Raw genomic sequence first — 72089 nt, forward strand, 5'->3', positions numbered from 1 at the left:
ACCTCCTGAGCATCGCGCCTCAGGGGCTCTTACTGGACCTCAGGCCGCACACCTCCTGGCCTTGATCACGGCATCGCGACCTGGCATACCAGCGACGGCTGTAGCCGCCTTGGGATCGAGACCCGTCAGCGTAGAGCAACAAGCTATCACGAGGAAAGAAAGGGGGGACCGAGCCTTAACGGGGCATGCGTTCACCAAATTCTCATAACAGGGAGGATAAGCACAAAAGACATTACAGACCCATACATGCCCCCACGGGGTGATTCATGATTCTTCGCAGGAAACAAAAGCTGATACTAAGGGGAATCCTATCTACACCCCTCCGTGGCGGATGCCATCATCAACAGTGGGCCACAGGGGGCTGGCGCCAACCCCATCCAGATCAGCGGCGGCGACGGCCGGAGGCTGCGGCTCTGCTCCGAGCACGGTGAGAGCTTGGGGGCACGTAGCTATCATCGCTCGTCTCCGGAGTCTCGTAAGGCTCGGGAGAGCTGCTGGACTCCCAAGGGCTGCTGCTGCTGGAGTAGCCGCAAGCGGAGCGTGCATCAGTTTGGCGCTCCTCTCTGGAGCAGCACTCCAGGCGGCGGCCCTCAGCATCGAAGACCTTGAAGAAGAGCGTGGAGACGCCGTCGTACTCAAAGTGGATCGCGAGAGCACCCCTCGCACGGCAGACCCATGCGATCTCGCCCCAGCCGCGAGTCATGAAGATCTTGCCGGCGGGGACCGCTTCGATCTCCTCTCCGGTCGCCGGAGCGCTGCAGTCGGCGTGCTGCAACCAGAGCTCGAGAGGCCCCCTCGGCGGCATCACGTCGGAGAAGAACCGCGGGAAGCGGAGTGTAGCGACCCAACCCGAATGGATCAAGTCTCTGTGCTTAAGTGTCATCCCTGGATCGGTATGCTGACACACACAGTACTCGAGGATTTATAACAGAGGTAAATCACATGCATAAAGTAACGTAAATACTACTACCTCAATCCAAATAGCGGAAGTAACAAGGTTGTGGATTCCCATCAACACCAACGGCAAAGTTGAGTGTAGAAATCGTAACCCTAACGTATCACTTACTCGTCGTAAGATATCCTGCAACATGAAACGTTGCAGCCCGAAAACGGGTCAGCACATGGAATGTACTGGAAAATTCACACCATAGAGAAATGATGAACAAAGGCTATCACTACATGCATATATGGCTGGTGGAAAAGCTCTATGGTTATAATGTTTTTGCGAAAAGCCAATTTTTCCCTACTTCAAAGGAATAAATTTTATTTAACTATCATGGTGGTTGTGAACATTGAGATGGTTGACAGCATCTCAATCCCAATTAAGTATCATCATTAACCCAACAATATTAATTAAAAGTAACATGATGAGATCAACGGGATAATCCAAGAACTAGATACTCAAGATGTCCATAACCGGGGACATGGCTAACCATGATTAGTTTGTACACTCTGCAGAGGTTTGCGCACTTTTCCCCACAAGACTCGACCGCCTCCGCTTGATTCTCGCACTACATGATGTTTGAGAAACGGATGACCGAGACACAGTCTTTCAGAAACAATCACTCTTTACTCTGGATGGACCGGTACACCTACTTTCCCCTACATCTGCTAGCCCACCTCTTCAAGAGATCTTGTAACCTACTCAACTATGCTAGAGCCCATAATAGCTTGTGGCTGCACACGGAAGTTTCTAGCATGAATAATATTATGATACCTTTGAGCCTGGGTGGCGGTCCTTATACAAACAGGCAATACTGGGTTCTCCAGGTGCCTCAATCCACCCAGATGTGAGTTTTAGTTGCCACCTTAAGTAAACCATTATTAACAATCTCACATATGTCATGACTATCTCTCAAACCCAATCCACGTCTACGAGCATAGCATGGCAATATAATAGCAACGTAGAAGTAACTCCCAAGGGTTTGATAAGAGAACAGGTAATAGGTACTACCTCAACTACTTCCCAATACCCACATGTTATCAATCCTACTCATGCAATGTTTGAGGGTTGAATCTAATGCATAAAAACTGGGTATGAAAGGGGGTATGATCAAAGTGTGAACTTGCCTGCAATGTTGATGAAGATGATCCGCACTCAAAACTCTTGATAGTTCTACTCGTCACACTCCGTTTAAATCTATCGTAAGCAAACAATAGTAACCACACTTAAGCAATCACTCAAAAGATCAGAAAGAACGAGGAAAACAATTCGGAAAACTTCAAAACCAAGCAAATAACTCTTGCAACATAAAACAATTTCTAACAGTACCAAAATTATGTGAATTTGGCCTTATCAGAAAGTTTAGGTCAAGAGCTTCGCTTTGCAAAAAGAATCAACTCAAACGGAGTTACGGAACTTAAGTTATGAACAAAAGAAGTTTGAATTCAAATCTGATCTAATTCAAATTTTAAAATTTCAAAAACATGTTTAAGTTGTTTTACTGGATAGAGGGGATCATAACGAAGAAGTGGGCGTTGGTTTCGTTGAATTTGGACAAACGAGTAAAAAGTTATAGACGTTTGAAGAACAGGGACTAAACTGTAAATAAAATCAGCGCAGATAAGTCCCTGGCGAAAAACTAAAATAAAAGAAAAGACTAAATAGCGAACGTTCGTTTATAGGATCTAAACAGTGGACGTTCGCTGTTTAATAAAACCTAAAAAAGAGAACTAGGTTTTCTTAATAAAACCAAAAACGAAAAAAAAAATAAACCGGGGCGGTTCACGGTTTATACCGGTTCGAGGGAAATTAACCCAAGGCGGCGGCTACTCCAGCGAAGTGCGGCGGTGAGGCGGAGCGACGCGGCGGTGGCGGCTCGGGTCCGGCGGCTCCGGTGGTCGACGAGGCCGGCAAAGGGGTCGGGGAGAGGCGGCGCAGTGCGGCGGAGCCGATGGTGGCGACGGCGGTGGTCCACGGCGACGGGACGAAGCGCGGCGGCGGCGGATCTCGTCGGGGCGGGCTCCGGCGAGGGCGGCGGTTGCGGCGGGGAGGAGAGAGAGAGGGGTCGGGGTGGAGCTATTTAAGAGGGGGGCGAGGAGGAGGCGTGGGGAAGGGGGCAGAGGAGTCCGAGGCGGGGACGGCGGCCATGGCGGCGCGGCGGCGTGCGGGAGGCGGAGTCCCGCCCGGGAGGTCGGGGACGCGCGGGCGTCGGGCTGGGCCGTGGCCTGGCTAGGTGCTGGGCCGGCCCAGTTCGGCGGAGGGTTTTTTTTTATAAACAGAGAAAGAAATAATAAAAACAAAAGAAAATGAAAATATTATATAGGCATATAATATATCAAAGTTTTCAGAAAAAGATTTCCTACAACGTGAACATTTTTGTGAAGTCAAATAAAATCCTCACAAATTTAAATAAAGCAAAAAGTGCTACTGCCTTAATAAAATCCAATAAAAATCATTTTAAAAATACCAAAATGATTCCAAATTTATTTTTCTCCAATTTTCTGATGTAGGGAATCATGTTACCCTATTTTCTGTATATTTTTATTTTGGAGAAAAATAATTTGAATAAAACTCAAATAAGTCCAATATTGGAAAATAATTTCAATGGGACTTTGAATTTAATCCTTTGAAACTCCCAACTCCTATTTCATATGTTTTGAAGAAGTCATTTTATCTTCTCTCGTGAAAATCATTGAGTTGCATAAAGTTTCAGAATTGGAAAATATTTTCAAATGAAATTCAAATATTTTCAACACCCCCTTTCATTTAAATAAATGGAAGAAGCCATGTCATCTTCTCTCGAGGGTTTTGTGATGAAAAGAATTTGAATTCATGGAGATCATAAAAGCAAAATGAAAGTTTGGGAAAGTCCTTTTATTCCCTCTCATTTAACTTTCAAAAGATTACGAATTCCACTCACTTTCAGTCAATCGATCAAACAATCAATCCAATCTATCTGTTTATTATAACATTCCAAAATTTAGAATTTTGGGATGTTACACGGAGACGCCCACGTCCAATCAACCGCCACGCGTCAACCGAGGCCGCAGGCTTTTGGGGCCCGCGGTGCTCCGGACTTGACCCTTGGCTTCACCGTGAAGCCAAGCCCGAGCGCACCTTGGGCCCGGGGGCTACTGTCGATGTTCTGGGAACGGGGGTCCCCAGACTTGCCTGCCTGCGGCCCACGGCGTGGCTAAGGCAGCAGGCCGCATGGCCCATCTTCATCAACAAGGCATCCAAGACCCTCGCGAGGGTCCAAGCCTCGCGAGGCGGACGACGCAAGACCTCCTCTGGAGTAGCCTAGCCAGGCAGGCTCACGAGGAGCAGAGATATCAAGGCGGGGCAAACCTCACGAGGCTCTCGTGACGTGAGCCATGACGAACGGCACCAGACGGGCGCCAGCGCGCGCAGCGTCCTTATTTCCTCTTTGGTGCTAAGGAGGCCAGCGCAGGCGAAGAGTACCGAGGCATCAGGCAAAGGTTGCGATATTGGTGCAACGAGACCAAGACCAGGAGGACGGCAAGATGGAGGTCATCGTGGAGCCCAAGACGGCGTCACCACCAGAGCTTTTCGCAGGCGAAGACCACTTTTGTCAGGATAGCTTGTACTAGCTGTCCCCCTTCAAATTTGCCCGCCATTGTTGGCTCCCTTCCCGCTCGATATTTGGGAAGAGGACCAAGGGCCTATATAAGTAGAGCTGGCCACCATAGTAGAGGCATCTCATCTCATCTTAGCTTGATCCAACCCGATCGAGAGCCTACTCACAAGAACACCTCAACCTCAGGAGGCTGTTCTTCCCTTGTACAGTTCATCATCAGCCCAAGAGGCAATCCACCACCACCACACTGGAGTAGGGTATTACACCACAACGGTGGCCCGAACTAGTATAAACCCCGTGTCTTTCTGTGTTGCGAGTTCGTCGAGTTCGTCCGCGAGATCTTAGCGAGCTAGGGCGTAGATCGGTAGGAGAAAAAGACTTCGCGCGCACCCCAGAGTTCGAACCTTAAGGGTTTGCCGGAACCCCACATCCGACAGCAATCCTATGAAGAAAAGCTTGAGCTAGAAGTTTCTATTCCTAGAAAACTTTATGATGAGTGGGAACCTACTATTAAAATTAAGATTAAAGATCATGAATGCTATGCTTTATGTGATTTGGGTGCTAGTGTTTCCACGATTCCAAAAACTTTGTGTGATGTGTTAGGTTTCCGTGAATTTGATGATTGTTCTTTAAATTTGCATCTTGCAGATTCCACCATTAAGAAACCTATGGGAAGGATTAATGATGTTCTTATTGTTGCAAATAGGAATTATGTGCCCTTAGATTTCATTGTTCTTGATATAGATTGCAATCCTACATGTCCTATTATTCTTGGTAGACCTTTCCTTAGAACGATTGGTGCAATTATTGATATGAAAGAAGGAAATATTAGATTCCAATTTCCATTGAGGAAAGGCATGGAACACTTTCCTAGGAAGAAAATTAAATTGCCTTATGAATCTATTATGAGAACCACTTATGGATTACACACCAAAGATGACAATACCTAGATCTATTCTTGTTTTTATGCCTAGCTAGGGGCGTTAAACGATACCGCTTGTTGCGAGGCAACCCAATTTTATTTGTGTTCCTTGCTTTTTGTTCCTGTTTAGTAATAAATAATTCATATTGCTTATGTTTAGATGTGGTTTTATGTCTTAATTAGTGTTTGTGCCAAGTAGAACCTTTGGGAAGACTTGGGTGAAGCCTTTGCGATCTTGCTGTAACAAACAGAAACTTTAGCGCTCACTATATTAGCTGCCATTTTTTACTGGAGAGTGATTTTAGGTTGATTATTTTTGCAGATGATTAATAGATAAATTCCTCATGTCCACCAATTTATTTCAGAATTTTTGGAGTTCCAGAAGTATACGTTTGATACAGATTACTACAAACTGCTCTGTTTTTGATGAATATATGGCTAGTATCGGGGGGTATAAACCATAGAAAAGTTGTAATACAGTAGGTTTAACACAAATATAAATAAAGAATGAGTTCATTACAGTACCTTAAAGTGGTGGTTTGTTTTCTTACACTAACGGAGCTCATGAGATTTTCTGTTTGAGTTTTGTGTTGTGAAGTTTTCAAGTTTTTGGGTAAAGATTTGATGGATTTTGGAATAAGGAGTGGCAAGAGCCTAAGCTTGGGGATGCCCAAGGCACCCCAAGGTAAAATTCAATGACAACCAAAAGCCTAAGCTTGGGGATGCCCCGGAAGGCATCCCCTCTTTCGTCTTCATCTATCGGTAACTTTACTTGAGGCTATATTTTTATTCACCACATGATATGTGTTTTGCTTGGAGCGTCTTGTATGATTTGAGTCTTTGCTTTTTAGTTTACCACAATCATCCTTGCTGTACACACCTTTTGGAGAGACACACATGAATCGGAATTTATTAGAATACTCTATGTGCTTCACTTATATCTTTTGAGCTAGATAATTTTGATCTAGTGCTTCACTTATATCTTTTTAGAGCACGGTGGTGGTTTTATTTTATAGAAATTATTGATCTCTCATGATTCACTTATATTATTTTGAGAGTCTTTTAGAATAGCATGGTAATTTGCTTTGGCCATAAAATTAGTCCTAATATGATAGGCATCCAAGATGGGTATAATAAAAACTTTCATATAGAGTGCATTAAATACTATGAGAAGTTTGATACTTGATAATTGTTTTGAGATATAAAGATGGTAATATTAGAGTCGTGCTAGTTGAGTAATTGTGAAATTGAGAAATACTTGTGTTGGGGTTTGCAAGTCCCGTAGCATGCACATATGGTAACCGTTGTGTGACAAATTTGAAGCATGAGGTGTTCTTTGATTGCTTTCCTTATGAGTGGCGGTCGGGGATGAGCGATGGTCTTTTCCTACCAATCTATTCCCCTAGGAGCATGCGCGTAGTGCTTTGGGTTTGATGACTTGTAGATTTTTGCAATAAGTATGTGAGTTCTTTATGACAATTTTGAGTCCATGGATTATACACACTCTCACCCTTCCATAATTACTAGCCTCTTCGGTATCGTGCATTGCCCTTTCTCACCTCGTGAGTTGGTGCAAACTTCGCCAGTGCATCCAAACCCCGTGATATGATACGCTCTATCACACATAAGCCTCCTTATATCTTCCTCAAAACAGCCACCATACCTACCTATTATGGCATTTCCATAGCCATTCCGAGATATATTGCCATGCAACTTTCCACCCTTCCGTTTATTATGACACGCTTCATCATTGTCATATTGCTTTTCATGATCATGTAGTTGACATCGTATTTGTGGCAAGGCCACCATTAATTTTTCATACATGTCACTCTTGATTCATTGCATATCCCGGTACACCGCCGAAGGCATTCACATAGAGTCATATTTTGTTCTAAGTATCGAGTTGTAATTCTTGAGTTGTAAGTAAATAAAAGTGTGATGATCTTCATTATTAGAGCATTGTCCCATGTGAGGAAAGGATGATGGAGACTATGATTCCCCCATAAGTCGGGATGAGACTCCGGACGAAAAAATAATAAAAGAGGCCAAAGAAGCCCAAATATAAAAAGAGGCCAAAGATGCCCACCAAAAAAATGAGAGAAAAAGAGAGAAGGCACAATGTTACTATCCTTTTTCCACACTTGTGCTTCAAAGTAGAACCATGATCTTCATGATAGAGAGTCTCTTATTTTGTCACTTCCAACGATGGGCTTCCTCAAAATGCCCTAGGTCTTCGTGAGCAAGCAAGTTGGATGCACACCCACTTAGTTTCTTTTGTTGAGCTTTCATACATTTATAGCTCTAGTGCATCCGTTGCATGGCAATCCCTACTCCTCGCATTGACATCAATTGATGGGCATCTCCATAGCCCATTGATTAGCCGCGTCGATGTGGGACTTTCTTTTTTTGTCTTCTCCACACAACCTCCATCACCATATTCTATTCCACCCATAGTGCTTTGTCCCTGGCTCGCGCTCATATATTGCGTGAAAGTTGAAAAAGTTTGAGAATACTAAAGTATGAAACAATTGCTTGGCTTGTCATCGGGGTTGTGCATGATGAGAGCATTTTGTGTGACGAAAATGAAGCATGGCCAAACTATATGATTTTGTAGAGATGAGCTTTCTTTGGCTATGTTATTTTGATAAGACATAATTGCTTGGTTAGTATGCTTGAAGTATTATTATTTTTATGGCAATATTAAACTTTTATCTTGAATCTTTTGGATCTAAACATTCATGCCACAATAAATAAAATTACATTGAAAATATGCTAGGTAGCATTCCACATCAAAAATTCTATTTTTATCATTTACCTACTCGAGGACGAGCAGGAATTAAGCTTGGGGATGCTTGATACGTCTCCAACATATCTATAATTTTTTATCATTCCATGCTATTATATTATCTGTTTTGGATGTTTAATGGGCTTTAATATGCTCTTTTATATTATTTTTGGGACTAACCTATTAACCGAAGGCCCAGTGCAAATTGATGTTTGTTTGCCTATTTCAGTGTTTTGCAGAAAAGGAATATCAAACGGAATCCAAATGGAACGAAACCTTCGCGAGGATCTTTCTAGGCACAAACACAATCCAGAAGACTTGGAGTGGAAGTCAGACACTCAACAAGGCGGCCACGAGGCAGGAGGGCGCACCCCCCACCCTCGTGGGCCCCTCGTAGCTCCACCGACCTACTTCTTTCACCTATATATACTTTTATACCCTGAAAACATCCAGGGGAGCCACGACACCACTTTTCCACCGACGCAACCTTCTGTACCCGTGAGATCCCATCTTGGGGCCTTTTCTGACGATCTGTCGGAGGGGGATTCGAGCACGGACGGCTTCTACATCAACACCATAGCCTCTCCGATGATGTGTGAGTAGTTTACCACAGACCTTCGGGTCCATAGTTATTAGCTAGATGGCTTCTTCTCTCTCTTTGGTTCTCAATACAAAGTTCTCGTCGATGTTCTTCGAGATCTATTCGATGTAATACTTTTTGCGGTGTGTTTGCCGAGATCCGACGAATTATGGGTTTATGATCAAGATTATCTATGAACAATATTTGGTTCTTCTCTGAATTCTTATATGCATGATTTGATATCTTTGCAAGTCTCTTTGAATTATCGGATTAGTTTGGCATACTAGATTGATCTTTCTTGCAATGGGAGAAGTGCTTAGCTTTGGGTTCAATCTTGCGGTGCTCGATCCCAGTGACAGAAAGGGAACCGACATGTATTGTATTGTTGCCATTGAGGATAAAAAGATGAGGTTTATATCATATTGCTTGAGTTTATCCCTCTACATCATGTCATCTTGCCTAATGCGTTACTCCGTTCTTATGAACTTAATACTCTAGATGCATGATGGATAGTGGTCGATGTGTGGAGTAATAGTAGTAGATGCAGAATCGTTTCGGTCTACTTGACATGGACGTGATGCCTATGTTCATGATCATGCCTAGATATTCTCACAACTATGTGCTTTTCTATCAATTGCTCGGCAGTAATTTGTTCACCTATCATGAGAGAAGCCACTAGTGAAACCTATGGCCGCCGGGTCTATTTTACATCATATTAGTTTCCCGTCAACTTGCCAATTTCTATCGCCGTTTATTTTGCAATCTTTACTTTCCAATCTATACAACAAAAATACCAAAAATATTTATCTTATTATCTTTATCTGATCTCACTTTTGCAAGTGGCCGTGAAGGGATTGACAACCCCTTTATCGCGTTGGTTGCAAGGTTCTTGATTGTTTGTGTAGGTACTAGGCGATTTGCGTGTAGTCTCCTACTGGATTGATACCTTGGTTCTCACAAACTGAGGGAAATACATATGCTACTTTGCTGCATCACCCTTTCCTATTCAAGGGAAAACCAACGCATGCTCAAGAGGTAGCACCCCACCGCACTGCCGTGGTTGCGCACCCCCGTCCAATCCACAAAGACTTGTCTTCATCCAGATCCGGCGGCGGCAGTACCTTCAATCCACACAACTCTAAGATAGCCACCTAAGCGCTAGTTCCACGGCGAACTTGCGCCCCGGCACCCTTACGATAGACACCAGCCAACCGGTAGCCTAGGAGCTCCGCCACCTAGAGGGGTCCTGCTTCCATTGGGAATAGAATGGCCCAGAATAAAAATTCAGACGACTGATGCCTAAATAAAGTGATTTAAGATGAGTGTACGACCTATCTTGCGGCCCGGTGAAGTGGGCAGCTCCAGCACCGTTGCTCCTGGCGGCAGGTAAGCAGATATGTCGTGATGGTCGACGGCTGCAGGGAAGCAGCGCTGGGGCCCTGGACGCATTCGAAGTTGGAGCCGCTCCAGCACCGTGCACAACGGCGCAGGTGAGTCGGCTCCGGTACGATTCACACGGTCATCGTCGAGGCAGCTCCGGCAACACGGAGTAAGAGGCACACGGCCTAGCGCACGAAGGCAAACGAACAGCGGCTCCGGCATTGGGGAGGACGACGGCGGTGAATTTTGTGCGGTGGGGTGCCATGGAGGAGGGGCTGAGGTTTCGCGGCTGGGGAGAAGGTGATTTGGCACCCACGATGTATGAATGGGGAATTGGGAGGGGGAACCATGTCTTACGGACGCATTTGTCTGAAATGTGGGGGGGTTACAGTTCTACCCCTGCCTTTAGGCTTCTGGGCTTGGGTCTGTGTCTTGAGGGTCGGGGATAGTAAAGTAACTTTGCTTCTCCCAAATAGTGGGCGCGAGCGATTTCGGACGTGTTTTGAAATAGTGGGTGCAAGTGATTTCGGGCGAGGAGGGCGTGTTTTGAAATAGTGGGCGCAAGCGATTTCGGCCGAGGAGAGGGTGTTTTGCCGCCCATGGTTTATGAATTATTCGGCGCCTGCCATTTCGGCCGAGGAGAGGGTGTTTTGCCGCCCATGGTTTATGAATTATTCGGCGCCTGTCATTTCGGCCGAGGAGAAGGCGCGCTTGGATGAAGTTACGGACCTACCCTCAATGTACGCCAATTGATGCGTGTCCCACATAGGCTGGTAATTTCGCGTCTCCCATTTATTTGCTCGGGCGAATTCCACCGAGCAGAGGGTGTTTAGCGGTTCATTCAAATTTTGGGAGAATGAGCATCCACGTCTACCTTACCAAGTCAATTCGAATCAAATTTTGAAATATTAGGTTGCCACTTCTTTTTTAGATGGTGAGATGATGCTCGGGACTAATGTGTTTTTACATGCTCGTTGCTAACGATTTACTATATGTCGAATAGTTGCCCACTCAAAAACGGGAATCAAACCCAAAATGAAATATCTCGATTCAATGAAATAGCTCGTTCACCAGGTCAAAATAGTGAATTAAATCCAAAATTGAACACCTTAATTGAGTAGCATGTTGTATTATAGTACTCCATGAACATGCTGAAAGTCAAATTTATATCGAAACATGGTTTATATCAGTCTTTGATGCATAAACGCGACCTCCCCCTCTCCCGGACTCCTGTTCTCTCTCTCGCTGACAATCTTCATTTCTATCGCATGCATCCAAACACAAACCTTGTCGGCCCCTCTCCCTCTCTCTCTCTATCTATCTCCCTCTCTCTATGTGTGTGTGTGTGTCTGTGTGTGTGTGTCGGTCTTTCTAGTTCGCATGCACACTCCATGTATAGGTCTCTCTAGCACACAATGTATGATTCTCTAGTCCAAGCTAAATATCTAGGGTGCACTCATCATACGCACACAAATTCCCTAGCTCGTTGTCTGTAACTCTCTCACGCACCACTTTCCCGTCTCAAAGCTCTTCCCTCTTTCTCTCGAACTCTCCATCTCCCTGGGTCACACATACACATGCATATCTCACTCGCACTAGATAGACCCGTCTAAAACTCTCTCTCTCTCTCTCCCTCATTCTCTCTCCATCTCACAAGCACACACACACAATCTCACGCCTAGCTAAGTATGACTGTCTCTCACTCAATTGTAGGCACACACAGTCCCCCTATGTATATGACTATTTCTCAAACTCCATCAGAAACATATGCATTGTCTCTTTCCCTCACTTGGTCTATCTCAATTTCTCAAGGGGCTTCATTCTATCACACACACGCCTCGTCCCTCGATCCCCCACCCATATAGTCCCTTCACGATCTCGAGGGGATCTCTCTATCACAAACACACCCTCTCTCCCTCCTCATGCGTCCCTCTCGACCTCTGTCCCTTGTTGGCGGGACCTCTATTGGACATGTGCTATAGGGGTGTCTCTCTCTGTTGCAAACAATCACGCACTAGCTATCTTCGTGTATCTCCTCGCCCCACTTTTCTATCTCGGAGATGCATGCGTGACATGTTTGCATAAGTAACGAACACTCTCTCTCTCTCTCTCTATTTTATCGTTTGTTGTCCCTTTCTCTTTCACACACACACACTCTCTCTTTTTGCACACTCACTCTTTCTCCTTCACACGCACTTGATCTCTCTCGACTTAGGTACCCTCTTCAGTCCATAGCATATAGATTTATTGAAAAGTCAAACTTCACAAAGTTTGACCAGGTACGTGGAGAAAAACATTTACATCTAGAACGGCAAATATCTATCATTAGATTCATCATGAGATGTAGTTTCGTATGATGTATCTTTGGTATTGTAGATATAAATAATATTTTTGTAAACCTGGTCAAAGTTTGACTTCTAAAAAATTTATATGCACTGCATTATCGAACGGATGGAGTATCTCTTTCCCCCTCTCAGCTATCTGACGCACCACTCAGTCGTATCGGGGTCCTCTATCTCTCTCAAACTTTATATCTCACTGGTTCACACATACACATATCTCGCTCGCGCTACATAGACCCATCTAACACTCTCCGCCCTTGTTCTCTCTCTATGTGACACACACACACCCTAAGTACCATAATCTCTCACTCCATCATAGGCACACGCACTCCCCCCCTAAGTATGACTATCTCTCACTATCCATCAGGAACACACATATTCTCTCCTTCCATCCATACGTCTATCTCGATATCTCTCGGGGTATCTTTTATCGCGCACACACCTTGTCACTCGATCTCCCACCCATGTAGTCCCATCACGACCTCCGGGGAACTCTCTGTCACAAACACACACTCTCTCCTCCCCATGCATGCATTTTCTCCATACGTCTCTCTCGACCTCTCTCCCTTGTTTGCCAGACCTCTCTTGGCCACGTGCTAGGGGTCTTTCTCTCTCGGTTGCGAACAACCACACACTGTCTCCTCACCTCGCTTCCGCTGTCGAAGATGCATGTGTGATATGTTTGCATAAGACACACATGCTTTTTCTCTACTTTATCGTGTGTTGTCCATGTCTCTTTCACATATGGATGTTTCAAAAAGTCAACCTTAGAAAAGTTTGACCAGGTATATGTGGAGAAAAAAATTTACATCTGGAATGATCATTAGATTCATCACAACATGTACTTACTTCATACTATCATTTATCTTTGGTGTTGTAGATATAAGTAATTTCTTTATAAACTTGGTCAAAGTTTCCAAAGTTTGACTTTAAAAAAAATAGGCACTACATTATCGAACGAAGGGAGTAGCTCTTTCTCTCTCTCTCACGGGCCTCCCCTCTCACTCGATCTCTCTTTACCGAGGGATTATACAGTCACTATGTCAGCGTATAGCTCCGTATATTGTTTAGTTGACCGGTCAACCAGTCCACATGTTGCCTTGTCAGCTCGTGTTCTCTATCTTCGTGTGCTGGCCCATGTGGCAGTGGGTGAAAAAAAAGTAAACTAGAGGACCATCTGACACGCGGCGAAGTAAACAAAGTTGAAACCACTCGCAGTAGCACCCCGCACACTAGTGAATCAGCGCTGCTATACACACGACGCATGCACGGCCGATGCATGCACGATTCAGACGTGGCAGCACCAACAGCTAGCGTGCATGCAGGAGCACTGTTGGGGAAGGAGAATCGTGCAGGCGTCGTGTGTTAACTATCGTGCATGAAGCAATTCCGCTAGTAAATCGAGGGCACACTTCTTCCGCGTGAAGGACGCACTCGCGCACTACACCACTATGCGGCGGCATGCACACAAGGACGCACTCGCGCACACCCAGCACACAATACACACCAGCACACGTGTACACCAGCGTCGCCGCCGCCTGAGATGGACGGCGAGGCAGCCAACAAGCGGAGGCGGCTCGAGCTGAAACCGCATCCGGCGAGCCTGGACTTCATCAGCAGCCTCCCTGAGACATGCTGCTCGTCATCATCGCCCTCCTCCCCACCAAATCTGCTATGTGGACCACCCTGCTCTCCCAGCGGTGGCGCCCCCTCTGGTTCCACGTCCCCCTCAACCTCACCATCGACAGCTGCCTCTTCGACGGGGATTGCAAAGGCATGGCCGCAGTCTCCAAGATCCTTGCATCATACCCTGGGCCAGCCAGACGCCTTGACATCCGCATGTTCAGTACCAACTGCAAGGTCCAAGCCAAGTTCGACGAGTGGTTCTTATCCCCCGCCCTAGATCAGCCCAAGGAGCTTAGGTTTGAAGCTGGACGATGTTGCTCTCTGCCGCCATCTGCGCTCCGCCTCACGCCAACATCGCGCCACGCCAGCTTCAGCTCCTGCTATTTTCCCCAGATTAATGCCATGCCCGCCCTTCTTCTCCTCAACTCAAGCAGCTCGACCTCTTCGATGTTGGCATCTCGAAGAAGGTTGTGGAACACCTGCTCTGCAGCTATACTGCGCTCGAGTACCTTCGTCTTGGGCAGATTCACGGGTTCATTAGCCTCCACATCACCTCGACGAATCTCCGATGGATTTATGTGTCTTGATGGCCCCGCAACCAAACATCAATTGGGAAGAGATCACTCAAGCTGTTCCACATTATGGTAATTGAGAATGCGCCTTTCCTTGAGAGATTGCTTGTATTTGATCTAGAAGGTCCAACAAAAATCAGATTCATTGACGCGCCGAAATTGACAGCGTTGGTGTACTTGTCTGCCAAATTCTCCGAACTCTTTATTGGATCCATAATCGTTCAGGTACAACACTCATCTTCTTCTCAGTCTTCTTGAAATTCACATTTTTTAATTTCTTCCTGATGTATTTACGACTGTCATCCAAAAAATGATTCCCACAAGCTTGAACCAGTATGTGCGCATAGTGAAGATCTTGGCAATAAAATCTATTGGCCCCAATCTGGATCAAGTTGTTGGATTCCTTACATGCTTTCCGTGCACGGAGAAGCTACTCATCGAGGTGAAACTACTTTCCTACTAGTAAACGGTAATCAGAACGTAGCTCAATTTTTTCGTAGGTTTCCCAAATTACGATGACAAGTGTAGTGTTCAAAACTGCATCTACGCACTGCACCAAAAGAAATGTTTTTAGTATTTTTTCTCACGTGATCACCTGCGTCATTTTTTTGTTGTACTAGTAGCCTAGGCTAGTCATAGTGGCAAGTAACTTAGACTAGCAACTCTATGGTTAGCCTAAGAGCAAGTACTACCTCCGTCCTGGTTTACTCTTCGTATTTTGTAGTATCAAAATTTGACCATAGATTTAACTGACAAAATGTTAATGCATGTCACTAAAAATTATATCGTTGGATTCATTTTTTAACATAATTTCAAATGGTATAATTTTTGGTGACATGCATTGGCATTTTCTTAGGTAAATCTATGGTCAAAATTTTACACTAAATACGAGGTAGTATAAAAGTGGACTATAACGGCCCTCCACTATGTAGGCCAAAACACGTTCCAAATTCACTTCTGATGCATTTGGCATGGATGCCTTCCTTTGCTCACCTGGTGCCCCAATCTGGATCACCTACTTTGCTCCGGTGCCAAATTAACTCATGCAATGAAAAAACACTTGCGTGGGAGAGGGAGAGGACTGAGGCAATAAAAAACACTTGTTTGGGAGAGGGAGAGGCTGGTGTAGTTGGTTTGATTGATTTGTTTGTACATGTGGGTCTGTGTGCACAGCGGTGCCAAAATCTTTTGATTTGACATTGATGTGTATTGTATGTGGCATACTTTTGACAAATATGGCATCGGCCACATAGTGCAAGGCAACAAATGCCTAAGCTCTTCATGTGCTCCTAGGTAAATGAGAGGAAAGAGAGAGAGAGAGAGAGAGAGAGAGAGAGAGAGAGAGAGAGAGAAAGAGAGAGAGAACAAATATCACTAGCCTTAGAGCCAACCCTATCGTATGAGTGAATGATATTGGTACCTCTTGATGACACGACAATCTTATATAGCCAGCTACTCTAACATGTTCTCTTCTTTTGCAGATAAAAAAGACCCGAAAGTGAAAAATGTGCTACACTATAACAATCTCATCGAATGCCTTGATCTCCACTTTCAGAAATTGATTTGATCGACTACCAAGTCAGCACATTTGAGATTAAATTGGCCAGGTTCTTTGTTCTAGAGGCAAGTGTGCTCAAGGTAATGAGGTTTGGCGTTCTCTGGCACAACAATGAATGGCGCGCTGATCACCGCAAGCGTCTAAGCCTAAATGACAAAGGCTCCGTAGAAGCTGAATTTGTTTTTGAAACATCAAGTCGCCAGAGACTAAAAAAATTATTTGCCCATTAGTGACTTGTCAGGGCGGTGGATTTTACTTTGTATGATAATGTTGCATCCACCTAAAGTAACGAAAGTTCTTACGTAAACTTCCTAATAATTCCCTCTTAGTAGGTGCAGAATTACCCCTAGCATTTGTAATATCTCTACTTTTGTACTCCTATAAAAGACTCAGTTGGTGATGATGGTGTGTCAGCCATCTGTCATTTCTGACCATTAGATCTGCATCTAACGGCTGTGTGAGGTAAGTTGTGGCATTTTTGCAACAAAAAATAGCCCACTTCTCTGCTCCAATTTGCAGAAAACCCCTTATTATCTTGAAAGAAACCACATCCCTCCCTCACCTCATCAAAACAGCCTCAGAAATATATTTTGAGTGAAACGTAATATATTTTTAGTGGTATATGTATATCAAAACAAGAGTGTTTTCTTTCAAGTTTGTGAACAAGTACTATTTTACTTTGGATCCTTTGCAACGCACGGGCACATTGCTAGTCAGTTTGAAACTTGTAATATTACGACTATCCAGCATGAGGTACTATGTTACGGCAAATGTTCGCGTGCATAGGTGCGGCAACGATATACCCATTACTCGAGTACAATATTTATTATTACTCGTGGCAACGCACGGGAAATTATGTCGCACGGCTAGTCGTAAGCAGGCTAGCTCTACAGCCATGATGATAGTGACTGCACACGGTGAGGCTGACTTTGGTATGCCAAACACGGCGCCTACACTCAGGTGTCATCTCCCGCGCTGGGTCTTGTCACTTCGCTGTGAGGAGCAGCACGTAATAATTTGACCAACGGGTAGTACAACTAGTACTAGCACCACCGTCTAGATTTAGTAGTCTGGATTTCGTATTTACTAGCAATAGCTAGTAATGCATGTCTCTACTCCTATAAAAGACTCAGTTGGTGATGATGGTGTGTATGCCATCCATCATTTCTGACCATTAGATCTGCATCTAATGGCTGTGAGGTAAGTTGTGGCATTTTTGCAACAATAGCCCACTTCTCTGCTCCAATTTGCATAAACCTCCTTATTATCTTGAAAGCAACCACATCCCTCCCTCACCTCATCAAAACAGCCTGATAAATATATTTTGAGTGAAAGGTAATATATTTTTAGTGGTACATGTATATCAAAACAAGAGTGTTTTCTTTCAAGTTTGTGAACAAGTACTATTCTACTTTGGATCCATTGCAATGCACGGGCATTAACTGTGCATTAGTCGCGTTATGAAAAAGAAGTAATCCCAAAACTTTTAGGCGCGGTGCATTAACTACCCACCTCGTTCCCTGTTTTTTGCCGGAAAAAGAAATCAGCCGATAGGAGACGTGGGGTGCGTATGTGATACGTCTCCAACGTATCTACAATTTTTTTGTTGTTCCATGCTATATTATATTCTGTTTTGGACATTATTGGGCTTTGTTATACACTTTTATATTATTTTTGGGACTAACCTATTAACCGGAGGCCCAGCCCAGAATTGTTGTTTTTTGCCTATTTCAGAGTTTCACAGAAAAAGAATATCAAACGGAGTCCAAACGGAATGAAACCTTCGGGAACGTGATTTTCGGAACGAACGTGATCCAGAGGACTTGGAACCTATGTCAAGACACCAACCAGGAGGGCACGAGCTAGGGGGAGCGCCTACCCCCTAGGGGCGCCCTCCACCCTCGTGGGCCCCATGTTGCTCCACCGACGTACTTCTTCCTCCTATATATACCTATGTACCCCCAAACTACCAGATACGGAGCCAAAAACCTAATTCCACCGCTGCAACCTTCTGTACCCGTGAGATCCCATCTTGGGGCCTTTTCCGGAGCTTTGCCGGAGGGGGCATCGATCACGGAGGGCTTCTACATCAACACCATAGCCTCTCCGATGATGTGTGAGTAGTTTACCTCAGACCTTCGGGTCCATAGTTATTAGCTAGATGGCTTCTTCTCTCTTTTTGGATCTCAATACAATGTTCTCCCCCTCTCTTGCGGAGATCTATTCGATGTAATCTTCTTTTGCGGTGTGTTTGTTGAGACTGATGAATTGTGGGTTTATGATCAAGTTTATCTATGAACAATATTTGAATCTTCCCTGAATTCTTTTATGTATGATTGGTTATCTTTGCAAGTCTCTTCGAATTATCAGTTTGGTTTGGCCTACTAGATTGATCTTTCTTGCAATGGGAGAAGTGCTTAGCTTTGGGTTCAATCTTGCGGTGTCCTTTCCCAGTGACAGTAGGGGCAGCAAGGCACGTATTGTATTATTGCCATCGAGGATAACAAGATGGGGTTTATATCATATTGCATGAGTTTATCCCTCTACATCATGTCATCTTACTTAAGGCGTTACTCTGTTCTAATGAACTTAATACTCTAGATGCATGCTGGATAGCGGTAGATGTGTGGAGTAATAGTAGTAGATGCAGGCAGGAGTTGGTCTACTTGTCTCGGACGTGATGCCTATATACATGATCATACCTAGATATTCTCATAACTATGCTCAGTTCTGTTAATTGCTCAACAGTAATTTGTTCACCCACCGTAATCCTTATGCTCTCGAGAGAAGCCACTAGTGAAACCTATGGCCCCCGGGTCTATTTTCCATCATATTAATTTTCCAACACTTAGCTATTTTCATTGCCTTTTACTTTACTTTGCATCTTTATCATAAAAATACCAAAAATATTATCTTATCATATCTATCAGATCTCACTCTCGTAAGTGAACGTGAAGGGATTGACAACCCCTTTATTGGTTGGTTGCGTGGATTTATTTGTTTGTGTAGGTGCGAGGGACTTGTGCGTGGCCTCCTACTGGATTGATACCTTGGTTCTCAAAAACTGAGGGAAATACTTACGCTACTTTGTTGCATCACCCTTTCCTCTTCAAGGGAAAACCAACGCAGTGCTCAAGAGGTAGCAAGAAGGATTTCTGGCGCCGTTGCCAGGGAGTCTACGCAAAAGTCAACATACCAAGTACCCATCACAAACCCGTATCTCCCGCATTACATTATTTGCCATTTGCCTCTCGTTTTCCTCTCCCCCACTTCACCCTTGCCGTTTTATTCGGCCTCTCTTTTCCGTTCGCCTTTTTTGCTTGCTTGCTTGTCACTATGGCTCTATCTAGATCGGATGATCTTTACCTTAAAAGGTTAGAAGAGATCGAAAGCAACGTTAGGAGTTTTATGGTTTTACAATTTGAGCATAATAATTTCTTTAGGAACGAGCTTAAAGAACAAAAAAGCTTTATGGGTTACATGAATAAAGAGCTCAATGATATGTCTAAAGAATTTTATGGTTTGAAATCTCAGATTGCCCATCTCGAAAAATTAATAGCTGAAGTCTCGGATAGGCAGGCCACCTTAGTTAATAAGATGGCCGCTAAGCCGGAAAACTTTGAAAATAAAGATGAAGATCTAAAAGTTATTGATGTGTCCCCTATTAAATCTGGGTTTTGCAATATGAATCTTGATAATGATGGGACTGAATATGATCCACCTTTACCTAGAAGGCGTTCCAAAAATTTGGAGTTTTTAGATCTTGATGCTAAAATTGATAAAAGCAAGATTGAAGAAGTTAAAACTTTGGATCTCAATGAACCCACTATTTTGGATTTCAAGGAATTTAATTATGATAATTGCTCTTTGATAGATCGTATTTCCTTGTTGCAATCCGTGCTAAATTCTCCTCATGCTTATAGCCAAAATAAAGCCTTTACTAAACATATCGTTGATGCTTTAATGCAATCTTATGAAGAAAAACTTGAGTTGGAAGTTTCTATCCCTAGAAAACTTTATGATGAGTGGGAACCCACTATTAAGATTAAAATTAAAGATCATGAATGCTATGCTTTGTGTGACTTGGGTGCTAGTGTTTCCACGATTCCAAAGACTTTGTGTGATTAGTTAGGTTTCTGTGATTTTGATGATTGCTCTCTAAACTTGCACCTTGCGGATTCCACCATTAAGAAACCTATGGGAAGAATTAATGATGTTCTTATTATTGCAAATAGGAATTATGTGCCCATAGATTTTATTGTTCTTGATATAGATTGCAATCCTTCATGTCCTATTATTCTTGGTAGACCTTTCCTTAGAACGATTGGTGCAATTATTGATATGAAGGAAGGGAATATTAGATTCCAATTTCCGTTAAGGAAAGGCATGGAACACTTCCCTAGAAATAAAATAAAATTACCTTATGAATCTATTATGAGAGCCACTTATGGATTGCCTACCAAAGATGGCAATACCTAGATCTATCCTTGCTATTATGCCTAGCTAGGGGCGTTAAACGATAGCGCTTGTTGGGAGGCAACCCAATTTTATTTTTAGTTTTTTGCCTTTTGCTTCTGTTTAGGAATAAATATTTGATCTAGCCTCTGTTTAGATGTGTTTTTATGTTTTTATGTTTTAATTAGTGTTTGTGGCAAGTTTAACCTATAGGATCTTCTTGGATGATAGTTATTTGATCTTGCTGAAAATTGCAGAAACTTTCTGTTCACGAAAATAATTGTTAAAAATCACCAGAACGTGATAAAATATTGATTCCAATTGCTGCTGATCAATAAACAAATTATCTAGGTCGTCCTATTTTGGCTGAATTTTTGGAGTTCCAGAAGTTTGCGTTAGTTACAGATTACTACAGAATGTTCTGTTTTTGACAGATTCTGTTTTTCGTGTGTTGTTTGCTTATTTTGATGATTCTAGGGCTAGTAAAATAGTTTATAAACCATAGAGAAGTTGGAATACAGTAGGTTTAACACCAATTTAAATAAATAATAAGTTCATTACAGTACCTTGAAGTGGTGTTTTGTTTTCTTTCGCTAACGGATCTCACGAGATTTTCTGTTAAGTTTTGTGTTGTGAAGTTTTCAAGTTTTGGGTAAACGATTTGATGGATTATGGAACAAGGAGTGGCAAGAGCCTAAGCTTGGGGATGCCCATGGCACACCAAGATAATCTAAGGACACCTAAAAGCCAAAGCTTGGGGATGCTCCTGAAGGCATCCCCTCTTTTGTCTACTTCCATCGGTAACTTTACTTGGAGCTATATTTTTATTCACCACATGATATGTGTTTTGCTTGGAGCGTATTGTATTATTTGAGTCTTTGCTATTTAGTTTACGACAATCATCCTTGCTGTACACACCTTTTGAGAGAGACACACATGATTCGGAAATTGTTAGAATACTCTATGTGCTTCACTTATATCTTTTGAGTTATATAGTTTTTGCTCTAGTGCTTCACTTATATCTTTTAGAGCACGGAAGTGGATTTGTTTTATAGAAACTATTATTTTCTCATGCTTCACTTAGATTATTTTGAGAGTCCTACAAAACAGCATGGTAGTTTGCTTTAACTATGTTAGGCATTCGAGATTAGTAAAAAAATTCTTATGAGTGTGTTGAATATTATGAGAAGTTTGATGCTTGATAATTATTTTGAGATATGAAGATGGTGATATTAGAGTCATGCTAGTTCAGTAGTTTTGAATTTGAGAAATATTTGTGTTAAAGTTTGTGATTCCCGTAGCATGCACATATGGTGAACTGTTATGTGATGAAGTCGGAGCATGATTTATTTATTGATTGTCTTCCTTATGAGTGGAGGTCGGGGACGAGCGATGGTCTTTCCCTACCAATCTATCCTCCAAGGAGCATGTGCGTAATACTTTCCTTTGATGACTTGTACATTTTTGCAATAAGTATATGAGTTCTTTATGACTAATGTTGAGTCCAAGGATTATGTGCACTTTTCTTCCTTCCACCATTGCTAGCCTCCCTAATACCGCGCACCTTTCGCTGGTATCATACACCCACCATATACCTTCCTCAAAACAGCCACCATACCTACCTATCATGGCATTTCCATAGCCATTCCGAGATATATTGCCATGCAACTTTCCACCGTTCCATTTACTATGACACGCTCCATCATTGTCATATTGCTTCGCATGATCATGTAGTTGACATCGTATTTGTGGCAAAGCCACCGTTCATAATTCTTTCATACATGTCACTCTTGATTCATTCCCGGTACACCGCCGGAGGCATTCACATAGAGTTATATTTTGTTCTAAGTATTGAGTTATAATTGTTGAGTTGTAAGAAAATAAAAGTGTGATGATCATCATTTTTAGAGCATTATCCCAAGTGAGGAAAGGATGATGGAGACTATGATTCCCCCACAAGTCGGGATGAGGCTCCGAACTAAAAAAAAGAGGCCATAAAAAAAGAGAAAAGTCCCAAATAAAAAAATGAGAGAAAAAGAGAGAAGGGACAATGTTACTATCCTTTTACCACACTTGTGCTTCAAAGTATCACCATGATCTTCATGATAGAGAGTCTCCTATGATATCACTTTCATATACTAGTGGGATTTTTTCATTATAGAACTTGGCTTGTATATTCCAATGATGGGCTTCCTCAAAATGCCCTAGGTCTTCGTGAGCAAGCGAGTTGGATGCACACCCACTTAGTTTCTTTTGTTGAGCTTTCATATACTTATAGCTCTAGTGCATCCGTTGCATGGCAATCCCTACTCACTCACATTGATATCAATTAATGGGCATCTCCATAGCCCGTTGATATGCCTAGTTGATGTGAGACTATCTTCTCCCTTTTTGTCTTCTCCACAACCACCATTCTATTCCACATATAGTGTTATGTCCATGGCTCACGCTCATGTATTGCATGAAGATTAAAAAAGTTTGAGAACATTAAAAGTATGAAACAATTGCTTGGCTTGTCATCGGGGTTGTGCATGATTTAAATACTTTGTGTGGTGAAGATCGAGCATAGCCAGACTATAAGATTTTGTAGGGATAACTTTCTTTGGCCATGTTATTTTGAGAAGACATAATTGCTTAGTTAGTATGCTTGAAGTATTATTATTTTTATGTCAATATTAAACTTTTATCGTGAATCTTTCGGATCTGAATATTCATACCACAATTAAGAGAATTACATTGAAAATATGCCAAGTAGCATTCCACATCAAAAAATTTGTTTTTATCATTTACCTACTCGAGGACGAGCAGGAATTAAGCTTGGGGATGCTTGATACGTCTCCAACGTATCTATAATTTTTTATTGTTCCATGCTATATTATATTCTGTTTTGGACATTATTGGGCTTTGTTATACACTTTTATATTATTTTTGGGACTAACCTATTAACCGGAGGCCCAGCCCAGAATTGCTGTTTTTTGCCTATTTCAGAGTTTCGCAGAAAAAGAATATCAAACGGACTCCAAACGGAATGAAACCTTCGGGAACGTGATTTTCGGAACGAACGTGATCCAGAGGACTTGGACCCTACGTCAAGACATCAACCAGGAGGGCACGAGGTAGGGGGCGCGCCTACCCCCCCTGGGCGCGCCTTCCACCCTCGTGGGCCCCACGTTGCTCCACCGACGTACTTCTTCCTCCTATATATACCTACGTACCCCCAAACTACCAGATACGGAGCCAAAAACCTAATTCCACCGCCGCAACCTTCTGTACCAGTGAGATCCTATCTTGGGGCCTTTTCCGGAGCTCCCCCGGAGGGGGCATCGATCATGGAGGGCTTCTACATCAACACCATAGCCTCTCCGATGATGTGTGAGTAGTTTACCTCAGACCTTCGGGTCCATAGTTATTATCTAGATGGCTTCTTCTCTCTTTTTGGATCTCAATACAATGTTCTCCCCCTCTCTTGTGGAGATCTATTCGATGTAATCTTCTTTTGCAGTGTGTTTGTTGAGACCGATGAATTGTGGGTTTATGATCAAGTTTATCTATGAACAATATTTGAATCTTCTCTGAATTCTTTTATGTATGATTGGTTATCTTTGCAAGTCTCTTCGTATTATCAATTTGGTTTGGCCTACTAGATTGATCTTTCTTGCAATGGGAGAAGTGCTTAGCTTTGGGTTCAATCTTGCGGTGTCCTTTCCCAGTGACAGTAGGGGCAGGAAGGCACGTATTGTATTGTTGCCATCGAGGATAACAAGATGGGGTTTATATAATATTGCATGAGTTTATCCCTCTACATCATGTCATCTTACTTAAGGCGTTACTCTGTTCTTATGAACTTAATACTCTAGATGCATGCTGGATAGCGGTCGATGTGTGGAGTAATAGTAGTAGATGCAGGCAGGAGTCGGTCTACTTGTCTCGGACGTGATGCCTATATACATGATCATACCTAGATATTCTCATAACTATGCTCAATTTTGTCAATTGCTCAACAGTAATTTGTTCACCCACCGTAATACTTATGCTCTCGAGAGAAGCCACTAGTGAAACCTATGGCCCTCGGGTCTATTTTCCATCATATTAATCTTCCAACACTTAGCTATTTTCATTGCCTTTTACTTTACTTTGCATCTTTATCATAAAAATACCAAAAATATTATCTTATCAGATCTCACTCTCGTAAGTGACCGTAAAGGGATTGACAACCCCTTTATTGCGTTGGTTGCGAGGATTTATTTGTTTGTGTAGGTGCGAGGGACTTGTGCGTGGCCTCCTACTGGATTGATACCTTGGTTCTCAAAAACTGAGGGGAATACTTACGCTACTTTGCTACATCACCCTTTCCTCTTCAAGGGAAAACCAACGCAGTGCTCAAGAGGTAGCAGTATGCATTCAATTACTTGAGACTACTTAGCACAACATGCAGTGCTCAATTCTCCGCATGCAATGAAATTAATTACAAAATACTAGTAAACATCAAAGTTCTCTCATTTTTCCCCAACTTGGTCTCGGTGAGATGACTATACTACACCGGTACGGAGGGAGGGCCGAGGAGTAGATGGCCAACACACACGTGAATGCCGCGCAGTCTGCACTTCTCATATAAAGGCTCCCCGCCAGTCCAATCTATGAAATCCTACGCACCATAACCAAGGGCAAGAGTGATCACTCCAATCGCAAGATCAGTTGACAAGAAGCTAGACCCATGGAGGCGATGTGCGCGAGCATGAGCCGGTTGTGCCAGATGGTCCATGATGCCGGCCTGTAGCCCAGCACCGAGGAACGTCTCCAGGTCATGCTTGAGGCCGCCAGGGCGAGAGGCCTCTTGGACGAGAACTTTGTCTCCTTGTTTGACGAGGTCCTCGTCGGCTTCCTCGACAAGTTCACCATCGTCAAGAAGCTCGCGGACGACCTTGACGTACGCCTCCAGCCCACGCGCCCAGGCAGCTCACACTACAAATAAAATACACTTCCGTGATGATACGTGTTTCTCACAGTAGATCGCGTTTTCTGTCATGCATGTACATTCGTGACGATTTTATGACAAAATCAAGATAGTCATACCTGTGCTGTCGAATAAGTGTTCCATGACAATACCAAAATTATCATCACGGAAGTGTCCACTTCCATGATGATAAATGGTGCGTCATGGAAGTGTTTTCGTCAAGGGTGACTGACACGTGGCATCCACTGTAATGGGTCACTGTTAACCTATCGGGTTCCATTTTGGATCCGATAACCTGTTAACAGCCCAGACCAATGAGGATTTTCCACGTGTAAAATTCTGGTACGTCGGAGGATCCACGTGTCAGCTTAGCCTCGGGACAGATGTCATCCAACCAATGGACGGGACACGCCTATGACAAGTCGACACGTGGCTCGGCCCGACAGAGGCCCATTCAGGTGAAAAGGCCGGCCCGTTTGACCTGGTCAAAAGGTAGCGGGCCGGCCCACGGAAAGCCTGTTAACAGCCTGTTTGCATATAGCCCATTTACAGCCTGCTAACTCACGGCCTGTTATGGCCTATCCGAATTGGGCCCAGTAGCGTCATCTCGGCCATCCAATATGATTCCAGCCCGTTGTACCTTCCGGCCCATGTATGGCCCGTGACGTCTTTCGGCCCACACGAGGCCCTTCGTAACTCTGGGCCCATTAAAGGCCCATGGTGAAACAGGCCTACAATGAATAGTGTATCTCTTTACTCCCATTAACGGCCCATTATTGCGTTGGGCCATTTCCAGCCCGTGTTACCTTTCGGCCATCTAAGGGCCCATTTATTCTTGGGCTCGTTTCCAGCATTCGGTTGCTTACGGTCCTTTACTGGCATGTTCCGCTTGTGGGCCAAATTCAGCCAGTGGTTACAGTCAGCCCGTTTATAGCCCGTTAACCCGTTGGGCTGTTTCCATAGCGTCATCAAATACGGCCCATTAACGACTCGTGATGCATGTCGGTAGAATTAAGCCCGTTATACATTTCGGTCGATTAACGACCCGTTATAGTCGGGCCATAAACACACGATTTCCTCTCTAGCCCGTTTACGGCCCATTTTGCGGATCCTTATAGTACGGACCATGTTTGGCCAATCGACCATGCAGCCCGTAGAAGGCCCATTAATTATACGACCCGTCGAAGGCCCATGGATTCTACGGCCCATAGGAGGCCCATGGTCACTACAGCAGGTAGCAGGACCATGGTTACAATGGTCCGTATGTTGCCCATGGTTATTGTGGCCTAGTTATAAAAAATAGGTTATTGTGGCCACTAGAAAAACGTGGAAAAAGACGCAGTGACTACAAGCAAACAACTAAACAAGACAATAAGGAAATAAATAAGCAACCAACTAACGCTAGGCTATTACGGCTATTACACATATTACATCCACTGGGCATCAAAGTTCGCCACCAGTGCAAATATAGGGAACAATGCAGCATATCACATACACTGGTTGTCAAAGTTGGCGACCAGTGCAAATAAACGCCGCAGCAAAACAAGTCCGGAACTGAAACCACTTCAGAAGAGCTCAAGAAACAATATCCTGGGTACCCAACCTGCTGGCAAGATGCTTAGCAAGCTTATTAACTTTCTCTTGTTTTGCGCTTTCCTCCAGCGCTTATTGTTGCACCAGAAATTAGGCATCTGAATTTTGCATGGACTTCCTCAGTCATTTGGCTTCCTGTGGCAGCACATCTGATCGATTTCTTTCAACTTGAAGTTGAGACTCAAGAAGCCGAACTGATTCAGGCAGAGAGTTCGAAGAGCTTGTGCCAGCAATAGTGGTCAGTAGCTAGAACACTACATCAAGATAGGACTTTGGGGTTGTCTCACTGTCTTTAAGATAGTTTTTATCAGCTTTCTTGGAGACCAATACGGATGTCTCACTATCTTGAACCTTATCTGCATTACTTCCTCTACCACTGCATAACGGGGTACTCTTCTCCAATATTTTGTCCGCATTCTAAAAGAGAAACAAGCAGACACATCACAGGTTTACCATGTTGTATATGAAACTCATTTTGGTAAACCAGTTCGGCGGTAAGGTGGATAGGATAACAACATGAAACAAACATATATCTATGTACTATGGTCACTGTATGGTCTATATCATTCTAGTGTATGTTGTCAAATCAAGATAGAGACAGTTCAAATCATATATGTTTAAGACAAAGCAACATAGATAGAATATAAGTGCGGGAAACCACACAGCATGACATGAGAACATTACTGTTTATTCAATTGAAACTGAAATCAACATAGTGCAAGTTACAATAGCAAACCAGTTAAAGAAACAGGTTTAAAACATACATGTTGCGCCATTGGAGTTTCAATTGCATCCTTCACATTTGAAATTAGTTGGTATAAGTAAATACAGTAATGCAAGAGCAAAGGAGTATGAACCATAGCTACGGAACCTGACCTGAGAACAATTCTTCTTTTGCTTTAAGCGTTGAGTTGGGGTTCGGAGTGGTGGTCCTCGTGCTTTGGGCACTGCAGTTGCCTTACTAACTGCTCGTGTTTGGGTGCTCTGTGGTGGAGACGGTGTTGTGTCAACCGGAACTGGGTTACTATCTGCTGGGGTTGGGGTTAGAAGAGGTGTTGCTGGTTGTCTGTCGAACTGGGTAGGGGTACAATCTGCAGGAGTCTGGGTTATGTGTGGTAGGGCTGGTTCTTGGGCAAGTACAACCGTAGTTCTATCTGCAACGACGGGTAGCACTATCTTTTCTGAAGACCTATTTTTACTCCCTTAGATACTGCCATCACCCCCTCCAATTCAGATGGCTGATAAACAAGAAAAGTAATTGAATGTACAAACATTGTATGATAGACACGTGCAATGGATAGTGGGGAATAAAAGAGGGCATGAAATAATTCACATTTATATTGTCTAATCAAACAACATAGCATGACACAATTTCAAATATATGATGGCTAACTAAACAGGATAGCATGACACAATTTCACATATATGATGGCTAACTAAACAGGATACAATGACATAATTCAAAATATGATGACTATGTAAACAGGACGACGTGATATAACTAAATGATGTGTCTATTAAAGTGGTTGGTATGCTATAGTTCACATACATGCCGTCTATGGAAACCAGATGGCATGATATAATTCATGGATAGAATGACAAAATTCAAAAAATGATGACTATGTAAACAGGATGAGATGATATAACTAATATGATGTCTTTATTAAATGGGATGGCATGGCGTAGTTCAGATACATGTTGTATATGTAAACATGATGGCATGATATAATTCAAATATTGTATATGATTTATGTACTAAGCAAGTAAGTAGATGGCAATCGCATATATGATGTCTAAACTAAGTAGATGGCATTCAATATTTTGTATATGATGTAAAAACTAAGCAATGCAAGACAAAATACACATGATATGAGTAATATAACCGTGCCAAGTCTGAGCATACATCTCAGGGGGAAAATAGGACTGGTCATATGTCTCTGAATCGTCCTCTGAGGAGCTATCTGTAACCCGCAAGATATCTGCTTCAGCAGGTAGCATTGTCTGCTCTAAAGACCTTGTTTCCACTCCAGATTTTTCCATCACCAATTCAAATGACTGATGCACAGGAAGGGTAGTTGAATATAAGAACATTGTCGACAAATGGAATACGTGATACAAAAAAAGGATGGCATGATATAATTCACATATATGATGCTTGGCTAAACAACATGGCATTGCATAATTCACATACATAATGCCTTGCAACAAGATAGCATTGCATAATTCACATATATAATGCCTTGCAACAAGATGGCATTGCATAATTCACATATATATGGTAATTAGACACTAAATAGGTGGCATTCACACAAAGAATGTATAAACTAAGCAAATGACATAGCAAGGCAGGACACCATATGCACGATATGAGCAAGATAACCATGCCAAGTTAAGAGCATGCACCTCGGGGGGAAATAGGACAGGTCATCTGTCTCTGAATCCTCCTCTGAGGAGCTTTCCGTAACCAGCAAGATATGCGCTTCGTGAGATAGCATTGTCTGCTCTGAAGACCTTGTTTTCACTCCAGATTTTTCCATCACCGTGTCAAATGGCTGATGCACAGGAAGAGTAGTTGAATGTACTTACATTGTTGACAAATGTACTACGTAATAAAAAGGATGGCATGATATAATTCACATATAAGATGACTGGCTAAGCAGGATGGCATTGCAAAATTCACATATATGATGCCGGGCTAAACAAGATGGTATTGCATAATTCACATATATGATATAGTAAGTAAACAGATGGCATTCACACTAAGCATGTCTAAACTAAGCAGATGACATTTTTAGTGTATAAAGTAAGCAATGCAAGGCGCCATATGCATGATATGACCAACATCAGCATGGCAAGTTAGAGCAAAGACCTCAAGGGGTAAATAGGAGTGGTCTGCTCCCTCTGAATCCCCCTCTGAACAGTTATCATCCTCTTGATTACAATCTGGAATGGGGGAGGGGGATGCCTTTGCGCGCACCATGGAGCGACGTCTGCATGAAATTTTATTGCACGCAAGGCTCGTCTCGTTTGCTCTACATGTTCAGTACCATTGTGTACAATAACTAACATGCATAGGAATAAAACATAGTGAGATTATGTAAGGAGTGCATGCATAAATCTAGAGTGATGGTAGCTGTTGGGAAACGTTGCATGGAAAACAAAAAAAATCTATGCACACGCAATGATCTATCCATGGAGATGCATAGCAACGAGGGGGAGAGTGTGTCTACGTACCCTCACAGACCGTAAGCGGAAGCGTTTCACAACGCGGGTGATGTAGTCGAACTTCTTCGCGCTTCAACCGATCAAGTACCGAACGCACGACACCTCCGCGTTCTGCACACGTTCAGCTCGCTGACGTCCCTCGTCTTCTTGATCCAGCAAGGCGCCGAGGTAGTAGATGAGTTCCGTCAGCACGATGGTGTGGTGACGGTGATGGTGAAGTGATCTCCGCAAGGCTTCGCCTAAGCACTACGAAAATATGACCGGGGGTGTAAACGGTGGAAGGGGCTACCGCACACGACTAAAAATTGATCTTGGGTGTGCTAGGCGCCCCCTCCCACACACACACACACACACACACACACACACACACACACACACACACACACATATATATATATATATATATATATATATATATATATATATATATATATATATATATATATAGCCGGTCTATTCTGCTAATATTAGCAAAATAGTTATTCTGATAACACTTTCGTGCTGCACATTCAATGCGAGAGCACTGCACTTTCTATAGCAAGAGCACTGCAATACAAACTAGTGAACTTTGTGTCGGAAAAAACTGCACGCAGTGTTTTTCCGGTATTGTTTTCGCTCTAATTTTTTAACCGTTTATCAGAACAAGGCGTATAATATACCATTGGAAAGCTATGGATTAGGCGCAACTTCGCCATGTTGAACACTTTTCGAGATTCCTCGCGTTTTAAGAGCAGTTTGAAAAACTGTGCGGCGGATGACGAGTGGCAGCGAGCGTATTTTCGTCATTTTTTCTAAACCGCTCATCGGAATAAAGCAAATGATACGCCGTTGGAAAGATATCGTCGAGGCGCATCTTTTTCATACCTATTATTTTCTCTAATTCGTGATGGTTTAAGAGCAGTTTCAAATTTACTAAATCGCGGAATTACGTTTTTTTGAAATTTTTTCAATTTTCCGTACTGTTTTCGCTCTAGTTTTTGTATCGAAACGAGGCGTGTAATACGTCATTGGAAAGCTATGGACAAGGCGCAACTTTCATATGTAGAAATTGTTTTGAGATTCCTTACGATTTTAAGTTAATTTTGAAAATGGTGCGACGGACGACGAGTGGCAGCGGTCGTTTTTCGTGAAATTTTTACAAACCGCTCGTCGGAATGATTCAAATTATACGCCGTTCGAAAGATACCGATGAGGCGCAACTTTTTCATGTAGAACACTCTCTCTAATTCCTTATGATTTAAGAGCAATTTTGATTTTAACGAAATGCGGACACTGTTTTTTCGTGACCCAAAATCGTCGTATGTACTGCATGAGACAGAAGAGCGCACTGCTCCAGACTGAAAACCGCACTGCATTAGACAGTCAAGTGAACTTCATGGTTTCTTTTGCCGGATTTAAATTTTCTCATACGAGTTTTTCTTGTCTTTTTTCAACTTTCTTTTATGAACAAGAGTGGACCGCAAAGACAAGGGCAAGTGAACCGCGACATATACCGAAGTGAGCCGCATTACGATCTTGTAGTTTCACCTTTTTTTGCATTTTTCATGTTAGGGGCAAATGAACATCATCACTCTCAAAAGTGAACCACATCCGAGGGCCAAACGCACTGCAAAATGAACCACACACATTTTTTGTTCTCTTTAATTTTAGAAATTCTTCCGCACTGCAAGGACGAGGCGAGTGAACCGCAAGGACAAGGCGAGTGAACCACACTGTTTTTTTTGCTTGGTTTCTTTTTTTTGTTTTTATCCACCACCGTGTGTACCCTGAAATTTAACCTTGTGTTGTGGTTTCACATGGGCACCCCTCAATTTGTTTAGACGCATGCGGACTACATGATCAAGGTTACTATACTACATGATCAAGGTTAGTGTACTGCATTATGTGTTTCCTCCTTTTCTAAAAAAGTAATACTGCATCATGTGTTTCCTCGTTTTCTAAAAAAGAAGTGAATTTGCACAAAATGAACAGCCAGGATGCTCCAAGTGAACGGCATGCCTACACCCTCGGGACTGTACGCAAAACATGCCCAAAACCTTGCATTAGTAATCACCGGACTGCACTAGGAAATCTTCTGGGCTGAATACACCAAAACTGACAGCAAAAATCCAAAAGCATTTTTTTCTGAAATGCAAAGCGCTGCCTACTGCTCTTCCTTGGGGCGTTGGTGCCGCCGTCGACTCCCCTTGCATGCATCCAGGGAATACTCTTTTTAAATAAAATGATATACATGTGCCTGAAAAACAACACTTCATACCTGAAAAACAAATACACTTTTTAAATACACTTTTCTATAAATGGTGTACTGTAGAGTCCTTCGGAGTGGACTTCATTTTTTAGACCAGAGTGCACTGCATTTTCTTTTGTAGTCTCTTACTGCACATGCAAGCGAGTGAAATGTGTCAAAAAATAATGCATCCAAACACTAAAAATCTACACACCCAAACTGTTTGGACGTCTGTGCTCGAGTGAACTTTTGTTCACAAGTACTAGTTTCCTTCAAGGACACAAATCTGTACAACTCGCTCTTGAACACATCAAATTCACAAGTGGTCTTCTAAACAAGAATGTTTCCTTCTCTTGTTTTTTGCCTCCATAGTGGATCAAAGAAGTAGTGCAGAAGGTAGTAGCACCCATCTGAAAACTGCACTAGTGATACATCAACAATGAACTTCACCAGTGCACATCTTTTGGAGGAAAAAAATCAAACCGCACACTCAGCACCTGGGAACTGCACACAACTGAGTTGATTTTGGGGGCTACCATGGCGAAGTGAACCTCATGTCGGCGGCGGCCGAACTACATAGAGAGATTTAACAAACTTCATTAGAAACTGAGTTCACCCAAATCAACAGCAATAATATGAAAAAATACACAAAAATTGTTTGGCGAACTGCAAGCCGCTGTCTCCAAGATGCCACGGTGGTGAGAGAGAGGCGCTCCCCGGGCCCCTGCTGCTGGAACCGCGCGCTGGAGACGGTGACTGTGCGCAGCCAGTGAAGCGGCAGCCTAGGGCGCCCTATGATACAGACGGACCTGACGTCCCTTTTTGATCTGGTCACCGTCGGGGGTCGGGGCGGCTCACTGTTGATAACCATCGCGGGCTGAGGATGGAGGTGCCGGCCAGGGGGGTTGTTGGGAGGCAGAGGGGTGCTCATCGGCTCGCGTCCATGGAGAAGAGTGAAGAGAGGAGGGGGATTCCGCCCCGATGCCGCGGTGGCCAGTGTCCACAAGGACAAAATCGAGCTGCATATGGAGGCGCAACCGAGCTGCACTAGGGCGGCGGTTGCCGGCCCGGATCCGCCGCGTGAGGCACACGGGAGGCGCGCTGGGGACGATTGCGGGCCCGGATCCGCCGCCGGGAGCATGCACTGGCGAGACGAATCGGTGTGTACCGATCTCAACAGGGAGAGGAGGCCTGCAACAGAGGAGGGGAGAAGGTGGAGCCAGATCTGGCTACCGGGGCGTGCCTGGCCGTCACCGGTCGAGGTTGGTGGTTGCGGCGTCGTGGCTGACGATGAGGGAGGCCAGCAGAGGAAAGCGGTGGCCGGCAAACCTGCACGAAGACGCGGGCCGCGACCGAGCTGCACGGGGGCCGCGACCGAGCTGCATGAGGTGGGGCGGCGTCGGAGCACCACGGATGGCGGGGCAGTGGCCATGGCTGGAGCGGGGCGGGGCTGGGGCCGTCGCTGGGCGGCGCTGCGGGTCAGATGCGCGCGGGGGAGATGAGGGGCGGCGCCGGACGGGTGGAGTAGGAGGCGGGGCGGCTCCGGACGGGAGGAGGAGGAGGCGAGGCGCCGCCGGACGGGAGGAGCAGGAGGCAGGGCGACTCCGGACGGGAGGAGGAGGAGGCGGGGTGGCGCCGGCCGGGAGGAGGAGGAGGCGGGGCGGCGTGGGGAAGGAGGTTGTGCGATGCCGGGGTGGGAGGTGGAGGTTGTGCGGCGGCGGGGTAGGAGATGGTGGTCGACTAGTCGTGGCCTCGTTCGTGGGGAGGGGACGGAGGGGCACAGGAGAGAGGGCAGTTCGTGCCCGAACAACAGATAAGGTGGGTGGTTTTTTTTTTTGCAAACCCAGTTCGGTGGTTAGTTTGTAGCTACAGCGGTATGATACGTCTCCAACGTATCTATAATTTTTTATTGTTCTATACTATATTATATTCTGTTTTCAATATTATTGGGCTTTGTTATACATTTTTATATTATTTTTGGGACTAACCTATTAACCGGAGGCCCAGCCCAGAATTGTTCTTTTTTGCCTATTTCAGAGTTTCGTAGAAAAAGAATATCAAACGGAGTTCAAACGGAATGAAACCTTCGGGAACGTGATTTTCGGAACGAACGTGATCCAGAGGACTTGGACCCTACGTCAAGACATCAACCAGGAGGGCACGAGGTAGGGGGGCGCGCCTACCCCCTGGGCGCGCCCTCCACCCTCGTGGGCCCCACGTTGCTCCACCGGCGTACGTCTTCCTCCTATATATACCTACGTACCCTCAAACTAACAGATACGGAGCCAAAAACCTAATTCCACCGCCGCAACCTTCTGTACCCGTGAGATCCCATCTTGGGGCCTTTTCCGGAGCTCCGCCGGAGGGGGCATCGATCACGGAGGGCTTCTACATCAACACCATAGCCTCTCCGATGATGTGTGAGTAGTTTACCTCAGACCTTCGGCTCCATAGTTATTAGCTAGATGACTTCTTCTCTTTTTTTGGATCTCAATACAATGCCCCCCCCTCTCTTGTGGAGATCTATTCGATGTAATCTTCTTTTGCGGTGTGTTTGTTGAGACCGATGAATTGTGGGTTTATGATCAAGTTTATCTATGAACAATATTTGAATCTTCTCTGAATTCTTTTATGTATGATTGGTTATCTTTGCAAGTCTCTTCAAATTATCAGTTTGGTTTGGCCTACTAGATTGATCTTTCTTGCAATGGGAGAAGATCTTAGCTTTGGGTTCAATCTTGCGGTGTCCTTTCCCAGTGACAGTAGGGGCAGCAAGGCACATATTGTATTGTTGCCATCAAGGATAACAAGATGGGGTTTATATCATATTGCATGAGTTTATCCCTCTACATCATGTCATCTTAGTTAAGGCGTTACTCTGTTCTTATGAACTTAATACTCTAGATGCATGTTGGATAGCGGTCGATGTGTGGAGTAATAGTAGTAGATGCAGGCAGGAGTCGGTTATTTATTTCGGACGTGATGCCTATATACATGATCATACCTAGATATTCTCATAACTATGCTCAATTCTGTCAATTGCTCAACAGTAATTTGTTCACCCACCGTAATACTTATGCTCTCGAGAGAAGCCACTAGTGAAACCTATGGCCCCCGGGTCTATTTTCCATCATATTAATCTTCCAACACTTAGCTATTTTCATTGCCTTTTACTTTACTTTGCATCTTTATCATAAAAATACCAAAAATATTATCTTATCATATCTATCAGATCTCACTCTCGTAAGTGAACGTGAAGGGATTGACAACCCCTTTATTGCGTTGGTTGCGAGGATTTATTTGTTTGTGTAGGTGCGAGGGACTTGTGCATGACCTCCTACTGGATTGATACCTTGGTTCTCAAAAACTGAGGGAAATACTTACGCTACTTTGCTGCATCACCCTTTCCTCTTCAAGGGAAAACCAACGGTAGTAAGAAGGATCTCTAGCGCCGTTGCCGGGGAGTCTACGCAAAAGTCAACATACCAAGTACCCATCACAAACCCTTATACATTATTTGCCATTTGCCTCTCGTTTTCCTCTCCCCCACTTCACTCTTGCCATTTTATTCGCCCTCTCTTTTCCCTTCGCCTCTTTTTCGCTTGCTTTGTCGTTATGGCTAGTCCTCTATCTTCTCCGTTGTCTCCCGAGAATGAAGTTCTAAATTTTAAGCAAAGGGAGGGAGAAAATCTAAAAGACGCTTGGTATAGAATTTGCAATGCTCAAAATAGATCTACCAGGAAGCAATCTACATCCGTTCTTCTCCGCAATTTTTATGTAGGCGCTACTCCTTGGTACAGATATATCCTTGATACCATTACCGGAGGGAATTTCTTGGGTAGCCATACTTTTGATTCTTATAATGCTATGATAGATTTGTTTGGCTCACCACCTCTTTTGGTTAATGGAACTATGTTAACTTTGGAGCATGTAATGCAAAGACTTGAAATTATTGAAAATAAAGTTGCTACTGTAGAGTTAATTGAAAATTTGGATAAAAAGATCCACAACCAAATTACCCAACATGGATCTAAAGTAGGAGTCACTTTGAAAAATATTACGAAGAAGGAACCCATAGTTAATTAAAGAATAAATCAGGATTCCACTAGAATCGATAAACTTGAGGGTATCATTACCAACTTGGGAACCAGTTTTTCTTCCGTAAAGAACACTCCAAGTCCTCCAACTAAAATTGCCAAGCTTATGTATGTTCCTAAAAATAAGGGTGAATCCTCTAGTAAAGAAACCGCGGATCTCAAATCTACAAGTATTCATCCCAATCTTTTTGCTATCATTAAGAAACCATTTGCTACAAATGAATTTTTTGGTTATGTGCCTAGAAACTCGATAATTAATAAAAAGAAAGAAACTCCTAACGATGAGAGATGTCTCATTGAAGAATTGCCTACCAAAGATGGCAATACCTAGATCTATCCTTGCTATTATGCCTAGCTAGGGGCGTTAAACGATAGCGCTTGTTGGGAGGCAACCCAATTTTATTTTTAGTTTTTTGCTTTTTTGCTTCTGTTTAGGAATAAATATTTGATCTAGCCTCTGGTTAGATGTGTTTTTATGTTTTAATTAGTGTTTGTGCCAAGTTTAACCTATAGGATCTTCTTGGATGATAGTTATTTGATCTTGCTGAAAATTGCAGAAACTTTCTGTTCACGAAAATAATTGTTAAAAATCACCAGAACGTGATAAAATATTGATTCTAATTGCTGCTGATCAATAAACAAATTATCTAGGTCTTCTATTTTGGCTGAATTTTTGGAGTTCCAGAAGTTTGCGTTAGTTACAGATTACTACAGACTGTTCTGTTTTTGACAGATTCTGTTTTTCGTGTGTTGTTTGCTTATTTTGATGAATCTATGGCTAGTAAAATAGTTTATAAACCATATAGAAGTTGGAATACAGTAGGTTTAACACCAATATAAATGAATAATGAGTTCATTACAGTACCTTGAAGTGGTGTTTTGTTTTCTTTCGCTAACGGAGCTCACGAGATTTTCTGTTAAGTCTTGTGTTGTGAAGTTTTCAAGTTTTGGGTAAAAGATTTGAGGGATTATGGAACAAGGAGTGGCAAGAGCCTAAGCTTGGGGATGCCCATGGCACCCCAAGATAATCTAAGGACACCTAAAAGCCAAAGCTTGGGGATGCCCCGGAAGGCAACCCCTCTTTTGTCTACTTCCATCGGTAACTTTACTTGGAGCTATATTTTTATTCACCACATGATATGTGTTTTGCTTGGAGCGTCTTGTATTATTTGAGTCTTTGCTTTTTAGTTTACCACAATCATCCTTGCTGTACACACCTTTTGAGAGAGACACACATGATTCGGAAATTGTTAGAATACTCTATGTGCTTCACTTATATCTTTTGAGTTATATAGTTTTTGCTCTAGTGCTTCACTTATATCTTTTAGAGCACGGAGGTGGATTTGTTTTATAGAAACTATTATTCTCTCATGCTTCACTTAGATTATTTTGAGAGTCCTACAAACAGCATGGTAGTTTGCTTTAACTATGTTAGGCATTCAAGATTATTAAAAAAATTCTTATGAGTGTGTTGAATATTATGAGAAGTTTGATGCTTGATAATTGTTTTGAGATATGAAGATGGTGATATTAGAGTCATGCTAGTTGAGTAGTTTTGAATTTGAGAAATACTTGTGTTAAAGTTTGTGATTCCCGTAGCATGCACGTATGGTGAACCGTTATGTGATGAAGTCGGAGCATGATTTATTTATTGATTGTCTTCCTTATGAGTGGTGGTCGGGGACGAGCGATGCTCTTTTCCTACCAATCTATCCCCCTAGGAGCATGCACGTAATACTTTTCTTTGATGACTTGTAGATTTTTGCAATAAGTATATGAGTTCTTTATGACTAATGTTGAGTCCAAGGATTATGCGCACTTTTCTTCCTTCCACCATTGCTAGCCTCTCTAATACCGCGCACCTTTCGCCGGTATCATACACCCACCATATACCTTCCTCAAAACAACCACCATACATACCTAACATGGCATTTCCATAGCCATTCCGAAATATATTGCCATGCAACTTTCCACCGTTCCGTTTACTATGACACGCTTCATCATTGTCATATTGCTTCGCATGATCATGTAGTTGACATCGTATTTGTGGCAAAGCCACCGTTCATAATTCTTTCATACATGTCACTCTTGATTCATTCCCGGTACACCGCCGGAGGCATTCACATAGAGTCATATTTTGTTCAAAGTATTGAGTTGTAATTGTTGAGTTGTAAGAAAATAAAAGTGTGATGATCATCTTTTTTAGAGTATCGTCCCAAGTGAGGAAAGGATGATGGAGACTATGATTCCCCCACAAGTCAGGATGAGGCTCTGGACTAAAAAAAGAGGCCATAAAAAAAGGCCCAAATAAAAAAATGAGAGAAAAAGAGAGAAGGGACAATGTTACTATCCTTTTACCACACTTGTGCTTCAAATTATCACCATGATCTTCATGATAGAGAGTCTCCTATGATATCACTTTCATATACTAGTAGGAATTTTTCATTATAGAACTTGGCTTGTATATTCCAATGATGGGCTTCCTCAAAATGCCCTAGGTCTTCGTGAGCAAGCGAGTTGGATGCACACCCACTTAGTTTCTTTTGTTGAGCTTTCATATACTTATAGCTCTAGTGCATCCGTTGCATGGCAAGCCATACTCACTCACATTGATATCTATTAATGGGCATCTCCATAGCCCGTTGATACGCCTAGTTGATGTGAGACTATCTTCTCCCTTTTTGTCTTCTCCACAACCACCATTCTATTCCACATATAGTGCTATGTCCATGGCTCACGCTCATGTATTGCGTGAAGATTGAAAAAGTTTGAGAACATTAAAAGTATGAAACAATTGCTTGGCTTGTCATCGGGGTTGTGCATGATTTAAATACTTTGTGTGGTGAAGATAGAGCATAGCCAAACTATATGATTTTGTAGCGATAACTTTCTTTGGCCATGTTATTTTGAGAAGACATTATTGCTTCGTTAGTATGCTTGAAGTGTTATTATTTTTATGTCAATATTAAACTTTTATATTGAATCTTTCGGATCTGAATATTCATACCACAATGAAGAGAATTACATTGAAAATATGCCAAGTAGCCTTCCACATCAAAAAATCTGTTTTTATCATTTACCTACTCGAGGACGAGCAGGAATTAAGCTTGGGGATGCTTGATACGTCTCCAACGTATCTATAATTTTTTATTGTTCCATGCTATATTATATTCTGTTTTGGACATTATTGGGCTTTGTTATACACTTTTATATTATTTTTGGGACTAACCTATTAACCGGAGGCCCAGCCCAGAATTGTTGTTTTTTGCCTATTTCAGAGTTTCGCAGAAAAAGAATATCAAAGGGAGTCCAAACGGAATGAAACCTTCGGGAACGTGATTTTCGGAACGAACGTGATCCAGAGGACTTGGACCCTACGTCAAGACATCAACCAGGAGGGCACAAGGTAGGGGGCGCGCCTACCCCCTGGGCACGCCCTCCACCCTTGTGGGCCCCACGTTGCTCCACCGACGTACTTCTTCCTCCCATATATACCTACGTACCCCCAAACTACCAGATACGGAGCCAAAAACCTAATTCCACCGCCGCAACCTTCTGTACCCGTGAGATCCCATCTTGGGGCCTTTTCCGGAGCTCCGCCGGAGGGGGCATCGATCACGGAGGGCTTCTACATCAACACCATAGCCTCTCCGATGATGTGTGAGTAGTTTACGTCAGACCTTCGGGTCCATAGTTATTAGCTAGATGGCTTCTTCTCTCTTTTTGGATCTCAATACAATGTTCTCCCCCTCTCTTGTGGAGATCTATTCGATGTAATCTTCTTTTGCGGTGTGTTTGTTGAGATCGATGAATTATGGGTTTATGATCAAGTTTATCTATGAACAATATTTGAATCTTCTCTGAATTCTTTTATGTATGATTGGTTATCTTTGCAAGTCTCTTCGAATTATCAGTTTGGTTTGGCCTACGAGATTAATCTTTCTTGCAATGGGAGAAGTGCTTAGCTTTGGGTTCAATCTTGCGGTGTCCTTTCCTAGTGACAGTAGGGGCAGCAAGGCACGTATTGTATTGTTGCCATCGAGGATAACAAGATGGGGTTTATATCATATTGCATGAGTTTATCCCTCTACATCATGTCATCTTACTTAAGGCGTTACTCTGTTCTTATGAACTTAATACTCTAGATGCATGCTGGATAGCGGTCGATGTGTGGAGTAATAGTAGTAGATGCAGGCAGGAGTCGGTCTACTTGTCTCGGACGTGATGCCTATATACATGATCATACCTAGATATTCTCATAACTATGCTCAGTTCTGTTAATTGCTCAACAGTAATTTGTTCACCCACCGTAATACTTATGCTCTCGAGAGAAGCCACTAGTGAAACCTATGGCCCCCGGGTCTATTTTCCATCATATTAATTTTCCAACACTTAGCTATTTTCATTGCCTTTTACTTTACTTTGCATCTTTATCATAAAAATACCAAAAATATTATCTTATCATATCTATCAGATCTCACTCTCGTAAGTGATCGTGAAGGGATTGACAACCCCTTTATTGGTTGGTTGCGTGGATTTATTTGTTTGTGTAGGTGCGAGGGACTTGTGCGTGGCCTCCTACTGGATTGATACCTTGGTTCTCAAAAACTAAGGGAAATATTTATGCTACTTTGCTGCATCACCTTTTCCTCTTCAAGGGAAAACCAACGCAGTGCTCAAGAGGTAGCACAGTACGTGAGGGTGTTAGCAGAATAAAGTTAGGTCTTAGCAGAATAAGGGTCATAAGGGTGTTATCATAATAGACCCACCCTATATATATATATATATATATATATATACATACATCTGGGTTATTCTGTTACGCGTAACAGAATATTATTCTGTTACCCTACTTGAACTGATGGTTTCACGCGATTGTACTGATGATTTTCATCTCGTTGAACTGATCGTCGTTTCGTCGGAATAGGCGTGTAATATATCGTTAGAAAGCTCTTGACATCTACATTACAAATATATAGGAATTTTTTACAAAAGCATTATGGTTTAAGAGCATTTTTGAAAAAAAAAAGTTTTTTTAAACCGAAAACGCGAATCGTATTTTGGACTCAATTTTCAAACGGTTTGTCTGAATTGAGCAAATAAGATGGCGTTGGAAAGCTGGTGAAAATCCGCATCTTCCATATATCTATTTTTTTTTCTAATTCTATATGATTTAAAAGTAATTTGAAAACGGTGAAATTCTAGGCGAAATGTATTTTTGCGATTGTTTGCAAACAGTTTGTCGGATTGATGCAAATGATACGACGTTGGTAAGCTATGGAAAATGCGCAAGTTTTTTGTATTGAATTGTTTTTCTAATTCCTTACGGTTTAAAAACGAATTCGAATACGGTCAAATTTGATTTCGAACGCGATTTTTTTTACAAGTTTGTCGAAATGAGGCAAATAATATATGGTTGGAAAGATATAAAAAATACGAAACTTAGTCATGTTGAACGTTTTCTCAAATTCGCAACCGTTGAAAAGTAATTTGGATTACGATGAGAACCATCGTGCTGTTTTTTCGTCATAAAAAACAGAGTACTTGTACTGATCTACGTGTGCGTTTGTACTGATGTATTCTTCGGAGAGTAATTTTGAAAGGTTCTGAAAAAAGAGTACTTAAACTGATGTTTGCATAGGTTTGTACTAATCGTGTTTTTCACTAATTAGACTTTGCTCTATTTAGGGTAATATTTTTGCTCGTAAGTTTTCAACGGTTTATTGTATCGTCGCGCCCTGTACTTGCATGATTTATATCATTGAACTGAATGATAGTTTTTTCAAAAAGAAAATGTTTTTTATTCTTTTTTTTGCACTAAACATTTTTTACAACGATGTTCTGGACTTCTCTTTTTTTTATGACTTGTACTTTTCCCATTTGAATTGCATATGGTTTCTTTTTTGCTTGAACTTTTACAAGTTGAAATTTCTGTCATTTCTTTTATTCCGAACGGACCATCATTTTTAACTTGTACTGATCAATATATTTAATTCAACCATTTTTCCTTTGTCGAACGGACCACCCTTTTTGTTGGTACGGATCAGTTGTAGAACTTGGACGTCAACATCACAGAATTACACCTTGGATGGATCACCTTCTCCCATCTGGACTAACCACAAAAGTTGCATCACGAAACTCACAAAAACAAGGGCGATTACAACGAGATCGACGAGAATGTATGAACCATACCATTTTTAGCTCAATAAATACTATACAGAGAACAGGCAGAAATTATTAAACAAGATGTTTTTGAAGTTTCTCACATTAACACTTTTTATAATACAAAACCGAGTGGTTCACTTTTACCTCCTCTCTTTTAAAGCATTACAAACTAACGAACTAAAAGAAAATGGTGAGCACAGTGCATTTTTGTACCACAGTTCGTAATAGGGAGCACAATCCATGTGAATTGTATAAAAGATAAGTAACAGTAAAATGGATTACTGGTGTTTTTATAGAGTTTGTAGTACCATCACAATCAAAGTTCATAATGACATAATCTCTGTTCGTGCTCCGTTCAAAAAAAGATACACAAGTACATTGCGGCCAAAGTATTACAAACTGACAAACATAATAAGCCACCTCGCTAGAACAGAGCATCTCAGATGGCTCTACTCCTGTTGCTTTTCCTTGCATCTCAGATGGCTCTACTCCTGTTGCTTTTCCTTGCGCAGGAGGCTGTTGACGGAGCACGCAGTGACGCAGGTGGCCATGGTAGCGACACACGCAGTGGCAGTCTTCGAACTGATGGTCGCGACGAACTCGGGCACCCTGAAGCCATGTGGTTGGACTGAGCATGGCGCTGAAGTTGAGTAGAATATTTTAGGAATTAGGGTGATTAGGAAACAACAAACAGGTGCCTGGAAGACACTATGCATTACAACTTGCTGATTTCTCGACTGAAGCTGTTTACTGCACAGCTCCTATATTGATTGAGCTACCCTGAAGTTGCTGGAATAGACAAAAGTCTTGATCAGAATCTCGCCAGCGTTTGACACTAGAATGAATTTATGAAAATTTACCCAGTTTGTTTAGCTGCTGACTTGAGAAGAGCCATCCTTTCTGCATCAGAGAGCTGCTGTGATGTACTAAGCCATTGCATTTTCTGGCCTTACAAAATTATGGACTCTTGAGATATGAACTAATATACATGTTTGTCAACAAACTTATGGTCTCTCGAGATCTGAACTGATTGTGTTACAAGCACACACACCAATTCCAATGAGTTGATGCAAGTACTGTTAAAAAGATAATCAAGTTCAGTATATTGATTGGGAGAAGTTCAAAAAAACAAACTTTATAAAAAGTTTGTACTGTTTTTTCTATAACAACTATAGTCATCTTTTTGCCAGAGCATCACAAAAGAGCGCGGGGAAGAACTAAAAATCACATAAAAGAGAAACTAGCATTTTCGTTTTTGTTGAACCCAGTAACTTTTGCCCTTGTTATAGAACTACACCTTTTATGCACAATAAAGCATACAGACTGAAAAGAACACACAAGCTGAACTGTAAACCAAAATAAATGGCCTATGGGTTCCCCATATAGCAACTAAAACTCTGTACAACTACACCTTTATTGCTGCACTATTACTTAAACAAGGTAAATCAATAAAAAACTGAACTAACAAACTTCTACTTAATATCATTTGTGCATGTCCATGGCGGCAGTGTGCAACTGTTGAGCATGTAGCTCATGTAGCTCATGTGCCGGATACAAATGCCTTTAGTGGTGGAAGCAAATGCTCGTGTGCTGGACGCAAGTTCACCATATATATGTCCCTGTATGAACTTATAGATTTCCATTTCTTTCTTTACACATAAAAGTCAGTGCTTTTTTGTAGAATGAACACCTACTGTTTTTACCAATTGAACTATTAAAGCATTGAAAAGTGAACTTTTTATTGATTTGTTTTACATAGCTAACAGTGGACAAAGATAAAAATTATGAGTTTCCATAAACATAACCAAAACAAGCATTTGAATTGGTTATGTACCTCCACTTTCAGTTCTGTTTGAACTTACTTGGCATAAAAAAATAGTATTTGCTCTACTGTAAAAGAAGATAAATGAAATGTTAGTATGAAAGTAAAGCTCATTATTAAAAGAAATTTGGTTCTCAATACATAGATATGAGTGTTGAGTGTACAGGTTTCACAAAGGTAATCATGGCAAGATCCTACAGGGAACAAAATGAACCTATTTTAGCAATAAAATAGGTGAACTTATATGCGGGGCAGAAACTGAACTGAATTGAACACAAAATAAAAATTGATCTAACTTGGTCACTGGAATAAGAACTGAACCAAACTGCAATTCAGTGGTACATCAAACAGTGCCACTTGATGCAAGAACATGATGTGGATGAAACTTCAAATCGCCTTTATAGTAATTAGTGATCTAAATGGAACCGAGTTTCAATCATACACTATTTTAGCTAAAAGCATGATGACAAATATGATCATTACTTGTTCTACTCTATTTTTTTATAGAAAGGTTGTATGTAGCCCCCAGAACTCCTCATTTTTCAGTGATTGAACTATCAAGATAATTTGAGCCTTCCATAGTTTCTTTCTCCGAAAAAAGCATCATGCATAGTTGAAGCGCAGTTCGACATGAACTCCCTCAGAGTAAACCTCAAGCTATAACGGACTTCACCAAGCATCTACCACTGCGCCATTTGTGCAGGGCTTGCACTGTACTATCAGAAAGGTGTACTTGTACTACTCAAAGTAATGGAATAGGGGTACTTTCTCCTGTAACTTCTGTAATTCAAGTATGACGCACACATCGGTCTTTTAAGCACTATGATTTTGTAGCTCACAGAAAACACAGCATGAGAATTATTCAACAAAACACAGAAAAGTGAACAACAAAATATTTTTGGCTAGAGTAGCAAAGGTACCAAGAAAATGCACAATACTATTGACTAACACATGAAGTCGATGTACGCGTGCCTTGTAGCGTAGGGTTGTACTGACACACTCAGCATCAGGTGATTTCCAATTCACACAAGATCAAACTGCACCAGTTCGTTATGCGAAGGTCGGCTGCCTGGGTCATCACCTTTCGAACTGAACCCCACGCCCCTGTTGAACTGCTGAAATATTTTAGTACGGGTTAGATACAGTGCCAAACTAGTACTTCCTCTGTAAACTAATATAAGAGCGTTTAGATCACTACTTTAGTATTCTAAACGCTCTTATATTAGTTTACGGAGGGAGTACCTGAAAATCTCATCCCCAAATATGCATGTCAATCTTCACAGTTGGAAGTAATATGAGCTATCTCAAAACATCGAACTGATACATACATGCAAGAACAAAACCGGTACAAGAAATACAAACAATCAATATGAGGAGGAATCTCTAGATGAATAAGAACAGAGCATCAAGAAGATTCATCAAATTCATACCAAAAACATGAGGAGGGGTCATGGTACGCCAACCAATAGGCTATGCGGGAGGAGGGCGCGACCTACAGCGGGAGGAGGGCGCGACCTGCAGTTTCAGTGGTATATGCCTAATAACAATTGGAAGGTAGATGATCAGCCAGTGTCGGCCAACAACCTTCTTGACAACACACTGTAGACCGACCAACATGGACTTTGTTGGGTATAGTTTATTTATTCATGCACTGTTAAGCGTGGCCATTTTGAACTTACGAAGTTTTCTATACCCATCTGAACCTACAAAGTTTTCCTATAGCCGTTTTGAACTTACAAAGTTTTTCTCGATGAACTTTCATGTGGTTTCTTTACAAGGAACTTTCATAAGGGAACTTCTCGCGTGATTGCACATGTACTCGTTATATTTTCTCCGAAGCCAGAATGGTTTTCATATGTTTCGTACACTATGGTGATGAATATAAACAGTGGGTGAGCACCAAGACAGCTTTAACATGGGATCCCTTCCCCCAAGAGGAAGCAATAGGAATTATTGCTTAGAAAATAAGCAAGTGCAAGTACAAGGAGAGTAGCAAGAGTTGTACTTTTGGTATAAGCATACATGAGCAGGGCTTGCGCGGAGGCCGCGTGAGGAACTGGTTGAGGACGACCACACTAATGTTTGTGCTGCTGCCGTTGTGGCAAAAGGGGCAACGGCCTGTGTTGGTTGCAGGAGCTGGACTGACCACCTAGGCATCACATCAAAGTAATTAGCAAGATTAACCACTACTTTTTTACAAGAATTAGCCAGCAATTAAAAGGGTGAGAAATAAGAGTTCTAGTAATTATAATTTCCAAACACTAGTAGCAACCACTGTTATTGGTTCAGTTTCCTATGAATAAAAACACTCCTCGGTGGACACACAAAATCATGATAAAAATAGTGGCAGCAAGAAGCAATCAGAAGTGAATATGCAGTAGTGCTATAATGGAATATTAGTCAGAATCAATGTTCAGATAACTATGGCACACACATCATACAATATTTTTGAACTTACATAATCCTGAAACAGGAACTTCATTTTTCAAAAAATTAGCAATTCTGAATGCACTAGCGATGTAATTGAATTTTTTAGACTATAGTAATTGAACTTCAAGCAAATTTCTTTATAAAACATTTTGTTTTTTCCATTTGCACAATAATTATGTCCTTGTCAGTATGACTCATCAGAATTGTAGCCGACATCCTTGTCAGTACGACTCATCAGTACTAGTTCTCTTTTTTCCAAAAAAAATGTGTTAGAATAGAAGCATTTTTCTTATATGGATGTTACTTCTAATATTAAGAATATTACTGATCAGTACTAGTATTTTTGTGTAAGTCGTACTGATCAGTACTGCTACTTGTTGTACTGCTGAGTACTAGTACTGATCTAGCTAACACAGAGAATTTTTCATCTAGTGGACTTTTAACATTACATTAGAAAAAGCGAGCTACAAAATAAACAACTAGATTAGAATAGAAGCATTGGCTTGTATTAGACACGATGAGCTACGAAATAAACAACCAGATGGGAATTTGTTTCAAGTCAGTTTTGCTATTTTTGAATTTTATGCATGCTGCACTATAGGACTGCTACTGGTTTGCAAGTTGGACTTGAGTACTTTTAAATTGTTTGCATAGTTTACTGCTGAAATCTTCACTACTTGAAAACTCTTGCCAGACTAGGCACCCCCAAACAATTATCAAATACATACTAGACTATTAGACCTACGGTAACGCCCTAATGCAATTACATAATCATCAAACTAATGTACGAGTTGCAAACAATTATCAAATGCCAAGCTACTGTGTGTACACTTCTCTTTCTAAAATATATCAAAAAACACAAAATCTTCTATGGAACAGAGGGGAGTTTTTTTTGTAACATGGTATAAATGCTTGCTTAAACATATGTTGCCCATCCTCAGCTAATTGGATTAGCGATACGTTTTGTTACGAGGGTTTGCATATGGATGAACTGACTAACCCATTTTTCTTGTACTGAAGCTTGTTTTCAAAAATTTAAGACAATGCAAATATTATCTACAATGTGGACATTACGATTGGGAAGTACATGAACCGAATAGCATTCAAAAGATGAAGTGTAAAAGTGAAGCTCCAAAGCCCTTACAATCTTTGAACTACATGCGAAATTGAAATGTAGTGCATCAATCACAGTTGCAAACACATAAACAGTAGCAGCAATTCTCCAGCTCAGGACGACCGGGAAGTAGACAAACTGAAACACATTCAAAAGTTGAACTGAAAAAAAATTTGAAGTTCCCCTCACAAATATCAGATATCTGACACAAAGCATACTGGACTTATGTTCTTGTGTACTTTGAACTCTTTAAAGTTTTGAAAATTGAACCTTTTTCCTTTGTGTACTTTGAACTCTTAATGCTAGTTGGAGACAAATACCTTTTCTGTTGTGTAATGAGAAGAGAAAAAACTATTTTTCGTGCTAAACTGCTGCTTTTTTGGATTGACAGAGGAAAATTACAGCACAGAGAAAAACTGCTGGAACATAGGAATAACAACATCAAATTTCATCAAAATATTTTTGCTTCTCATAGGCATTTCGACAAGAAACTATAGAAATTTAGCACATAAGTAGCATGAGATTTGAATGAGCATCAGCAAAAAGAAATAGCAACATCAGCTGTCTTTGTGATTCCACCACGAGGCACTAGGGGGAAGATGGGGAAGGGCGCAGTCGACGGTGCTGTGCCACGGCAAGGAAGTGGGGCTGGGGCCGCAACGACGCTCTAGGGGAGGGAGCCGGTCGGCGGCGGCGCGCTGGGAAAGGGAGCCGGGCGGATCCAGGGTGCTGCTGCAATGAATGACATGCGGTGGTGGCGTCGAACGGCCTGCAGTGATGGCGTCGAACGGCCATGGCGGCAGAGGAGGGCCTCGCCGGTGAGCAGGCCGGTAGCGCGGTGGCGCTTGGATAGTCGGAGTATGGGGCGGGCGTCGCTTAGGAGGTGTGGGGCGGTGCGTGGCCGGTAGGTGGGGGGCGGTGCGGCGCCGGATGGTGGGGGCGGCGCGTCGCCGGAAGGTGGGGGCGGCGTGGGAAAGAAGGTGGGGGGCGGGGCGGCGCGGGGAAGAAGGTGGAGGGCGGGGCGGCGCAGGGAAGAAGGTGGGGGCGGGGCGGGGCAGGGAAGAAGGTGTGGGGGGGCGGCGCAGGGAAGAAGGTGGGGGGCGGGGCGGTGCCGGGAAGAAGGTGGGGGGCGGGCACGGCGCCGGGATCCAGACGGGGGAGAAGGTGGGGGGCTGGCCATCGCCGGGATCCAGCCGGAGACGGGGGATGCGGGAGTGGGTGGGCTGGGGTTTTTTTTTCTTCGGGCACCACCTGTTCGGATATCGGCCCTTATAGGGGGCGAGGTTCTGTTAGGGAACAGAATAGTCCAGCCATATATATATATCCTCTTTATTTTGACGGCCATGCACCGTATTTATAGGTTTTGTAAATTTTGTCTTATTTCATACATAAAAAGAGAACGTAAAAAAATATATACTCGCCGTAAAAAATATTTTATGTTACGTAAAATTACGAACGTAAAAACATACATAAAATGCGATATTTCTGGTCTTATAACCATTTTTTTTGTTTTTTTATATAAAATTTTACGTAGTGAATCAATATGAATGTAACTATTTGTATTTCAAACTTAATTTATTAATGAAGCGATCATAAGAATATATATATATATATATATAGGTGGGAGGGGGAGCGGAGGTAGCCTGGCGCACCACATAGGTGGCCGGCCGGCCCTAGGGCTCCTGCCCTGGCCGCGCCCCCCTACCATGTATTCCCAAGGGGGAGGAGGGAGAGGGAAGGAAGTGGGAATCCTAATCCACACTTTCCTTTCCCTTCCCCTTTTCCTTCTCCTCCTTAGGCCGGCCTGCTATGGGGGGCGCACCAGCCCCTCGTGGCTGGTGTGTTTCCTCTCTTGGCCCATAAGGCCCATATCTTTGCCGGGGTGCCTGAAACTCCTTTCCGGTGACCCGATAAGTACCCCGTACCCTCCGAAACATTTTTGATGTCCGAATACCATCGTCCTGTATATCAATCTTTACCTCTCGACTATTTCGAGACTCCTCGTCATGTCCGTGATCTCATCCGGGACTCCGAACAATATTCGGTCACCAAATCACATAACTCATATAATACTATATCGTCAACGAACATTAAGCGTGCAGACCCTACGGGTTCGAGAACTATGTAGACATGACCGAGACAACTTTCCGGTCAATAACCAATAGAGAAACCTGGATGCCCATATTGGCTCCTACATATTCTATGAAGATCTTTATCGGTCGAACCGTTATGACAACATACGTAATTCCCTTTGTCCATCGGTATGTTACTTGCCCAAAATTCGATCGTCGGTATCTTCATACCTAGTTCAATCTCGTTACCGGCATGTCTCTTTACTCATTCCGTAATACATCACCTTATGACTAACTCCTTAGTCGTTTGATTGCAAGCTTATGATGTGTATTACCGAGAGGACCCAGAGATACCTCTCCGATACTCAGAGTGACAAATCCTAATCTCGATCTATGCCAACTCAACAAACACCTTCGGAGATACCTGTAGAGCATCTTTATGATCACCAGTTAAGTTGTGACATTTGATAGCACACAAGGTATTCCTCCGGTATCCGGGAGTTGCATAATCTCATGGTCGAAGGAATACGTATTTGACTTGAAGAAAGCAATAGCAATAAAACTGAATGATCATTATGCTAAGCTAACGGTTGGGTCTTGTCCATCACATCATTCTCCTAATGATGTGATCCCGTTATCAAATGACAACACATGTCCATGGTTACGAAACCTTAACCATCTTTGATCAACGAGCTAGTCTAGTAGAGGCTTACTAGGGACGCGGTGTTTGTTTATGTATTCACACATGTATTTAAGTTTCCGATCAATACAATTCTAGCATGAATAATAAACCTTTATCATGAATAAGGAAGTATAAAATAACAACTTTATTATTGCCTCTAGGGCATATTTCCTTCAGTCTCCCACTTGCACTAGAGTCAATAATCTAGATTACATTGTGATGAATCTAACACCCATGGAGTCTTGGTGTTGATCATGTTTTGTTCGTGGAAGAGGCTTAGTCAACGGGTCTGCTACATTTAAATCCGTATGTATCTTACAAATTTCTATGTCTCCATCCTTGACTTGTTCACGAATGGAGTTGAAGCATCTCTTGATGTGTTTGGTTCTCTTGTGAAATCTGGATTCCTTCGCCAAGGCAATTGCTCCAGTATTGTCACAAAAGATTTTCATTGGACCCAATGCACTAGGTATTACACCCAGATCGGATATGAACTCCTTCATCCAGACTCCTTCATTTTCTGCTTCCGAAGCAGCTATGTACTCCGCTTCACACGTAGATCCTGCCAGGACGCTCTGCTTGGAACTGCACCAACTGACAGCTCCACCATTCAATATAAATACGTATCCGGTTTGTGACTTAGAGTCATCCGGATCAGTGTCAAAGCTAGCATCGACGTAACCATTTACGACGAGCTCTTTATCACCTCCATAAACGAGAAACATATCCTTGGTCCTTTTCAGGTACTTCAGGATGTTCTTGACCGCTGTCCAGTGATCCACTCCTAGATTACTTTGGTACCTCCCTGTCAGGCTTATGGCAAGGCACACATCAGGTCTGGTACACATCATAGCATACATGATAGAACCTATGGCTGAGGCATAGGGAATGACTTTTATTTTATCTCTATCTTCTGCAGTGGTCGGGCTTTGAGTCTGAATCAACTTCACACCTTGTAACACAGGCAAGAACCCTTTCTTTGACAGATCCATTTTGAACTTCTTCAAAACTATGTCAAGGTATGTGCTTTGTGAAAGTCCTATTAAGTGTCTTGATCTATCTCTATAGATCTTGATGCCCAATATATAAGCAGCTTCACCGAGGTCTTTCATTGAAAAACTCTTATTCAAGTATCCTTTTATGCTATCCAGAAATTCTATATCATTTCCAATAAACAATATGTCATCTACATATAATATCAGAAATGCTACACAGCTCCCATTCACTTTCTTGTAAATACAAGCTTCACCGAAAGTCTGTATAAAACCATATGCTTTGATCACCTCATCAAAGCGTATATTCCAACTCCGAGATGCTTGCACCAGTCCATAGATGGATCGCTGGAGCTTGCACACTTTGTTAGCACCTTTAGGATCGACAAAACCTTCTGGTTGCATCATATACAACTCTTCTTTAAGAAATCCATTGAGGAATGCAGTTTTGACGTCCATTTCCAGATTTCATGATCATAAAATGCGAAAATTGCTAACATGATTCGGACGGACTTAAGCATTGCTACGGGTGTCGTGGAATTGTCACGGCAGATGTCCTCGAGCTAGGACTTAGTCGTGGAGCCATCGCAGCTAGGAAGCTTGAAGGGGTTAATGCGGGACAAGGAACACGAGGGTTTATACTGGTTCGGCCCCTTACGGTGAAGGTAAAAGCCTACGTCCAGTTTGAGGTGGTATTGATTAGGGTTACGATCACCAGGGAGCTAAACTGCTATCCCCGGCTTTCGATGAGATTGTTCTCTGCCTTAAACTGCTGCCGGGTCGTCCCTTTATATAGGGAGGCTGACGCCCTGCAGCTCTCAGAGTCCCGGCCGGCTCATAAGAGTGTCCGGCTCGGACTCTCAACTATTCTTGCCTTACACTACAAGTTCTACCATAATAATGATTGTAACTACGGGCCTTAAGCCATATCCGGGTCTTAAGCCCATCTTCGGCCTACCGTCTTTAAGCTTGGCGTCGGGCTTCTGGCAATGACCATTAGAGTAACCCGGCCCCTCCTGGCGGGTGACTCTAAGGTCTATATCCTCAACATTAGGCCCCAGATTGATTTGAGCCGGCTCATGTCAATCTTCCATTCCTTCGACATAAAACCTCCGGCTTACAATTGTGTGAAGGCCACAACCCGGCGTGACGTCATCCTCTGGACTCCGGATAATCCGCCGTGACGTCATCTTCCATTAAGCCCGTTTTTTACTCCACCAGATTCGCAACGGATCTTTTTCTTTACTACCATCCCGGAAATCGAGGCGTTCGTGGGGAGATAATCACGCCGTGGTCTCCTTGATTCTCGCGCCTACTTATGAGCTCGCCTTATAAATAGGCCGGCCCGACGGGCTCTCAGCCACTTCTCTCTCCTTCATCTTCTTCCTCGCGCCACTGCTCTCCTGCCCGAGCTCTGCTACTGCCGCCGCCGTCGCGCCCCCGGTCTTCGTCAACCTTGGCCGCTGCATCACCCTGACTCGGTCCAGACAAACGGCGGCAACCTCCGCTCCTCTTCAGCTCCGGTGAGTCCTTGCTACTCCATAGGGCAGATCCACACTAGGGCTCGAGTAGTTCGTCCGTGTTCTTCGTAGTTCATCACGGGCCTCAGTAGATTTGATTTGTACTGCCTCCTTTTGATCTTAGACTTGCATAGAACCATTGCGGTGACTGTTTAGCACCCATTTTACATGCAAGCAGCTCTCTTTTTACTGCATAAGAACCTTGTTCGAGCCCAAGAACTTCTCCAGCATCTGTTTCTAGGTCTAGAAGCTTTTCTTTTGCCCGACTGTTTTGATCCAAAATTTTTACTGCGATGTGTGAAACCTGTTTTACCACACTTAGTAAAAATTGCAATCATTGAATCCCGGCGGTTTACAGTTCCGGTTTAAAGAAACCACGCGCCGTAGAACCTTCCGGCTTAAAGAAAACCATGCGCCATAAAATTTTCGGCTTAGCTGTGATAAAGCCTGTAGACAATCAAATTACTCTCAATCCCTCGGCGGCTTAAATAGCCTGATGCACTTAAATGTATACCATTAGTCCCCTTCATAAGCCGCCACCTTGACATTGAACTGTAGATTTCTTCCGGCTCATAATTAACCCGGACATTTTTCCTTTTATCATAGACTGCCGACTTTCACCATGCCTCCCAAAGCTCCCAAAGCCTCCATTACTTGCAACTGGATGAGGTCCAATGTCACCAACGAGACCCTAGCGGATTTTGTTAAGTCTGGATATCTGCCCAAGAAGGACGTCATGTCCTACCGTGCCCCTGACCCGTCAGAAGAGAGACCACAGCCAAAGGACGGGGAGGTAGTGATTTTTGCGGATCATATGAGCCGGGGCTTCACACCGCCCGGCTCAAAGTTTTTCAGAGACGTCCTGAATTTCTTTGATCTGCGGCCTCAGGACATAGGACCCAACTCAGTGTCCAATATCTGCAACTTCCAAGTGTTCTGCGAGGTTTACCTTGGAGAAGAACCTAGTCTGCTGCTCTTCAAAGAGCTTTTTTACCTGAACTGTCAGAATGAGTGCGCCAATGGGCCAAGTCTAGAGCTAGGCGGCATCTCCATTCAGCGGCGAAGAGACTGTCTTTTCCCTTATGCCGAGCCGCCGAGCCACCCAAAGGACTGGAACATGACTTGGTTCTATTGCCAAGACACGTCATCGGCTGATGAAAGTCCGCTGCCCGGCTTTCGCCCATCGCGTCTGGAGTCAACACACCCACTGTCAGACAAACTGACTCCGGCGGAGCGCCAGCCTCTGCTTCCCACTATCAATAAGATCAAGGCTCTCCTGGGCAATGGTCTGAATGGAATCGATCTGGTCCGGGTCTGGATCTCGTGGCGGGTGATCCCATTGAGCCGCCGCCCCGGCTTAATGTGTGAGTACACGGGCGGAAAGGACGACCCTCAGAGACACAGCCGCAATGATCTTCCTGAAGACGTTGCAGAGGAGATGACCAAGGCTCTTTTAAACGAGAGCCTGGCAGACTGCGGAAGGACCGGGTTAGCCCCCTTCTGCAAGACCAACCCAGCCCCAGCGGTAAGCTACTGCTCTGAACATCTTATCTGTACATAACCTTCATCCGAATCATTGTGAGAAAACCTCATTGTATTCTTTCAGGCTGATGACAAGTTTTGGCGGGTCAAATATGACCACGAAGCGGCCAAGAAGGCCAGAAAGGCGAAGAAAACCGCCAAGAAAGCCGCTCCCCGTAAGAAGGGAAGTAGGCCAACTGCTTCGGAGCTGATGCAACTAAGCGACAGCTCCGAGTCAGAGGTAACCCCTGAACCTGTAAGCTCTTTGTTATGTTTTATTGTTTATTTCCGTCCGCCTTACCAACACTTGTTCATCAACAGGATGACACCGGAGCCAGTAACCCGGTGGTTGAAGAGGTAATGTCACTTTCCTCCGACTCAGAGCCCTTGCCAAGGCTGAAAGTCCGAAGGGTAACCCGGAAAGTAAGCTTTTCACATCCTTTAGCTTATCAAGATCCTCAATTTATTTTGAAGCGACAGGTTCATGAGAGCCGGCGTCACACCCGGACCAACAAGGACACCAACCTCTCAGCCGGGTTACCCGACGCATCAAGGAAGCGCCGAACTGAGGTTATTTCCCACTTGTACCCTTTTCATCCGTTGGTGGGCGTTATCCGTCAGCCACTCAATTCTTCTGACTCCAATTATCAGGAGACCTCCCCCTCTTCGGGCGACTCTATGCAGTCGAGTCTTCCGGCTTTCAAGACCATGCCCGGGTAATGATAACCCTCTTATATTTGTTCTGGTCCTTGCTCATACTTCTTATTCTAACCTTTGTTGTTCTTTCAGTGCCCAGGCAAAGCTCACCAAGAGGGCGAAGAAAACCAAGTCGGCCGGAGAGCCGGATTTGCCTGAGCCGGAGGTGACGGTCCAAGAACCGCCAGCTGCCTCCGCCCCCGAAGCCACCACTCCAATGGACACGACACCTGTAGAAGCTCCTGCTGACCCAGAGGCCTCCGGCTCGGCTCAACCAACAAATGACCCGGACGTGGTAATCACCCGGACGGCATTTGTTGAGCCGGGGAGACCTACCGCACTGGCTAAGTGCTCCGCTAAGGGGGAGTTGCTGCAGCCCCACCGGGTGAACCTGGACCTCTCCGACCACACCAACCTGAGCATTGGAGAGCTCGTCTCTGGCTACATCAGCCAAGTGCACAGGAGCCGGGACGCAGAGGTTGCCATGGTGAACTAGATCCAGCAAAAATCTGAGGTATCCTTCTGCTATCCTCTTACTTACTGCATAGTTACCTTTATCATGCTAGCCCCCAAGTCGGCGACTTATGATTAAATATGTTGTAGACTTAGGTTCCGGCTTACTCAACTGAGCCGGCAGCTTGTAGATAGATACGTTCAATATGCATTAGCCCCCAAGTGCCAAGTGTCTTTGCTTGGAAAACGCTTGGGACTTAAAATTTATATAGTAACTGTTCATGTCATAACCCGGAAATGTATGCAGGCTGCTGGCAAGAAGCTAGAGGCTGACATGGCTGATCTCAAGAGCCGGCTGTAGATGCAAGAGATGGAGACCCGGAAGGCAAATGCCAAATTTGTGTCTAGCATCGCCGCTCAAGAAAAGCTGAAGACAGAGTTTGACGCTGAGCGGAAGGCGTGGGCCGAAGAGAAGGCCACATTGGTGAACCGGGTTGAACAGGCTGAGAAGACTCTCTCCGAGAAGACCGCCGAGCTCTCCGGCCTAAAGCGCCAGGTGTCCCAGATGGTGGCCGCAATCTTCGGTAAGTCACCTCACCGGCTTTCATCAAGTTTAGAATCTTTATATCTCATAATTCATCCTTGTCGGCGGCTTATCTGATTCTGTTAAACAGGTCCCAGAAGTGCCAATCTCAACCAGAGTGTGGTAACCAAGCTGAAGGCCGTGTACACCCTGGTGGAGCAGCTCTACACCGGGTCACAACGTGCCTTGGCTGTGGTGGCCCTATCCAACGAGGTGCCAACTCACCTAGCGGAAGTCCTCCGCCGTCTCGCCGTTCTGCCTCAGCGGATCCAAGAGCTGCGACGAGCCTCTGCGAGAGCCGGAGCAATCGTTGCGCTGAGCCGGGCCAAGGCGTTCTTGCCAGAGCTAGACCCGGCGGACATCGCCCTCGGCTACCCAAGCCTGAAGGAAGACGGCACCGCCTTTGATCAGAGGGACTTCGCAGCTTGCGTGAAGACTGTACGCCCGGTGGCCACTCTTATTGGCAACGACACAGACCTGACCAAGTATCAGCCGGGTTACAACGCGGAGAATCAGAGGATCCCGACCCCTCGCTATGAAGCCCTGAGTTTAATCCCGCCGGCTCGTCAGCACACCTTCGCCCCGGAAATTGACCCGGCCGGGTTAATTGACGAGGAAGCCCAGTTTGAAGCTCTAAGCGGCATCGACTAGAAGTCTTCGACTTTCCAGACCCTGGGAACAACCGGAGGAGAAGAAAGAGACGAGCCGGAGACATCAACCCAGCAAGCGTCGTAATTCTGCTGGCGGTTTACCAAACAATGCCTCACCCTTTTGGACTCAACGAGTCTTGTAATAGAGTAGGACCAACACTTTATCTTTGCCGTGCCATCGTGCACGCCTTGAATGCTTGAAGTTTTATTGAAGTTGTCTCCTTTATATTTCTCCGGGTCATTCATTCTCCTTAGTCTCTAATAATTGTCTTTGACTATCCTGTATAGAAAGACGAATCACAAGTCCCCAGGCGGCTTACCGCCCTGAGAATCATATGATTTAGATATATAACCCGGAATATGAATCAAAAAAGACTGGTCCTCAATTATATCCTTAATACAGCCGTAATAACACACTTAGCAGCCTGCAAGCATACTTCCAGTTTAGATAACCCGGGTAATAAGGTTGGTACCTTAATTCCGATTTACTTGTCTTAATGACACCCATTGTGTTCAACCAACACTGTAAACCAAAGTTAAGCCGGCAAAGTGAGACCCAGCCGTACACACTTTGAAATAATCAGAAGAAACTTGCTATAAAGCAGAGGAACTTAGGGGCTTCCGGTTCGGATACGACCAGAGACCCGGCCCAAAGGGGTTATGCTAGGATTCGAATGCGATCATATAGCCCCCAGTGGGTGTGGCGATGCCAATCAAGAGGGTATCGACAGCTATGTTCTCTTTGGTTCGAATACGACCCATGTTTGAACAGGAAGCCCCCAAACGACCTTAAGAATTGTTTAACGACGCTGATTCGAATACGATCCACGCCGGTTCTCAAAGGGGTTAAACTAAGATTCAAATATGATCCAAGAAAACTCCAATGAGCTCGGCACTTTGCCAATCAAATGGGTATCGACAGCTATGTTCTCTTTGGTTCGAATACGACCTATGTTTGAACAGGAAGCCCCCAAGTGACCTTATCGCCTACGGCTAGATTCGAATACGATCATAAGCCGGATCCTCCTTCGAGTTATCATGTAATCTGGCAATGAAAACAACACGTGCACATTTGGAGGAGAAAAAAGGACAGAGGTCCTGCTTTATTACTTATCATAACATATACATGGTTTAGAGAAGTATGTACATCATGAGAGCCGGTGGCTCAAGTGTAGTAAGGCCGAAGCTGAGCTATGTTCCACGGCCGTCGGGTCTCTTCCTCCGACTTACGTGAATCTTTGTGCTCCCGAATGTCAATGAGGTAATATGACCCGTTGTGCAAATTCTTGCTGACCACAAAGGCCCTTCCCAAGGTGGGGATAGCTTGTGTGCATCTGTTTGATCCTGGATGAGCCGGAGCACGAGATCACCTTCCTGGAAGACCCGGGATTTAACCCGACGACTATGATAACGGCGCAGGTCTTGTTGGTAAATCGCTGAACGGGCTGCTGCCACATCACGCTATTCATCCAACAAGTCAAGAGCCTCCTGGCGCGCCCGTTCATTATCCGCCTCAACGTAAGCCGCCACTCGAGGTGAGTCATGACGGATGTCACTGGGAAGGACTGCTTCTGCCCCATAAACCATGAAGAAAGGCGTAAAACCTGTAGACCTGTTAGGTGTAGTGTTGATGCTCCATAACACGGAGGGCAACTCCTCCACCCAACAACCCGACGTCCGTTGCAAAGGGACCAAAAGCCGGGGCTTGATACCCTTCAGAATCTCCTGATTAGCTCTCTTAGCTTGACCATTGGATTGAGGATGAGCCACTGAGGAAACATCAAGTCGGATATGCTCTCGTTGACAAAACTCCTCCATGGCGCCTTTGGAGAGATTGGTGCCATTGTCAGTTATAATGCTGTGTGGAAAACCAAAGCGAAAGATCACCTTTTTCATAAACTGAACCGCCGTGGCTGCATCACACTTGCTAACTGGCTCCGCTTCAACCCACTTGGTAAACTTGTCAACTGCCACCAAAAGGTGGGTCTTCTTATCCTTGGATCTTTTGAAAGGCCCAACCATATCCAGCCCCCAGACCGCAAAGGGCCAAGTAATTGGGATCATCCTCAGCTCTTGAGCCGGTACATGAGCCCGTCGCGAGAACCTCTGGCAACCATCACACTTACTGACCAAGTCCTCTGCATCAGCATGAGCCGTCAACCAATAAAAACCATGACGAAAAGCCTTGGCCACAAGGGATTTTGAATCGGCGTGATGGCCACAGTCCCCTTCATGGATCTCACGCAAGATCTCTTGCCCTTCCTCAGGGGAAACACAACGCTGAAAAGCTCCCGTAACACTGCGGTGGTGCAACTCACCATTGATAACAATCATTGACTTAGCCCGCCGGGTTATTTGCCTGGCCAAAATTTCATCCTCAGGCAACTCGCCCCGGGTCATGTAAGCCAGATACGGCATTGTCCAGTCTGGTATGATATGGAGAGCCGCCACCAGTCGTGCCTCCGGGTCAGGGACAGCCAAATCTTCCTCTGTAGGCAACTTAACAGAAGGGCTATACAGGACGTCCAGGAAAGTATTAGGCGGCACCGGCTTTCGCTGAGAGCCTAGCCGGCTTAAAGCATCAGCCGCCTCGTTCTTCCTGCGATCAATGTGCTCTACTTGGTAGCCCTGAAAGTGCCCAGCAATGGCATCAACTTCGCGGCGATAAGCCGCCATGAGAGGGTCCTTAGAGTCCCACTTGCCTGGTACTTGTTGAGCCACCAAGTCTGAGTCACCGAAACACCTTACCCGGCTCAAGCTCATCTCCTTAGCCATCCGAAGGCCGTGGAGCAAGGCCTCGTACTCAGCCGCATTGTTAGTGCAAGGAAACATCAACTGTAGCACATAATGGAACTTGTCACCTTTAGGGGAAGCCAATACAACTCCAGCCCCCGAGCCCTCCAACTGCCTGGACCCATCGAAGTGAATAGTCCAATATGTGTTATCCGGCTTTTGCTCGGGCACTTGTGACTCTGTCCAATCATTGATGAAATCCACCAACGCCTGAGATTTAACAGCAGTGCGTGGCACATATTTGAGACCATGAGGTCCGAGCTCGATAGCCCACTTAGCCACTCTCCCTGTGGCCTCTCTATTTTGAATGATATCACCAAGAGGGGCAGAACTGACCACGGTTATGGGATGGCCCTGGAAATAATGCTTAAGCTTCCGGCTTGCCATGAACACACCATAAACAAGCTTCTGCCAATGTGGATACCGCTGTTTGGACTCGATAAGCACTTCGCTGACATAATAAACCGGCCGCTGAACCGGATGCTCCTTACCCTCTTCCTTGCGTTCCACCACCACAGCCACACTGACGGCTCGTGTGTTTGCCGCCACGTACAGTAATAAGGGCTCCTTATCGACCGGAGCAGCAAGGACTGGGGGCTCTGCCAGCCGCTTCTTCAAATCCTCAAAAGCGGTATTAGCTGCATCATTCCAGACAAAGTTATCAGTTTTCTTCATCAACTGATATAATGGCATGGCCTTCTCACCCAAACGGCTTATAAAACGGCTTAAAGCAGCGATGCGACCCGCCAAACGCTGAACGTCATTTATACATGCCAGCTTAGCCAGGGAGGTGATGGCCTTGATCTTCTCCGGGTTAGCCTCAATGCCTCTGTTAGAAACCAAAAAACCCAAGAGCTTGCCTGCAGGGACACCAAAGACACACTTGGCCGGGTTAAGCATCATCTTGTAGAACCGGAGATTATCAAAGGTTTCTCTCAAATCATCTATCAGGGTTTCCTCTTTTATGGATTTAACCACAATATCATCCACATAAGCATGAACATTACGCCCAATCTGTTTATGAAGACAGTTCTGCACGCAACGCTGATAAGTCGCCTGTGCACACTTGAGTCCAAAGGGCATGGATACATAGCAGAAGGCTCCAAAGGGAGTGATGAACGCCGTCTTCTCCTGGTCCTTAACTGCCATTTTGATCTGATGATATCCAGGATAAGCGTCCAGGAAACTTAAGCGCGCACAACCGGCCGTAGCATCAATAATTTGATCAATACGGGGAAGGGCAAAAGGATCAGCCGGACACGCTTTATTTAAGTCCGTGTAGTCCACACACATCCGCCAAGTGCCGTTCTTCTTGAGTACGAGCACCGGGTTAGCTAACCACTCTGGGTGAAAGACTTCAACAATAAACCCGGCCGCCAAGAGCCGGGCCACCTCTTCACCAATAGCTTTCCGCCTCTCCTCATTGAACCGCCGAAGGAACTGCCTGACCGGCTTAAATTTCGGATCAACATTGAGAGTGTGCTCAGCGAGTTCTCTAGGTACACCTGGCATGTCAGAAGGTTTCCATGCGAAGATGTCCCTATTCTCACGGATGAACTCGATGAGCGCGCTTTCCTATTTTGGATCCAGGTTGGCACTGATGCTAAACTGCTGAGATGAATCTCCTGGAACGAAATCGACAAGTTTAGTCTCATCAGCCGACTTAAATTTCATTGCCGGCTCATGCTCCGTAGTCGGCTTTTTCAGAGAGGTCATATCTGTTGGGTCAACGTTGTCCTTGTAAAACTTCAACTCCTCTGTTGCACAAACAGATTTTGCATAAGCTGCATCGCCTTCCTCACATTCCAAGGCCACCTTCCGGCTGCCGTGAACCGTGATGGTCCCATTATGACTCGGCATCTTGAGCTGTAAGTAGACATAACACGGCCGTGCCATGAATTTGGCGTAAGCCGGCCGCCGAAATATAGCATGGTACGGGCTTCTTATCTTGACCACCTCAAAGGTCAATTTTTCCACCCTGTAGTTGTTCTCATCCCCAAAGGCCACTTCCAACTCGATCTTGCCGACTGGATAAGCCGACTTACCAGGTACCACACCATGGAAGATAGTGTTTGACTGGCTGAGGTTCTTATCAACCAACCCCATACGGCGAAAAGTCTCATAATAGAGGATGTTGATGCTGCTGCCTCCATCCATGAGCACCTTTGTGAACTTATATCCTCCCACTTGAGGAGCCACCACTAAGGCCAAGTGGCCCGGGTTATCCACCCGGGGAGGGTGATCCTCCCTACTCCACACTATAGGCTGCTCCGACCACCGCAAGTAGCGTGGGACCGCCGGCTCAACAGCATTCACAGCCCTCTTATGAAGCTTCTGATCTCGCTTACACAGACTGGTAGTAAACACATGATACTGTCCACCGCTAAGCTGCTTTGGATTGGTCTGATAACCCCCTGCTGCTGTTGATGACCCTGGCCAGACTGCTGATTAAAGCCCCCTTGCCCGTTCTGAGGATTAGAATTTGAGCCGCCGCCCGGGCCATGAAAGCGGCCGGCGCCTGAGCCGCCGCCCGGGCCATTGTAATTCTTAAAGGCCTTCATGATTGCACAATCCTTCCATAGATGAGTCGCTGGCTTCTCTCTAGAGCCATGCCTTGGACAAGGCTCATTCAACAGCTGCTCCAACGTCGGACCTGACCCGCCGCCTCGGGGAGGGGGCCTCCCCTTACGTCGCTGGTTATTCCCTTGTGAGCTGGCATTGGCCACAAACTCTAGGCTGCCGTCGGCCTTGCGCTTGCCTCCTCCTTGGTTCCCCGGGTTATGCTGAGGACCCTTGCCGTTGCCGTTCTTCTTTCCCTTCCCTGTCCTTTCATCATCTGAAGCGGGGTCCTTGGTACCATCGGAATCGGCATACTTGACAAGAGCCGCCATCAGTGTACCCATATCATTGCAGTCGCGCTTAAGCCGCCCGAGTTTCATCTTTAGGGGCACAAAACGACAATTCTGCTCCAACATTAAGACTGCAGAGCCGGCGTCCATCTTATCCGAGGAGTGTATTATCTCCTTAACCTGGCGAACCCAGTGTGTCGTAGACTCACCCTCCTGCTGCTTGCAGTTAGTTAAATCCACAATTGACATAGATTGCCTACAGGTATCCTTGAAGTTTTGGATGAACCGGGCTTTCAGCTCAGCCCAAGACCCAATGGAATTCGGTGGTAGCCCTTTCAACCAAGTGCGGGCAGTCCCATCTAACATCATGGTGAAGTACTTAGCCATGGCCGCCTCACTGACCTCCAGCAGCTCCATAGCCATCTCGTAGCTCTCGATCCAGGCTGCGTGCTGTAAGTCTGCTGTGTAATTAGGCACCTTCCTAGGGCCTTTGAAGTCCTTGGGTAGACGCTCATTGCGGATAGCTGGTACTAAACAAGGGACACCCCCAGTCCTGGTAGGGATACCCACGTCGACGAAAGTCGTCGGATAAGCCGGGGGGGTCTGGTAAGCCGTCAATTGAGGCACCTGCTCCGCCTCTTGCCGCGCTCTGTCCTGGTCTGCTGCGTGAAAGGCTCCATTATGAACCGGGCCATGGCCAGGGGGCGGGTCATGGCGTCGGACGTTACTTGAGCCGGTCGCTGAGACCATGTGTCTACTGTAACTCGGGCTCCGGCCTGGCCGAGGGGTCGAGTGGATCCTGTCCCGGCTGTAGGAGTACGCCTCTTGCTGCGCCAGTGCTGTCTGAAGGAGTTCCCTAACCCGGCGGGTTTCAATAGCCGTCGGAGAGTCGTCGTCGACTGGGAGAGCCGCCAGCCGTGCTGCCGCGGCGACCATGTTCTCCAGTGGGTTATTATAATGACCCCGGGGTATTGGCACGTACTGAGGCGGGGCAGGGGGCACCTAGGGAGGCCCCATCACTATTGGCTGAATAGGGGTTCCAGACCCGGGCACTATGACCCCTGGCGGGTTACTAGACCCTACACCTGGCGTGTTGAAGAGGTTGCGTGGATCGTAAACCGGAGGGAGTCGAGATTGGGTCTTTTGATGCCTCCTTCTCATGACCTCATTGGACGCGTTCTGATCCATCGTGAGTCGGAAGGACTGCGCCTGGATCGACTGAGTTTGTGCATCGAGAGCCGCCCTCTCCGCAGCCATCCTGATCCCTTCCGCTGCCAGATCCTCCTTAGCTTTCACTAGATCCAACTTTAACTGTGCCACCTCCGCATCATGCTGAGCTTGATCCGCCGGGTCAACCGTGGCGGTTAACAGGGCCGTCATCTTGTCCGTAAGATCCATCAGCACCTGAGCCGGAGAAGGCACCGGGTTTCCCGCTCCAGCAGCGGGGTTCTGAACAGGCTGCGCCCCGGCCATAAAGACTCCAACCTGACTTGGCGGCTCAAACGGGTCCGGAATACTGTCACCATCGGAACAACCCATGAGCCTGCCATCTTGAAGTTGATACAACGAGTTTGACTCGTCGGTGGACGATTCGCCGTCAGAGCCGGCGGCCGCCTCATCACCAGATCTAGATCGATCAGAGGGCCCTCCATGGATACATCCCACAAAAGCGTGCCTTAAGGCGGGCCGGCCCCGGGCGGGTCGTGCACGCTGAGCCGTCTCGATGAGATCGGCGCAGAGATCCGGCTCAGGGCCCGGCTCACCAATCTTGCCAATGAAAACATGAATTCCGCCGAAGGGGACCCGGTACCCGTACTCAATTGAGCCGGCGTCGGGGCCCCAGTTTGCATCGTCGATGTAGAGCTTGCCACGACGACTCTTGGTCATCCAGCCCACAGCGTATCCCTTGAGCCCTTCGAAGCTGCCCTTCAAGAACTCAAATCCACCATGCGCTGGCCCCACGGTGGGCGCCAACTGTCGTGGAATTGTCACGACAGATGTCCTCGAGCTAGGACTTAGTCGTGGAGCCATCGCAGCTAGGAAGCTTGAAGGGGTTAATGCGGGACAAGGAACACGAGGGTTTATACTGGTTCGGCCCCTTACGGTGAAGGTAAAAGCCTACGTCCAGTTTGAGGTGGTATTGATTAGGGTTACAATCACCAGGGAGCTAAACTGCTATCCCCGGCTTTCGATGAGATTGTTCTCTGCCTTAAACTGCTGCCGAGTCGTCCCTTTATATAGGGAGGCTGACGCCCTGCAGCTCTCAGAGTCCCGGCCGGCTCATAAGAGTGTCCGGCTCGGACTCTCAACTATTCTTGCCTTACACTACAAGTTCTACCATAATAATGATTGTAACTACGGGCCTTAAGCCATATCCGGGTCTTAAGCCCATCTTCGGCCCACCGTCTTTAAGCTTGGCGTCGGGCTTCTGGCAATGACCATTAGAGTAACCCGGCCCCTCCTGGCGGGTGACTCTAAGGTCTATATCCTCAACAACGGGTGAGAAGGTATCATCATAGTCAACCCCTTGAACTTGTCGAAAACCTTTTGCGACAAGTCGAGATTTGTAGATAGTAACATACCATCAGCGTCAGTCTTCTTCTTGAAGATCCATTTATTCTCTATAGCTTGCCGATCTCAGGCAAGTCCACCAAAGTCCACACTTTGTTCTCATACATAGATCCTATCTCATCATAGCTTCTTCATAATTCGTAGGTTCGCCATGGTCTAGTAACATGACTTCCAGGAAAGGATTACTGTACCACTCTGGTGCAGAACATGCTATGTTCGACTTACGAGGTCCAGTAGTAACTTGATTTGAAGTTTCATGATCATCATCATTAACTTCCTCTCTAGTTGGCGTACGCATCACGGGAACGGTTTTCTCTGATGTGCTACTTTCCAAATTGAGAGAAGGTACAATTACCTCTTCAAGTTCTAGTTTCCTCCCACACACTTCTTTCGAGAGAAACTCCTTCTTTAGAAAGGTTCCATTCTTGGCAACAACAATCTTGCCTTCGGATCTGTGGTAGAAGGTGTAACCAATTGTTTCCTTAGGGTATCCTATGAAGACGCACTTCTCCGATTTGGGTTCGAGCTTATCAGGCTGAAGCCTTTTGACATAAGTGTCGCAACCCCAAACTTTAAGAAACGACAACTTAGGTTTGTTACCAAACCACAGTTCATACGGTGTCGTCTCAACGGATTTAGACGGTGCACTATTTAATGTGAATGCAGCTGTCTCTAATGCATAACCCCAAAATGATAGTGGTAAATCGGCAAGATACGTCATATATCGCACCATATCTAATAAAGTAAGGTTACGAGTTCGGACACACCATTACGCTGTGGTGTTCCAGGTGGCGTGAGTTGTGAAACAATTCCACATTGTTTTAAATGAAGGCCAAACTCGTAACTCAAATATTCGCCTCCGCGATCAGATCGTAGAAACTTTATTTTCTTGTTACGATGATTCTCCACTTCACTCTGAAATTCTTTGAACTTTTCAAATGTTTCAAACTTGTGTTTCATTAAGTAGATATACCCATATCTTCTCAAATCATCTGTGAAGGTCCGAAAATAACGATACCCACCGCGTGCCTCAACACTCATCGGACCGCATACATCGGTATGTATTATTTCCAGTAAGTCATTAGCTCGCTCCATTGTTTCAGGGAACGGAGTTTTAGTCATCTTGCCCATGAGGCATGGTTCGCAAGTATCAAATGATTCATAATCAAGTGATTCCGAAAGTCCATCTGTATGGAGTTTCTTCATGCGCTTTACACCAATATGACCTAAATGGCAGTACCACAAATATGTTGCACTATCATTATCAACTTTGCATCTTTTGGCATCAATATTATGAATATGTGTATCACTACAATCGAGATTCAACAAGAATAGAGCACTCTTCAAGGGTGCATGACCATAAAAGATATTACTCATATAAATAGAACAACCATTATTCTCTGATTTAAATGAATAACCGTCTTGCACTAAACAAGATTCAGATATAATGTTCATGCTCAACGCTGGCACCAAGTAACAATTATTCAGGTCTAAAACTAATCCCGAAGGTAGATGTAGAGGTAGCGTGCCGACAGCGATCACATCGACCTTGGAACCATTCCCGACGCGCATCGTCACCTCGTCCTTAGCCAATCTTCGTTTAATCTGTAGCTCCTGTTTCGAGTTACAAATATGAGCAACCGAACTAGTATCAAATACCCAGGCGCTACTACGAGCATTAGTAAGGTACACATCAATAACATGTATATCAAATATACCTTTGTTCACTTTGCCATCCTTCTTATCCGCCAAATACTTGGGCCAGTTCCGCTTCCAGTGACCAGTCCCTTTGTAGTAGAAGCACTCAGTTTCAGGCTTGGGTCCAGCTTTGGGCTTCTTCCCGGGAGTGGAAACTTGCTTGCCATTCTTCTTGAAGTTCCCTTTCTTTCCCTTGCCATTTTTCTTGAAACTAGTGGTCTTGTTCACCATCAACACTTGATGCTCCTTCTTGATTTCTACCTCCACGGCCTTAAGCATTGCGAAGAGCTTGGGAATTGTCTTGTTCATCCCTTGCATATTATAGTTCATCACGAAGCCTTTGTAGCTTTGTGGCAGTAATTGAAGAATTCTGTCAATGACACAATCAATAGGAAGATCAACTCCCAGCTGAGTCAAGTGATTATAATACCCAGACATTTTGAGTATGTGCTCACTGACAGAACTATTCTCCTCCATCTTGCAGCTATAGAACTTGTTGGAGACTTCATATCTCTCAACCCGGGCATTTGCTTGAAATATTAACTTCAACTCTTGGAACATCTCATATGCTCCATGACGTTCAAAACGTCTTTGAAGTCCCGGTTCTAAGCCGTAAAGCATGGCACACTGAACTATCGAGTAGTCATCGTATCGAGCTTGCCAGATGTTCAAAACATCAGCATCTGCTTCCGCAGCAGGCCTTTCACCTAGTGGTGCATCAAGGACATAATTCTTCTATGCAGCAATGAGGATAATCCTCAAGTTACGGACCCAGTTCGTGTAGTTGCTACCACCATCTTTCAACTTAGCTTTCTCTAGGAACGCATTAAAATTTAGGGGAAAAATAGCTCGGGCCATTGATCTACAACATAGATATGCAAAACTATAAGACTAAGTTCATGATAAATTAAGTTCAGTTAATCAAATTATTTAAGAACTCGAACTTAAATAGACATCCCTCAAGTCATCTAAGTGATACGTGATCCAAATCAACTAACCCATGTGCAATCATCACGTGAGATGGGGTAGTCATCAATGGTGAACATCTCTATGTTGATCATATCTACTATATGATTCACGTTCGACCTTTCGGTCTCCAGTGTTCCGAGACCATGTCTGTACATGCTAGGCTCGTCAAGTTTAATCCAAGTATTCTGCATGTGCAAAACTGTCTTACACTCGTTGTATGTGAACGTAGAGTCTATCATATCCGACCATCACGTGGTGTCTCGAAATGAAGAACTGTAGCAACGGTGCATACTCGGGGCGAACACTTTTACCTTGAAATTTATTGAAGGGATCATCTTATAATGCTACCGCCGTACTAAGCAAAATAAGATGCATAAAAGATAAACATCACATGCAATCAAAATATGTGACATGATATGGCCATCTTCATCTCGTGCTTTTGATCTCCATCTCCAAAGCATCATCATGATCTCCATTGTCACCGACTCGACACCTTGATCTCCATTGTTGCTGTAACGCCCACGATGCGGCTATATCTCCCACGTGTCGAGGCACGACTTAGAGGCATAACCGCATTGTGGTATTGTCGCAAGAAGGGTTATCTTCACACAATCCCATGTAATGAACAAGAATGGGATAACGAGAGTTGGCTTACAATCGCCACTTCACACAATACATAAATATAATTCATACATCATCCAAAATCCACACATACACCGACTACGGTCAAGATCCAAATGAAAATAAGATAACCCCAAATGCTAGATCCCCGATCATCCCAACTGGGCTCCACTACTGATCATCAGGAAAAGAAACATAGTAACGACCACGTTCCTCGTCGAACTCCCACTTGAGCTCGGTTGCTTCATCTGCACTGGTATCGTCGGCACCTGCAACTGTTTTGGTAGAATCTGTGAGTCACGAGGACTCAGCAATCTCACACCCGTGAGATCAAGACTATTTAAGCTTGTAGGAAAAGATGGGGTAATGAGGTGGAGCCGCAGCAAGCACTAAGCATATATGGTGGCTAACATACGCAAATAAGAGCGAGGAGAGGAGCAACGCAACGGTCGCGAAGCTAGAAATGATCAAGAAGTGATCCTGAAACTACTTACGTTCATGCATAACTCAAACCGTGTTCACTTCTCGGACTACGCCGAAAAGAGACCATCACGGCTACACCTCAGTTGATGTATTTTAATTAAGTCAAGTGTCAAGTTCTCTACAACCGGACATTAACAAATTCCCATCCGCCTCATAACCACGGGCATGGCTTTCGAAAGATAATACCCTGCAGGGGTGTCCCAACTTAGCCCATGATAAGCTCTCACGGTCAACAAAGGATAAACCTTCTCCCGAGAAGACCCGATCAGTCTCGGAATCCCGGTTTACAAGACATTTCGACAATGGTAAAACAAGACCAGCAAGACCACCCGCTGTGCCGACAAATCCCGATAGGAGCTGCACATATCTCGTTCTCAGGGCACACCGGATAAGCTAAGCGTACAGGTACCAATGTAACCCAAGTTGCCAAGGGACGGTCCCGCACGGTGCTCTAGTTTGGACCAACACTCGGAGGAGCACTGGCCCGGGGGTTAAAATAAAGATGACCCTCGGGCTCGGGAAAACCCAAGGGAAAAGGCTTAGGTGGAAAATGGTAAAACCAAGGTTGGGCCTTGCTGGAGGAGTTTTATTCAAGGCGAACTGTCAAGGGGGTCCCATAAATCACCCAACCGCGTAAGGAACGCAAACTCAAGGAACATAATACCTGTATGACGGAAACTAGGGCGGCAAGAGTGGACAAAACACCAGGCATAAGGCCGAGCCTTCCACCCTTTACCAAATATATAGGTGCTTTAAATAAATAAGAGATATTGTGATATTCCAAAATATCCATGTTCCAACATGGAACCAACTTCCACTTCACCTGCAACTAGCAACGCTATAAGAAGGGCTGAGCAAAAGCGGTAACTTAGCCAAATAACGGTTTGCTAGGAAAGGATGGTTAGAGGCTTGACATGGCAATATGGGAGGCATGATATAGCAAGTGGTAGGTAGCGCAGCATGGCAATAGAACGAACAACTAGCAAAGCAAAGATAGAAGTGATTTCGAGGGTATGGTCATCTTGCCTGCAAGGTTCTCAGAGTTGTCGAAAGCTTGATCCTCGTAAGCATACTCAACAGGTTCCTCGTTCACGAACTCGTCTCCCGGCTCTACCCACAGCAAGAACACAAGCAATGGAACCACAATCAATCACGGGAAATGCACAAGCAACATGATGCAAAACATGAATGATATGCAAGATATGATATGCGATGCCTATGCGTGCTCCAGAAGAAAAATGATGAACAAGGCAGTAACTTGGCAACCCAAGCATGCCACTGGAAAGATGAGATGATTTTGGTCGAAATTGATATAAAGATCACCGGAAACGGATGCACGGTTTGCAAACGGCAAGCAAAACAAGAATGACACTATTCTGCGATTAACAGCATGATAGCACTTAGAATGCAACAAGCAACTATGCTACAACACTCCAACATAGCAACAAAGCATATGGCAGTAATCTACAGGAGATTCTTGACAAAAGATGAACACTGAGCTACGGCTAGATCACAATATAACAGGCTCAAACAAGCATGGCAAAAGTGCAAAAGATATCAGCTTCGCAGACTTGGTGAAAATACTGAACATGGCTGAAACAGCATCAGGTAGCAATGTTCAGAGCAAGCAATCAACATTCTACAGGAACTTAACATAGTAAAACAAGGCATGGCATGAATCTACTAAATGCATAGAACAAAAGTCCCTTACTGACCATGAGCCAAAAAGGACCAGAAGATATGATGGCACTCATGTAAACATAGCAAGTTTCGTTAACAGGTTTCAGACTTAACAGAAAACAGAGCATGGCAGAAACAGACATTATGAAGGCATCTTGGTGAGCTTGATGCACTCACCACAAAGCAATGCATGACAAACAAGCATACCTACAGCAAGATGGCATGTTTAAGAAACTAACCATGGCAAGATGAAATACATAGCATGTATGAAACAACTACAACAACCTTGGCAGAATTGAATAACACGTAAACAATCTGCCAGGAACATTTTATAGCAAAAGTAGAGCAAGATTGAGTCATGCTATGGCACTCCATAATTGCAAACAGAGGCATGGATGGATAGAGCACAACTATATGTACAAAACATCCTTAATGAACATCTCCAAAAGGAGCATGGATCTCTCTGTAGGCACATCGATACATGGCAACAAAATAACAGCAGTCACAGACTTAGTAAAATTACTAAGTCCCTGAAATCAGAAACATCACGAAGCCTAGTTTGCATGCTTGTGCTAGTCACCACATAGATCACAAAAAATACATGGCATACACCTCTGTAAAGATGGCATGGCATACATCAAAACACATGTAGAGCTCATGCCCATAAGATGCACACATCAATAGCAACGGAAATAACAAATCACCAAGATCTGATAAGTAACAGCAGTTAACAGCATATAGCACTCTTGCACCAGAGATTTGGGCATCAAGATGGACTCAAATGAACATGGCATAATGGAGCAAAATGAAGAGCATCTCGAGAAGAACATTTCGTTATATTACACGCATGAAACGGAGCTATATGCAG

At 44.3% G+C, this 72089-nt stretch overlaps 2 long non-coding RNA genes across 11 annotated transcripts; both read right to left on the reverse strand.

Annotated features, from left to right (window-relative positions):
- Nucleotides 1–32766: 32766 nt before the first annotated feature.
- LOC109758080 (uncharacterized) lies at nt 32767–34541 on the reverse strand. The gene is made up of 4 exons (XR_012203013.1): nt 34066–34541; nt 33428–34003; nt 33258–33332; nt 32767–33177 (listed from the first exon to the last, which is right to left on the reverse strand). It is a non-coding gene; the product is annotated as an uncharacterized lncRNA (long non-coding RNA).
- An 8740-nt stretch (nt 34542–43281) lies between these two features.
- Nucleotides 43282–49637, reverse strand: LOC109758082 (uncharacterized). Of its 10 annotated transcripts, none has more exons than XR_012203016.1 (7): nt 46867–49637; nt 46275–46381; nt 46087–46161; nt 45817–45959; nt 44857–44912; nt 43883–44098; nt 43282–43811 (listed from the first exon to the last, which is right to left on the reverse strand). It is a non-coding gene; the product is annotated as an uncharacterized lncRNA (long non-coding RNA). The 10 variants fall into 10 exon arrangements; XR_012203018.1 differs by having other exon boundaries at nt 45817–45956; nt 46867–49208; XR_012203015.1 differs by having other exon boundaries at nt 46850–48572.
- Between the last annotated feature and the right edge of the window lie 22452 nt (nt 49638–72089).

Source organism: Aegilops tauschii, chromosome 2 (assembly GCF_002575655.3).
Source record: "Aegilops tauschii subsp. strangulata cultivar AL8/78 chromosome 2, Aet v6.0, whole genome shotgun sequence".
Taxonomy (NCBI): Eukaryota; Viridiplantae; Streptophyta; class Magnoliopsida; order Poales; family Poaceae; genus Aegilops; species Aegilops tauschii.